At 35.8% G+C, this 72089-nt stretch overlaps 2 protein-coding genes and 1 pseudogene across 3 annotated transcripts; all 3 read left to right on the plus strand.

Moving 5' to 3' along the window:
• Positions 1-32135: 32135 nt before the first annotated feature.
• LOC131606642 (uncharacterized) lies at positions 32136-34839 on the plus strand. The gene is made up of 12 exons (XM_058878825.1): positions 32136-32233; positions 32328-32471; positions 32554-32821; positions 32916-33006; positions 33086-33213; positions 33295-33367; positions 33456-33603; positions 33709-33866; positions 33964-34084; positions 34161-34331; positions 34416-34472; positions 34552-34839. Exons 3-12 carry the CDS (start codon positions 32623-32625, stop codon positions 34723-34725), a joined length of 1320 nt encoding a protein of 439 aa, XP_058734808.1. The 5' UTR covers positions 32136-32233; positions 32328-32471; positions 32554-32622; the 3' UTR covers positions 34726-34839.
• An 872-nt stretch (positions 34840-35711) lies between these two features.
• LOC131604690 (uncharacterized) lies at positions 35712-41258 on the plus strand (annotated as a pseudogene).
• A 6594-nt stretch (positions 41259-47852) lies between these two features.
• On the plus strand, positions 47853-50763 carry LOC131601671 (uncharacterized). Of its 2 annotated transcripts, XM_058873535.1 has the most exons (4): positions 47853-48128; positions 48569-48788; positions 48934-49038; positions 49807-50763. In XM_058873535.1, exons 2-4 carry the CDS (start codon positions 48605-48607, stop codon positions 50529-50531), a joined length of 1014 nt encoding a protein of 337 aa, XP_058729518.1. In that variant the 5' UTR covers positions 47853-48128; positions 48569-48604; the 3' UTR covers positions 50532-50763. The 2 variants fall into 2 exon arrangements, with proteins under 2 accessions (XP_058729518.1, XP_058729519.1); XM_058873536.1 differs by lacking the exon at positions 47853-48128 and having other exon boundaries at positions 48294-48788.
• The last annotated feature ends 21326 nt before the right edge of the window (positions 50764-72089 follow it).

Here is a 72089-nt window from a genome sequence, read left to right on the forward strand (position 1 = left end):
TTTTGTGATTTTTTGATATCTATAAGAGAAAATAACAATTAGTAATATAGAAACAAATATAATGAAAAACCAAGGGGTTTAAAAAAGCAAGAAAATGGGGGTGTGCCAAGGAAAAGGGCGTTGGGTTTGATTACAGGCCCAAAACAAAACTAAATCTAAACCCAGGGGGTGCACACCGCAACACGTATGGTGTTGTAAACTAGCAAACGGATATGGGCTTTGGTGTAATGGAAGAATGGATCGAGTAAGGCCCAAATGCCAAATAAAAAAACCTAACGATGCCAAGGTAGCAACCGATCCCAGTTCAACCATCTTCTTCATCACGTTCTCAAAACTCTGCCTCTCTCTCACTCTGATTTTTTTACGTTCTTCCTCGCGAAAAAACAACAACATTCACTCAACTCATCTCTCGGTCCCTATGTTCTTTCTTTCTCTAGTTCTTAGTCTCTCTCGATCTCTCTCTCTCTCTCTCTCTCTCTCGATTACGATTCAACAGCAACAACAACGAAATTCTCGCTTTCGTCATCGATTAACACAAACAAGAATGGACACAGCAACAACATCACAAAAAGAAGCATAAACCTTATCCCCAAATCAAAACCCTAAACCCCATGATTTCATTATGATTCAGAAATAATTACATGAAGGAAATTGGAATTTAAAACACGAATTAAAAATAGCACAGAAAGAGATTATGAACCCAGGTATGCTCTATACTTCTTGATGCTCTTCTTCTCCTTCTGTTTGTGTGTTGCTACTTCCGTGTGTGTGATTACTGAGAGTGTGCGTGTTGTTGTGACTCTGTGTTTGAGTTGTTGTGACTCTGTGTTTGAGCTATGTTGCTGATTGTTGTGCGGCTTATGAGTGTTTTGTGTTGTTACGTAATATTGAGTCGAAGCTCCTGAGTTCGTGTGTGTATGGATTTGTGGTGTTCTATTTCGATTGTGGTTAAAAGGTGTGATTTTGAGTGGTTATTGATTGAGGCTGTGATTAGATTTTGAAAGAGATTTTATGGCTTATTGTTGGTAGTTGAGGGACCGAAAATTTGGCAGGCTTTATGGATTGGTTTTGAGTATTGTTGTGCTGAGTTTTGAGAGATAAATCTAGGATGGGTGATAGTGAAGGTTTTGTGTATGATAAGGTATGTTGTTGAGTATGAAGGTAGGTTTAGAATTTTGGAGGAAGAGTGAGGTTTTGTGTTTGTGAGGTTATTGGTTGTGAGTGATGGTTTAAGTGTGTGGTTGAAGATGATTTGAGGTTTTTTTACAGAGGTTTTGTTAGAGTTTTTGTGGCTGTTTGTGGCCGCCCCCTTCCTTATTGTTGAGATGAATGTGTTTATATAGATTGAGCTTAGGATTTGAATGCAAAATTGGGGGGAAAATTTGAGTTCAATTTGAACAATTATGGTTACTCTGAATTGTTACTTTTGTATGCAGGTTTTGGTTTAACCATTTTTGTGCAAGCTTTCAGACTGTTATGAAGCAGGTGGAGCAGAATTTTGGAGTGTAATGGCATGGTTAATGCAGGGACAGAAGGCTTAGATAGTGATAGAGCATGGTGATGTGCAGAAAAAACATGAAAGACTAAACCAATACCTCTTTTTTGTTTGACTTGTAGTATATGCCAAAATGTAACATAAAAAAAAGTGTACATTATAAAGTTCTATATTTTTGTAATTGAACATTTGTAGTAATAATAACATGCTTTTATTTTTATTTAATTATTTAATTCAAATCTTAATTTTGATAAATCAAGAATATTAATTTAAATTAAATAAATTAAAAGAGAATTAAAAGTATAAAAATGCAAATGAGATTAAACAAAAGGTGAGAGACTAATATATCAAAGTTAAAAAATAAAGGATGTACAAAAATAAAACATAAAATCGAACTTGACTTATATGCAAATGAAATATGAACGCAACATGATCATATGAATGAAATTTGTAGGTCAAAAATTGGGGTGCGACAGATGATTTTAAATGCAAACGAAATACAAATGGACATGCCTAAGTGAATGAAATGCATGGGGCAAAAATTGGGGTGCTACAATATGCCTTCAAACTCAAAGGCACAGTTCCTATCAAGGGGCAACAGGATTTATTTTCCTTTAGCCATATGCCTTCAAACTCAAAAATATCATACTCCGAATCAGAGGCTATGACCCACTAGACATGGTGAGCTTGATTCTTATAGAAAGACACTCGAAGATGAAAGTCAAAGGTCTTCAGACAAAGCTGCAACCAAATTCATTTCTAATGTTGCGAACTAGACAACGAGTTTCTCAGCTTCTTCCTCAAATCCCTAAAGCTGGATACCTACAACTCTTGTGTGACTTCGTCGGAATCTTATTCCTAGAAGTAATCTAGAGTGTCCTGCAGGTTCAGACGCTAACGCTCAGTTTGTTTTCCACTTTGTGGCACTTGGCCATTCGGTTGATGATTGTCAGCCATTCAGAGACAAGATTCAAGATCTAATAGATGCAAAGGTTATCACATTCACACCTGCAAGCCAGATTTAAAGTTCTCCTTCGACTCAAGGGATCTTCTGAAGCAATAAGTCCATACGGAGAAAATCTCCTCAACGTTGACAATCTCTATATCATCATGCATGTTCATGCGTAGTCTTTCTTGTTTTGATTCAATACTGCTTATATGTCATACTTGTTTGTTTTTGAACTATAATAATGATGCATTGGATATGTTTGTCTTAAAAAAATTCATTCGCTCTAACATGTTTTCTTTGCTTGTGATACCAAACTCTCGGTGATAAAGCATGATAACTCCGAAGGGAGAATGATGAACGTATAATACTCATAATCTCACTACTACGTAAAAGGGCTTTAAAAGCGCTTTTTTTGGGCTACTAAAGCACTTTAAAGCGCTGCCAAAGCTTGCGCTGCTGTAGGTAACGAAAGCGCTTTTGAAAGCGCTCTGGTAGCCCCCCCCTTATAAGAGCGCTTTTTCTGGAAAAAGCGCTCAGGTAGCCCCCTATAAGAGCGCTTTTTCCAGAAAAGCGCTCTGGTAGCCCCCCTATAAGAGCGCTTTTCCAGAAAAAGCGCTCTGGTAGCCCCCTATAAGAGCGCTTTTTCTGGAAAAAGCGCTCTGGTAGCCCCCCCTATAAGAGCGCTTTTCCAAAAGCGCTTTCGTAGGTTGCGCTTTTTTTATTTTTTATGTTTTTTTTTTTAATCTTAGGCAGCGCTTTTAGTAATAAAGCACTTTAGTAGGTGGCCCTTTAAGAGCGTTTTTTAAAAGCGCTGTCATTGCTAAATGAGGTATTTTAAAGTGCAACCTGTAATTTCAGTCTCCCAGTTGGACTTGTAATATTTTCTACCTGTAATATATTTTCAACCTGTAATATTTTCGACTTGTAATATATTTTCGACGATATATTTTCAACCATAGGTAGGACAATATATATATATATATATATATATATATATATATATATACATATATATATACTAATATAATACCATTATAATATCCAAAATTATATATATACATCATTATAGTTCCTGTCAAACAAACAGGACACGCTTATATACATCAAACAAACAGGACATGCTTATATACATCATGATTAGAATTTCAGAATCTATGATGGCCAAGAAAGACATTCTTCTGAAAAAGATCCAATCGTGTCGTATCGGTTTCATCTACACAAACAGGACACGCTTTTTGACCTTTATTGCTGTACCCGGATAGATTTCCGTATGCTGGAAAATCATTAATTGTTCCAAACAACATCGCCCTCAAGTTGAAACTTTCTTTCCTATACCCATCGTAAACCTCCACACCATTCTCCCACAAAAACTTTAAATCTTCGATTAAGGGTGCAAGGTATACGTCTATGTCATTCCCTGGTTGTTTAGGCCCAGAAATTAGCATAGATAACATCATGTACTTACGCTTCATACATAGCCACGGAGGTAGGTTATAAATCATAAGAATCACAGGCCATGTGCTATGCGAGATACTTTGAATACCATGCGGGTTCATTCCATCAGTAGACAATGACAAGCGAAGGTTTTTTGCTTCTTTTCCAAATTCAGGATAATCAGTATCAACTTTCATCCACTGTGGTGAGTCTGTCGGATGTCGCAACTTTCCATCAATAACTTTTTCATCTGCATGCCAAGTCAAGTGTCTTGAATCGGTTTCACTACGATACATGCGTCTAAATCTCGGAATTATAGGAAAATACCATAAGACTTTGGCCGGAGACAACTTTTTCTTATATCGAGGGGCACCGCATTTAGGACACTCATTCAACGCTGCATACTCGTTTCGAAACAAAACGCAATCGTTTGGACATGCATGTATATTATCATAGCTCATGCCAATAGAGGACAACATCTTTTTGGCCTCATACGTTCGATTGGGAAGAACATTATCATCTGGTAGCATATCTTTCATAAGGACTAATAACTCTGTGAAACTTTTATCCGACCATCCATTGTCCGCCTTTAAGTTGTACAGCTTTAACACCGCAGACAATCTTGTGAATTTTGTACAACCATCATACAACGGTTTCTCTGCATCGCTTACCAACCTCTCGAACATTTTGGGACAATCCTCAAGATCTTCGTCAACCGCTTCTACAATCTCTTCGACTCGATCATAATCATATGTGTCTGTGCAATCATCGTTTGAAGCATACTTCGTATTACACCTCGACTGAACATTCCCGTTACTTTTCTCACCATGCATTGTCCAACATGTATAACTTCTATCAATTCCAAATCGTAGTAAATGCGATGCCAACTGATTCCCGTCAACCTTACCCCCATAACAGCAACCCAAGCAAGGACACGCCATTCGAATCGAGTCTTTGGCGTGCGCAACCGCAAACTTAACGAATTCACATACCCCTTTCTTGTACTCTTTCGACAATCGGTTTGAATTCATCCATGTCTTATCCATGTCTTAATTAAGCTAAACAAAAACGATGAAACTTTCACTCTTCACAAGTAACCCCTATAGCGAATTCAATTCATACAGTTAGTAAGTTCATCACTTAACGATTAACGAAATTGACATCAAGAATATTCCACATGTCGAAATAATGAGTATTACTTAATATAATCTAAAAATCAACTATTAGTATTCAGTCCCCTTCTAATTTTTAAGGTATTCATGGTCATTTTGGAAAATTTAAATTTTGGGATCGGCCGCTATGCATCACTATCCCCCACTTTTGGGATCAGACGCTATGCATAACTATTCGGGAATGATTACTATAATTCAAACTCTAGAAACATGCCAATATGAAATATATCTAAACCGGTAAATTCTCACACATGTGGAAACATACCTTTTGACGAGGTCCTACACGCCGAAAATGTATCCCTCTTGGACTATCTTGTTAGCAATAATCTGTCAAATGAAGAGGAACTAATTAAAGTGCGACTAATTAAAGTGGATAAGTAAGCAACTAATTATAGTGCAAACGATCCATCATAGAAGTTCATTCAAATCATAACTAATTACTTTGACGAAAGAGAATCAAAAACTATAGCAAAAGAATAACTAATTACCTTTAGAGAAACTATAGCAAACGAATAACTAATTACCTTTAGAGAAATTCAGAAACTTCTAGAACCACACACCGTAAGCTAATCTGATGTCTCTAGTGATGTTCTTTTAAAAAAATCTTTAATATACCCTGAAAAATAAAATTTAGAACAATTAGCCTTATATACATCCTGCGAATATGTATAATTGATTACGAGCCTCTTTTATACAACGAATCCAAATGGGACAGCACTACGGGAACAAAATGAATGACATAACATGGCTAAGAAAATGATCTAAAACCAAACTAATCATCACCCAGATATTATAGCAAATCTAGATACATAGTACCGCAAGTTAAATCAAAGTTTAACACCTACTTAGAAACCGGGGCAGCAACTACCCATGTCAAAACATCGTCGTGAAAACGACCACAAATCATAGTCTAGTCATACAAATGGAGAAATCAAGGTGGAGAAATTATATCTCATGAGAAAACAACAATTTAGCATGTATTTTCATAACGGGGCAACATTAATGTCTAACGAGAAAGCACACAAAAAGTTGTCGCAAAAGCGAGCAAATACGATACCATCACACTAGCATTAAAGGCTTTATGTGTTAAAACAATGTCAATGGTCAATATAAATATGATCAAGATAAAATCTTCATGAACATATTAATATGACAGTAGAGAAGTCAAGTATGCATTGAGTTGAAATTAAGTCACATTGTACGAGCAAAATAAAATACGGGACATCATCGAATTTACACATGGAATGCTCGAAAGGTCGAGCCAAAATCGCACGAACATGCTACAATACTCACCATTTATCAACACAACCACATATAAATTTTTATGAACATATACAAGCTATCCACTTAATTAACCACATAGAATAAGTCATGCAGCTAGCATAACATTACTCAAGAATCAAGAACTTAAATAAAAGAAACAACAAATAAAGTTAATCATAAATTTGGGAACAAGCTATCCATTGAGAAGTCTAAAAATTTGTCCTTAAGACTCAAATAAAATATAGAAACATATGGCATAAATTAATCATAAATTTAGGAATAAGGTAGAGATGGTAGACTTCTATTAAATAAGATGTTGATTGTCAATTTTTAAAATTCATAACTTGAAGCTTTTAGATATGTAAGGCTGCACTTCAAAATTTGTTAATACATTTCATCAAGAGCTAACACTACAAGAGTTATTCAAATGAATATTCTTTTAGAATTTAGATTTTAAACTATAGACTTGAATAATAGTGCAACAACTACTTTGAAGTGTCCATGGTTCTTTGCCTCTTACACATGCAAGAAGGCTGTTAAGATTAAAAGGGCTGGTTGTGAATTGTTTCATTGGTTTTACAGTGGCAAGTATTGCAAATACTAGTACGAATTGTGCAAAGCATTGGTCTAGTTTTATAGATTGTTCAGTTTCTTATAGGCTATAGCATAATATCATATTAATATGTATTCAAACTAATGATAGAGTTGTTTACCAAGAGCTCAATGTATTGATCATAGAGAAACAAAAGTACAATTTTTCAAAATAAGTTATTGAGGCATGACAAGTCATTTGTACTAAATCATAAACATGTCTAATTTCCTCAATGTTCATTCAAAAATAATATGATTCCTTGTTATATAATCAAATTTATAACATGTATAAAGTTGTTGAGGCATTTTCACAAACAACTTGTGAGTGCACATTGCAATCTTTCAACAAAACTACTAGAGTACTGACAACAACACTGAACTACAACAGAACCACAACAAAGACAACAGAACCACAACAACAGTAATAACAACTAGAATCCTTAAGAAACATACCTCTAACGTGGCTGAGATGGTGAATCTTCTTCCTCAACAACAGAACCAAACGATATATTGAGTCTTCTTTTCCGGTGGCTCACGGTTTTCTGATTTGGAATGGTGCAGGCAACGAAGACTGTGGCAACGAAGACGGTGGGTTTTCTCCGGTGGTGAAATGGTCTTGGTCTTCTTCTCCGACGACAAAATTTTGGGTTCTATGAGAGAAGGAGTGAATTAGGGATTGGGGCAAACACGCGTTCTGTCTAATTTTGTTTTCAGAAATTTTAATTTTAAAACATCTATGAAAGCGCTTTTGAAAAGCGCCTTAGTACACATGGCTATACGAGCGCTTTTTAGGGTAAAAGCGCTCTTATACCCAACCCCCTATAGTAGCGCTTTTGAAAGCGCTTTCATAACCCACCTATAAGAGCGCTTTTGAAAAGCGCTTTCGTACCCGTCCCTTTACCAGCGCTTTTTGAAAGCGCTTTCGTAACCCCCCCTATAAGAGCGCTTTTTTTGCGTGTTTTTTAATTTTGTTTTTAGCGAAACCTATACCAGCGCTTTTTCCTAAAAGCGCTTTCGTAGGGGTGCTGCTAAAAGACAAATTTGGCATAGTGTCTCAAATGGTGTGCTTTTGAGTAAAACCCTGTTGATGATGTACAGGCATTGTTTCAATTCCAAAACACTGAAGATATAAGGAAGTTAGTCCCTTGTCAACCCCCTTGAGCCTTGAAGTAGGAGTTTTCTTTTCTACATGAAAAACCCTCATATTTAACCCAGGGGCAGGGTAGTGCTCAGTTAATCTGATCGAGCATTCAAAATTCATCAGGAGTGCACATCTAAGGATACAAAAATGGCTATCCTTCAAAAGGTTGAGGACAGTAAAAAAGGAAATGGTTATCCCTCGCAATAGAAGGTCAAAATATGACGATACAACAATGTTATCCCTCGTCGACCAAGAAATGAGGTAGTCACAATCTTTCCAACGAATTGAAGACGTCCCAGGATCATACGACTTGTTCAAAAAAGAATGAATCGAAGAAAAAAAGAAGAAAAAAGACCCGCTAAGTCAACAACTTGAAAACAAGTGACTTAGGCAAAAATTAGGGCATCCCGCTGGACATCAAAATTCAAAATAATTTATCCAGGCAAAAGTTAAGGAACATGAAACAAAAGAAAAAGATCCTTAGCAAAAGGACGAGGTCGTGTGACAATAAATTCAAAGAACAAGATCGTGTGATCAGACACCAAGAATAAAAGGTAAATGATTGCCATGTCCAAACACCTCATCGATTCCTCAAACGTCTCAAACTCCTTTTGAAGGATGAATGCTCGCATCAAGTTAACTGAACTTAGGTTGGAGAACATCACGAAGGGGGTGGGCACCAATAAAATTTTGAGCCTAAAAATCTTTTTTTCTAAAACCATTAACTTGGCCACATTACAACACTCAAAAGTCCTAATTGAAGAAGGGTTAATTCGAAAGCATACTTTAACGAGAAAACGGTAAATTGACTCCTAGGAGTTTTGCTAAAACGCTTGAGTTGGTATCACACCACCTTTCACAAAAATCGATGTTTTGACATCCTTTCAAAATTTTCTTCTTTAAACTTCAAGACAAACATGAACTTTGCATTAAAATTATATTTCTCATACTAAACATTCTTTGCATATGAACAAGTATTTGACACCAGGAAAGCTTCCATCATGATTTGCAGATGAAATATCTAATCCTCTCAAGGGACAAGTTGTCTTCAGAACTCCGTTAAGTTCGAGCGAGAATATCTCAAATACTGATTACCCTCAAGGCACAAAAACAATTGAATATCCTTTTGAGTAAGAATTCATATATCTGGGGCAATCAAGTCAAGACTCAAAGAGTCTCCCAGAAGTGTTGATCAATTAGAGGCGTCGTTCCTAAACTCATGATACTGGGGCAGGTTGCTTGTGATAGCACAAAACTCAGAAAGTCCTCCTGACAGACAAAGTCGCTTCAGAAGCGCATCAAAAGCAGAAATATTTCCTACGCCTGACTCAGTCAGCTAAAAAGCTTGTCTATACAAGGAGCATATTATCACCCCCATCTACCAGGGGTAGGGGTGTTCGCGGTTCGGTTTGGATCGGTTTTAAGGTAAAAAGTCATCCGATCCAAAAATAAATTTACTTGCGGTTTGGTTCGGTTTTGGATGATATGTTAAAAAAATCCAATCTGATCCGATCTAATTTAATGCGGTTTAATTTGGATCGGTTTTTGGATATCCAAATTAAAAATTATATTTTTATTAATATTATAAAAATACTAATTGTAATACGGTGAACTGACTTTTATATCAAAATATTGTGGTAAGCAAGAGTCGCCACCGATTTTTATTTTATCCAAAATAATCAGAAAGGCTAAAAGAACAGAAAAAAAAACCTTTTTAAAGAAAACTGAGTTCGGGGGGTAATTTATGCAAAGGGAAGGTGTGAGGCACCCTTTGCATCCATGGTTATTCATGGGCTCTTAATTGCTTAGCTCACTTGTTTGTTTGAATTGTTTGAAAAGTGTCGTGTGTGAATAGTAAAAAGATTTCGTTAAGGACTTTAGCTTGTAAATAAGCGTAGCCTTGTTTTGAATAGTTTTGAAATAGGAGGTGTGAAAAGCATTTGACTTTTGAATTGATTGTGAGCAAGCAATTAATAGCTACCTACCCTAAGTTTTAAAATTCGTTCTTTTAGCTTTTCAGGCGAAAGGATCTATCCATGCCATAAGAGAGTAGGAAGTCTTTCAATTGGATGTTGAAGGGTCATTGAGAAATCGTTCGCCATAAGACTGTCCCTTGTAACACCCTTCTAAAACCCCGCGGAATAACAAATAAAATTCAGAGTAAAACATGAAAAGGGTATTACAACTTTAAAATATTTAAAACATTAAGCCATGTCATGCCTTATGACGAACTTCAAAACATATTATTCAGTAATCATGTTAACACAGCGGAAAATACTTCAAAACTGAATAACATAAAACATCGGGATTCACATCCAAATTCACTGATCTAAACTAACAAAACATTATTCCAACATAAGAAATAATCCATCAATCAAATTCTAAAATAAACGTTCCCCCCAGTGTTACAAGGCCAGAGCATGACACCGACACAACCGTACTAACGAAGTAACTCTACGAGTTATCCTCACCCAGCACAAGCCGCTAACCTTTAATCTGAAAAATAATCAACAGTAAGGGTGAGTCTCATTCACATTTAACCAATGTTATAAGATATAAATAATAAAATATTCAATCACATATTATTCACCCAATTACAGTTATGATCAGATTCAGGCTATACACACATACACCAAATACAACAATTGGCCAAAAACACAATATTATAACATTGGACAACTTCCATTCATGTTATAATATATCAAAACACCTAATGCAATGCAACTACATGCATGTGGTACCAATCATGGGACGAACCCATCTCACCGATCCACCATCGTCAAGGATACGGCGACACCCACTCACTAATTCCACACAATGGGAATTAGCTACCACTGATCCACCATCGTCAAGGATCAGCCACATAATGATTATGAAATGCATGTATCAACCATAACATGCTCATCATCCACATAGACCAACCAATGTCATAATCATCAACCAATATAGTAATCAATAGCCACACCCACAGTTATGCTATTCCCAACCAAATAGAATACATATTTTACATCAACAATATATGTATAACAGACACCAATTACAACCACAACATCATAACAGATATAACATCCATCACACAGTACAACAACAATAGCACCTCTCACAATCATGTATCAAGTATAACAAATCAACCCAACAACAACAACAGAGCATTTATATCACCATAATACCACGTATAACACATCCATCACAATTCAACATCTTGAATTATCCACCATTGGTATAACATACATTTGACCGGTAAAATAGCAAGTGTACTATTTTTACCGATGTAGTAATAAGTGGATTAATTTTCCCAAGTATCGAACTCGCGGACTGCGTAGGAATTATACGTTTAAGAATAGTGCAATGGAATAAAAAGTCATTGGGGTGTTTGAATTTGGTTATTTAATTGAAACAACAGCTTAAATAGAATAAAGTGCTTAAATGTTTTGACTAATGAAAGAGTATGAAACTAGTTAGGATGGATGTATGAATTGCTCTGTAATGAAATAACTACCGATTAACAGATTTACTTTAGAAATTCTCAACTATCGACACCGAACATTGATTTCCCTAATTCCTTAGTGAAAACCTCTTGAGACAAAAACCCTCTCTTAATTCCTTAACAAGATAATTATATCTCAAGATTCTAAAAGACATAATCCGGATAATTTGATCGCTACGCATCAAACCCTTATTCCTAAGTGATTCTTAATTATAGCGTTATGATTAAAAATGCCTTGAGGTAGTTTTCCGACAAAACCCCAACCGTAAATCAACACATATATTTTCCAATATATTGAAGCAATAAGAACTTTTAATCATAAACTGAATTTCATAAAGATAATCCGAAAATTAACGGTAAATAATATTCCTTACATCACATGATTCAGGGACATCAATCCTAACAAGTAAAGAGCTTAGCTACTCATGGCAATTATCAAGATAACAATGATTAAAGATGCAGACATTACAATTGGTTGAATCGGAATTGATCTTCAATCGCGGATGCTCTTGAAGATTTCTTCGCTCCAAGCCCTAGTGCTCTCAATCTCTATTTTCACGTTCTCCGACCGTCCAAAAGTGATTTTCTTCTTTCCAAACAGTGACTAAATACCTCACAGCAAATATTCTCATACGAAAAGTCCATCATACCCTTACTTAAGTGACAGATTTCATAAGTTAAAAATCAGAATTTTTCTGCGCACATGTCTGACACGGCTGTGTCATGGGACACGGGTGGCCGTGTCAGACCCCTGACTTCTTGGTTCCAAGATTTCTCAACTTTTTCTCTTCAGCATGTCTGACACGGCCGTGTCCCATGACACGGGTGGCAGTGTCACAGCTCTGTCTCACCAAAATTCACTTTTTCTTGTCTCGAATCATGCCCTGTATCTGCATAACTTAAAACACTACCAACACAAGATCAAAAGCAATGGAAAAACAAAAAAAACTAGAAAAAGTAACACACCAGATTCAAATACAAAGGTAAACAAAACTAATTAAGAACTAGACTAAAACGACTTAAAATACCACCGAATGAAGTGCTTTTCCATTGATTCAAACATAGGAACAAGGTGAAATTGGTGGCCGATCAACATTCATCATGTAACAATCACAACAATACATAGAACTTATCATTTATCAATTCCATGTATCACAAATAGCACATAATACACAATACTCATACCTGTTATTCTTAAATAACATTAATCCACGGCATACACCAACACAATTACATATCATTTTCAAACCAAATAATAATTAAATTATCTAGTGATAATTAATTTATTTTAATCATAAAGAGCATTTCATTAGCTTCGTAACGCTTCGAACGGCACCCAAAACAGAGTTACGGATCAAAAGTTATGAGTTTTATAAAAACAAGTATTTTTCAAAAATGTACAGCGGTAACCGATTACCCAAACACCAGTAATCGGTTACTGAGACTCAAAAACTCAATTTTGCTGTTTTTACTATGGGTAATCGATTATCCACCCTACGGTAACCGATTACTTCGAGCCTGCAACCCAAAATCACTATTTTTACAGCACCGACATCATTCCAAACCATACCAGAACGTACCATAACGTATTGCAACATCAAACAGCATCAACAAAAACAATTTGGCATGTTTATAACTCATTTCAAACACCCAAACACTACCATACACAATCAATGCAAACAATTCAACAATTCTTCCAAAACCTAACACCCTAAATCTAACCATAACCCAATTGACACAAACAACATGCTCAATCTATCCTACTATCTATAATCTCATAATAGAAGTTAAACGGAAGAGTCCCCCTTACCTGAAGGCTGATTCTTCGTTCTTCCTCGCGTCGCACTTCCTCGCTTCTCTGCTCTTTCACGTTCATACTTCTCTTCTCTTTTGGTTCTATTTTCATAAATCCTTTTCTTTCTCTATTTTATGAAAATAAGTTTATTATTAACAATGGGCTTCACAACTGACACCCCCCTTCTACTAAAAGCGACACTGGCCCATTAGCCTTATTTTCCATAATTCACCAATAAATCCAATAAAATACCAAATAATTCCAATAAATAATTTAATTTCAATTTAAATTAATTAAGAGAAAACATGGGGTGTTACATCCCTTGCCATAAAGAGGGCAGGTAGTCTAAGGGAAGGATATAATAGTCTTTTAAGGCATCATGCAAGGATACCTTAGCAATAGGGACAATCATCTTTATAAGGCAACCTCGAGGGAGTTTCAATAACTTTGAAGGCAACAGGCAACATTGCTTTAGGTATCCTCGGAATCGAGGGACTTGACTATTTTGTATACTTAGAGGCAACAGGCAACAATTAATAGGCAGCATGCAACAAGAAGGGTTACCCTAAAGGTGTGTGGGTGCAACAATCACGTGATTAATATTCAGATAATTTTATCTTATAATTAGTGATCTAATTTATTTTCAAGGCTTGCACTCCCTGGGATTACTAACCACGCAGTTTAAAATGAGCAGAAATTAAAGGCAGAAATTAAAGTTCCTACACTATTACAATTAGAGCTGTCAAAATGGGCCGAAGCCCATGGGCCGGCCCATTTGGCCCGAAAATTTTTAGGGCCTGGGCCTCATTTTTCGAGCCCATTTACATCTGGGCCTTTTTAAGCCCGGCCCTAAAAAGCCCTAAAAAATATGGGCCGGCCCGTATGGGCCATGGGTAGCCCACCGGCCCGAAAAAATTAAATATTTTTAATATAATTAAAATTTATCCTTTCCTAATTATAATTATTATAAAAATTTATAACATTTTCTTGTTATAATTATCATAAAATTATAATTGTCATGAATATTTATAACTTAAAATTTGTTGGAACAATTTATTTAATTATTTGTGCTACATTATATAATTTGTGATGTATTTTGGATAGTTTAAATTAAGTTAATGTGTTGTTTTACATTTTAATTATTAACTTATATAGATTATTTAGAAATTATAATTTTGGATATAAAATTTAATATATATATATATATATATATACATAATTTTGTGCTACATTATATATATATATATATATATATATATATATATATATATATATATATATATATATATATATATATTTATATATATATATAATATATATTCTTGCATGCAATTATATGGTTACTTACAAAAATAAGGAGAAAATTCAATTTTTTATACAAATGGGCCCGTTTAGGGCCGAAGCCCATTTAGGGCCGGGTAGCCCGCAACCCAGACAGGGCCGGGCCTGGGTAGTAAAATTAGAGCCCATTTAAAAATGAGTTTTTTGAGCCCGGCCCTAAAAAGCCCGAAGCCCATATGGGTCGGCCCATATGGGCCGGGTAGCCCATATTGACAGCTCTAATTACAATAAACACTTGCGGGGATGGGGGAAATTAAAAAAACGGAAAAATAAGAAGGATCAATAATTAGTTTTAAACAAACATTGAAAACCTTGATCTTCTCGAACCTTCGAGTGACCCTGAAAATTAAAACGAAAATAATAGAGTGAGTGTAGGCATGATTCATTGATTACTCGAGGCAAACCCTATTTTAAAATAAAAATAAAATGACATTAAAATAAATAAAGAAATAAATAAGAAACTTAGCTTTTTGATCTGGCGCGGCGCGTAGTCGGAAGACCGTGATTAACCCTGAAAATTAGGCATGAAGAAGAGAAGTAGTTAGTGCATTAACTGATCTAACCCAGAACCTAAAAGGGTTATTTAAAAAAACTTATTGTGATCCAAAAGGTTTATAAGGCTAAAATGCGTTAATGGACACCACCTACCCGAGCTAGGGTTGAGCTAGGGTTTATAAAAGAATCAAGGCTAACCAAAAAAATGTTTATGAATTTTCAATTGATAAAAAAAACAATTTTTAACAATTATTGATAAAAGTATAGAAAAATCGAGTTTTCAATTAAAATAAATATATACTAGTGTGTATACCCGTGCGAGGCACGGGTTTAAATTTATCGGGTTTAAATTTATGAAAAAAAATATTTTAGATTTATTTATAATTTAAAATGAAAAAGTTTTAATTGTTAATATATATAATTACCTATGAACTAATATTTCATATAGATAAAAAAAATAAAAAATAGATATTTAAGATAAAAATTTGTTTTATTTTCAATAATTAAATATCTAAAATAGTTATTCAATAATTTAAAAATACAAATCCAAAAATATATTTGTGTTTTTCATAATAATGTATCAAATAAAAAAGACAGTTCAAAATTTAAATATAATAATAATATAAAAATATTGTTCATATTTATCAAATAAATCATATGATTTCAACTAAAAAAATTATTTAACATAACATTTGTAGTTTAAATATTTATTATTAAAAATTTTAAAATAATACTCAAATATATTTTTATGAAAAGTTACTTAAATGGTTTAAATTTAAAAAATTTGAATTTAAAAAAATCATAGGAAAAGAATAAAATACTTAAAAATATTTTTTGTAAGAAACTATTTAAACAAAAAATTATTTTATTTTAATTATATTTTAAACAAAAATTCCAATACTATAAAACTCATTTTTAGCAAATCATAACAAAGAGGTACCTCTTTTGTTTCTATGGGTTTGAATTCTTATAATGGAGCTTGTTACACTAATTATTGATCATTTTTATTGGCAGGCTAAGATTCTATAAATACTGTTACCTAAATATGATGCATACATAAGCAGACAATATTTTCAATTCCAACACTATCTTTATAGGATTGCATAATATTCTATGTTCATTGAAGTCCTCCTAGATTGGGGTGTCTCTCTGCTTCGAATCAGGACATTGATTGAAGAGTGCAAGCTTGCAAATCATCTGGTTCGTTAAATCAGGGTTTTTTTGACCAAAGTCAACCAGTTGACTTTCTGTCAACATTTAATCGGGAATGGCTCCTATGTGTGGAAAACTTCTCATGCTGACCTTGTGGAGGGGTTTGTTTGACTAGATTCGATTGGAAGAGGTTTAATCGGGAATTTCATCAATAGTCGGAAAAATCGGAACAGTTGACTTTTGGGTCAAAATCAGAGGAATTATTCAAATATTGACTGTTGGTGGAAAATCGGGCAAGAAAAGTCAAAGAATGGATAAAATCGGGAGTTTGACAAAAAGCTGCCAAAAATAGAAAAAATGACAAAAAAGGCAATTTTCAACACTTAGAAAATTTTTGGGTGTTTCGAATCTTGTTGGGCAGTCCACTTCAGCACTGAATTACACGTGGCAAACGGCATTTTTCGGAGAAATTTCCAACATCAAAGTTGTTCCTCTCATGGAGGAGAACAACTTTGTAGTTGGACACTTTTTTATTTGAAGCTTGTATGAAGAGTTGAAGTGGTGTGAAGTTTCTGAAAACTCATTTAAATCAAGGCACAATCCAGGTCACAAGGCAGGTCATGACCCGGCATTTTAACAAACACATGGCGTGCCAAATCTCCAGCCATTTTTAGAGCTCTACAGAAGTGCTATGAATGCAAACTTGGTATCAATCTCTTCCTTGCCATCCCCTCTATCCATTGCAACAAGAATTGGGACAATTGGACAAATATTGAGTGAGATACAAGCCTTCAAAGTGGTGCCCCAACCCTGACCAAACTCTGCAGGCAGCCATGACACAGAATTCTGGGCACGCAACGCATTTCAGCAAACACGTGGCGGGCCAAATGTCAAGGCCTCTTTCTCCCTCCACAAGTCTCTATCTTAAACAAGCCCAGTTCTAAACTATTCTTTGCCATGTCCTCTATCCAATGAGACCAGTATCACTGATTTTGGACATGTATTGATCGAGATAGAGAGGCTCAAAGTACCACCCTCGCAGAGTCACAATTTGGCCATACGCACGGGACTGCATGCTGCTGGGCGTGTGCAGTGATGGTTGCATGAGTTCAAGGCCATTTTTCTCATATTTCTAAGCCTTATCTTGAGATATTTTCAACACCAATCTTGTTCTATCCCATGCCTTCTTTGATATGACACCATTCTTGCATCATTTGACCACCCATGGCTTGAGATATAAGTGTCTAAAGTGAGCACCATAGCATGAAGAAAAAGAGCAATTGCAACATACAACACAAGTTAGAGTCCCACATTGAAAAAATGAAAAAAGGTGATGGTGCAAGTCCCACATTGGAGAAATGGAAAAGGTGTGTTGCAAACTACATTTTTCAAGTCCCACATTCAAGAATCCAAATCACAATCCAATCATTGGCAATATAAATAGAAGCACATACATTCACATAAAAGAAAAAAAAAAGAAAGAGAGGAACAACTTGAGTCTCCCTTACTTAAGGGTGCCACTTGAAACGTTCAAACTCTACTCTCTCTCCTCCCTCACCAAACTATGTAATAAAAATAGTTTTTTTCTTTTATTCTCTTTGATTGATTAATTGTTTTTTTTCTTTTAGATAAAAAATAATAAAAAAAATTTTCCTACCAACTAGTTTTTTTTCAAATTAGTATCCCTTGCATGAAATAAAAATGAGATAGTTCATGAATATATTTTCACAAATAGTTCAGATTTAATTTTCTTTCTTTGTGAATATTTTCCATATATGTGAAATGTCTAAAATGCCCTTGATCTTTAATATTGTTTTTTCTCCATTTAATTGCTTTTTCCTCCCTATTTTTCCCTTAGAATATCCTTACAACAACATAGAATGTAGTAATTAGGACTAGTTCCCTTTTGCATTCCTTTTTCTTTCAACTTCAAAACACTTAACAACTACTTGAATTAAATCCCATAAAAAATACAAAGAAAACAACTTCTAAAAAATACAAACCAAAGAGTAACTCGAGTTTCCCTTGCTTAAGGGATTTCCTAGAAACGCTCACATTCTTTCTCTTGCCTTCAGGGCATTCTTTCTCCTAATCGGACATGTTATTTCCGCTCCATTCACAGCTTAAGACTCCAGAGGTCGAGCAGCGGAGTGCGAATGTAACTTCGTCCACTAAAAAACACAAAAACAAACAAAAACTAAAGAGTCGAACTACGGCGCTCTGATTCCTGAAAAGGATACGTAGGCATTGGGTCGCGGGGCCTAAGCGAGCACAACTATTTAAAAACCTTATTTTCCCCGTGTTTCTTTTCATTCATTTGCATGCATTCCCTTGGTAATTAATATTTAGATTTATAGTACACACCCTTTAGATAACAATAAACATAGGTGGATACCATCGAGTACGATGGGCGTGAGGGGTGCTAGTACCTTCCCCTTGCGTAACCGACTTCCGTACCCTACCTCTGGTCGAAAGACCTCGTTCTTATTCATCTTAGGTTTTCTGATATTCCTTTCCCTCTTTGGGATAAATATATTGGTGGCGACTCTGTTCATCATTTTTCGCGAGCGTGCGACAACCTTGAATTTTGATTTCTTCAACAAGTTCATAACCTTTAATTACCGCCCTTTAGATTATTTTCCCCTAAGTCCTTAGTGGGAAAACCTTTGAACATTCATCCTAAATCCTAAGTCCTTAGAGAATTATGATGAAATCAAGCCTTTATGTTATCAAGAGTTAATCGGTAACTATAGGTTATCCCTAGTCCTAGGTGATATCTACTATAGTCTAATCGTACAAAAACCTTAACAACCGCTGTCCAGCTGGTTGTTAACCGTAAATCAATCTTGTTGGTCCGACAAAGAAAGCATAAAAACCTTGTACAATTAAATTAAATAAGAAAATAAATCTATTGATGAACTCAAGAATTCAAAATCATTACATAATCAAATCAGGGACACCCCCTAGCATTAGGGTTTAGTTACTCATATTGTTCAAAGAAAACAAAATATAAAATAGAGACATTACAAGAATTGAGATGAAAGTTGATCTTCAATCGCTTCCGTTATTGAAAACCTTCTTCTCTCCCAAACCCTTATTTTCTCCAATCTTCAATAGTGTCTTCTCCTCACCAAAAAGTGCCTTCTCCTTGTCTCTCAAATCACTTTTAACTTCTCTAGGTTTTTCAGATCCCAGCCAGAATACCAAAATTGTCCCTGGGTCTTTAAAATTGTAAAAACATCAAAATTCAGAAATTCTGTCCGCACAGGCTGACACGGCCGTGTCACTTGACACGGTCTGACCGTGTCCGTCTCTGCCTCTTTTGGCTTTGACGTCAACTTCAAAGTTGTAGCCCTTTTCGTTAGCAAAATTTTGCCACCAGAACCGCGTCATTCCGAGTTACGAAGCTCCAGTTATGATCAAAATACTACACGCATGTCACGATTTTCAGCTTCTTTTACACCAACACTTATGCAATTTCCATCTGATCCAGAATTAACCTACAACCACCAAGTAGAGAGATCAAAAGCATCTAAAAAGACATGATAAAGGGCACAAAAACATAATGCAAGCAATTAACTAATATTAAAGGAATCAACGAAAAACTCTTGAAAACAACCACAAAGTGTTACCAAGTATGACGATCTTATGCCAAATTTATGACGAAATAAAGTAGAAATGGTGACCGATCACAACCCCATACTTATCCTATTGCTTGTCCTCAAGTGATGCAAGAGATCAAACCGAGGTCACCTTAAACTTTTCTTTTCCACAACATAGTCGATGTCTTTCGCAACTTACTTCCCTTTCTTGATTAAGCTTTTGGACTTATCGAACCTTGTTGTCCATCACACTTCACAACAGAGTGTATTTCACCTGCAAGCTTTTCACACTTCTCACATTGTCTCTCGGGGTTAGAGTGCTTTTCGCTCAACATCACGATATGCAATATCAGCCCTTGACTTTGCATACATCCTACTTTCACTACACAAAAAGAATTCACACACTTTTGAGGACTTTTTAGGTTGTAACGGGGCTGAGGTGGAAGGAAAGATATACAAGAGATTGATATGCAAATGGTTTATGAACTAGCACTTATGTTATTTTTCTTGTCTTTGTGCTCGATTTTGTGTGAGGGGGTTTCTTCTTAGACTCTCCTTTTTACCTAATTACCGGGTAATCAACATCGTTCGAGTCTTTCAAATCTTTTTAGACAAGTGTTTCAAACTATTTTTTTCTTTTTTTTTTCTTGTGCTCTACACACTTTTTTTTTTCATATCACACTTGCCCTTTTTTTCTTAAGCACCACCCCAAACTTACAATTTCACACAAGTTCAAAAGAAACAATAATTACACAAGTGCCAAACAAAAATGATAGAATTATGGTTAAGGATGACATGTGTGGGTTTAACAAAAAAGGGGGGATGGCTCAACGGGTTTAACGAGGGATAAAACAAAAATAAATGAAGGACGGAAAGGCTCTGGGGAGAACAAACAAGTGCCTCAGTGTGTGATTTCATATTTGTACTGTGTCGGTAGGACAAACGCAAAATTAGAGAGATAAAGTCATACCTGATTTCACTCTCATGATGATCTTTACATGTGTTTGGCATTTTATGTTCCTCACCATGTAGGCTAAGTTTGCAGCTTCAACACACCCTTTATGTCATGTGACTTTCCTTTCCGGCTCGATTTCACCACTTACCTTCTCAGTCCAGTTCTTCAAGTTGCGTCTAACACTTTCGGTTATGTCCACTTCCAAAGTACCTCGAGAGATTAAGTTCAGGTTGCACCTTTCATCCACTAACTACCAATCATCATTCATTCGGCATCCATCACTCAATTTATAACACAATGTCAACACAACACACAAACAAAAAACAAAAATGGAAAACAATTAAAAGCAAATGAAAAGAACCCCTCCCACACTTGAACTAAACATTGGCCTCAATGTTTTAGAACAAGCCTTGGAGAGGTTACTTACAGAGGGTATTGCACTCCAATGATCACTTCCGAGCTTTCACTAGAGATGCCCTCTTTTATTTCCTGAAAATAAAACAAACAAATAGAGAAATTAATTATTAAAACCGTGGGTTGCCTCCCACGGAGCGCTTCGTTTAACGTCGCATGGCTCGACGGTCCATTCCTCTTGTTAGGGTGGCATATATGACACAAAGAACACATCATCTTTTTTCTTTCTTTTGTTTGGTAGCAATCCCATGAACTTAAAGTACTGATGATGTTGCTGCCAACTCCTTTTTAGCTGGACTTTATTAAACAAGGCACAAATGTCTTCCAATACTTTGTCAATTTCTTCTCTTTCTTTTTCCTTGTTATAAAAATAGTTTTTGGGGATACTCTTTTGTTGAAGATTTTCTTGTGGGATGTCCACATCTTTAAAAATTGTTAAATTTGTGGTTTTATCCAAAACTCGATCATCTTCAAGTTTTCTTATTTCTTCTTCCCCATATTTCTTTTTTACCTCAAATTCTTCTATTCTTATTGCATCCTCTTCATCTGATGTTATGCATTTTTCTCCTGGTTCAACATATTCTTCTTCCAACTCTAACTTTCTCCAAATAAACCTATCTGGATAAAAGTTAGCTTCTTTACATTCATTCATAAGGATTCTTACCTCCTTCTTATATGCTTTAAAAATTTTAGTCGCCTCTTCCAAAGTGACTCCCGAATCAGGCGACCAACATGCAGGAGATATAGGTGGCTATGTATCAAAACAATACATAGCTACAAAACTCAGACAATTTGTTAGTAGCAAAGTATAGAAGAATTCATGAAGCAAAAATAATCAGATTTTTTTTCCTTTTTTTTATAATAAAATCAAATTCAAATAAACAAAAACTGAAAACAAAATTTTAGTTGACGAGCAACAAAATTTTAATTGAACTAAAATTAAAACTCTATATTTTTGGCAGTCCCCGGCAACGGCGCCAAAAACTTGATCGGTAAAATAGAAAGTGTACTATTTTGCCTCTGTAGTAATAATAGGGAAATTCCCCAAATGTCGATCTCAAGGACTGCACGTTAATATCGAGTTTCAATAGTGGTTCAATTAAACAAAAACTATATTTGGAGTTTTGATTTGCAATTATAAATTAACAATAAATAAAAATGACAGAAAATTGACTAAGTGGTTTTAACAAATATGAGAGCATGCTAGGGTAAAGTGTATGATTGGCCCTGTATTAACCTTGAATTTTGATTTCTTCAACAAGTTCATAACCTTTAATTACCGCCCTTTAGATTATTTTCCCCTAAGTCCTTAGTGGGAAAACCTTTGAACATTCATCCTAAATCCTAAGTCCGTAGAGAATTATGATGAAATCAAGCCTTTATGTTATCAAGAGTTAATCGGTAACTATAGGTTATCCCTAGTCCTAGGTGATATCTACTATAGTCTAATCGTACAAAAACATTAACAACCGCTGTCCAGCTGGTTGTTAACCGTAAATCATTCTTGTTGGTCCGACAAAGAAAGCATAAAAACCTTGTACAATTAAATTAAATAAGAAAATAAATCTATTGATGAACTCAAGAATTCAAAATCATTACATAATCCAATCAGGGACACCCCTAGAATTAGGGTTTAGTTACTCATATTGTTCAAAGAAAACAAAATATAAAATAGAGACATTACAATAATTGAGATGAAAGTTGATCTTCAATCGCTTCCGTTCTTGAAAACCTTCTTCTCTCCCAAACCCTTATTTTCTCCAATCTTCAATAGTGTCTTCTCCTCACCAAAAAGTGCCTTCTCCTTGTCTCTCAAATCACTTTTAACTTCTCTAGGTTTTCAGATCCCAGCCATAATACCAAAATTGCCCCTGGGTCTTTAAAATTGTAAAAACATCAAAATTCAGAAATTCTGTCCGCACAGGATGACACGGCCGTGTCACTTGACACGGTCTGACCGTGTCCGTCTCTGCTTTTTTTGGCTTTGACGTCAACATCAAAGTTGTAGCCCTTTTCGTTAGCAAAATTTTGCCACCAGAACCGCGTCATTCCGAGTTACGAAGCTCCAGTTATGATCAAAATACTACACGCATGTCACGATTTTCAGCTTCTTTTACACCAACACTTGTGCAATTTCCATCTGATCCAGAATTAACCTACAACCACCAAGTAGAGAGATCAAAAGCATCTAAAAAGACATGATAAAGGGCACAAAAACATAATGCAAGCAATTAACTAATATTAAAGGAATCAACGAAAAACTCTTGAAAACAACCACAAAGTGTTACCAAGTATGACGATCTTATGCCGAATTTATGACGAAATTAACTAGAAATGGTGACCGATCACGTATCATATCCTTTCTAGGAGCCTTTCTAGGTTAATCTTCTCTAAGACATTTATCCTCCTTTTCCAAGAGCCTTTTTAGGTAGTCTTCTTTAAGACATCTCTATCATTTCTAGGAACCTTTTTAGGTAGTCTTCTTTAAGACACATCTCTAACCTTTCTAGGTAGTCTTCTTTAAGACATGTCTGATCCCTTCTAGGAACCTTTTTAGGTATTCTTCTTTAAGAAATTTTCTCCCAAGCTTTGTTTAAAGCATAGTCTCCTTTGAGACATTTCTTCCCGAGCTTTGTTTAAAGAACAGTCTTCTTTAAGACCTGCTTCTGTAAGACTTTATTCTATTATGATAAATCTCTCCTTCAGATACAGTCTAGCGTACGGCTCATTCTGAAAATTACTATCCATCAGATACGATCAAAGCATATGATTCATTCTGAAAAGCATGTGCTTCAGACAGACATTCGGAAGAAGTATCTACTTTGGATGGCATCTTTAAGCCCATCTCCGACAACACTCTGTCAACATCTGGGTGGCATCTTTAAGCCCATCTCCAATGACACTGCTTCCTGCACCAGCGAGTGCAAATTTTAGGGCACTTAAGTGTTCAATCATCTTCTACCTTCAGATCACGATAGGCAAACATACCAATCTACCTCTTCAGGTTTAAGAAGATTGAACAGGGGTGGCTGTTGTACCCCAAAATTCACCCTTATATATTTGCAAATGTCATTTTATTTCGAATAAGTGACATAGCATAGTTGGTAAGAATTTGAGGGTAAAAGGTACAAAAACGAGAGGTCCCGAGTTCGAATCTCACTTACTGACATTCTTCCTTTTATTTGTTACTAACCTTACTTTTAATTTGATTTTCATTTATTACTAAAAATCATAAAAAATAAGTTTTTTTAATATATTTTAATGTTATTTTCGTATTTATTTATTTATTATTTTTTAAAATATATAATTTTTTTTCACTTACTCCATTTTATTCATAAAAAATGTCAAAAAATCATAAAAAATAAAAAATAATAAAAATATTTATTTTCTTTTTTTTAATGTTGCATTTTAGGATAGTTTTTACTTTTAGGAAAAATCTTCTTAATTAAATAAATATATCAACATTTAAAATCAAATCAAACTTGATTTAAATGATTGATTATATTAGTTAATAGGTTGATTAATTCCTTTTTTATTTTAACCTAAAAATCAATATAAATAAGGAACTAACAATTAACCCTAAGGACCAACCTTTTTCTCACGTACAGAGCTTCCTAATCCTGATTTTCTCCCTCACACATTTCACTTTCATACCAAAAAAAAACCTTGATCCAAAAGGCCAATTCATTCACAGAAACCAAACACTATCTCACATACACAATTTCTATCCAACCATATTTTTAACCTTTTTTCACTATCATACATTTCCTATTATCACCATCACCAATAAAAACAACAAAGTAATTTTTTCTAGAAACTACTAACAAACCAAATTCCAAAAACTATAGACCATGAACAATATATGTTTTTTTGTGTATTTTTATTTTTCTTTCTGTGAATAGGAATTGGAGAGAATTAGAAAAGAATGGTGAAGTGAGCACGAATCAGAACCCCGTAAATTCGAAGGATCTTTCCGGCCAAGCTTCCGAGCGCTACCGCCTGAACCTCCGCCCTACACCTCGTCTCTGATCTACAACAACAGAACAATCCCTCCGACGCATCATACAAGCTCCACCACCACAAACTATCAAATTCACCACCAAATAACACAAACATAAACCAATCTCCATCCTATTATCATCATCATATTAACAACAACCTGTATATCAATTTGGAATCACATTACTAACACTATTTTCCTTTTATTGTTCTAATAACCTGCAGGTATGAAAATCAGATCCAAGAAGTGGAAGGGGAGGACAGACGGTAACAAAACACACAGATGACAAACAAAGGCAATTGAACGCAACTCAACACCGACACAACTTCGATTTACAGCAGCATACAATCGCTCCAACAACACTCGATCCGGGGCAGCATCAACGCGACCAACTTCATCAAATCATCTCCAACACTTTGATTCCTCCTGTCATCAAGGCGTAGTAGCTGACGAACGTCAAATCATCATCACTGCCGCCGCGAATCTGATCAGAAACAACGGACACCTCTGATTCACGCTGGAGCAAATGGTACGACTCCGCGTTGCCGTCAAATCGGACACATCAACTCGACTTCGGCGAAAACAAAGTAAGCAACATCATCGAATTTTTAACTCATGTTCAACTTCTTGATTCTTTTCATTTCGTTTATGGTTTACGATTTGATTACGAATACGTGTGTTTGATTACGTTCTTTCTTGCGTTGTTTATTTTTTGACTGTTGAATCGAATATGGTTTTGATTTTGTTGTTCTATGTTACTGTTGTTTATCCCCAAGATTTGAGCATATAGGATTATATTTGTTGTTGTGCTAAAAACAGAATTTGAGAGGAAGGTTGAGCTGAGTTTAAGAAAGAGGGAGAGATGGCAACATTGAGAAAGAACAAGGGGAGAACGAGAATTGAAGAGGGGCCGAATTCTTCTTTGTGATTTAGAGTTTTTTGGGCTTAAAGCTCAAGTGGCCCGATCCACTTTCCCTTGCTACACCCTTATGTTAAATGTACCTCCCCTTGCTAGTTATAATTGGTGTGGGCCGGCTTTGGTTTAAGCCCAACTGAATTCTCCTACTCAACACCTTATGTGATCCGCACACCCCTCTCTTATGAGAGCTTATGTTTCATGTTGGGCCTTCCAGATTGGGCTTCAGGGCCTAGTCTCTTCTTTGCACCTCCATTTTACTGTTTCTAACCCATCATTTTATTTGATTGTTTAATTTTATATAGTTTCCTTTAAATATTTGTCTTTAACTTAAAAACACAAAATGTTTTAATTAGTTTCTTCTATTAAATATTAAAAATTCAAAAATATATTTTTTAATTAAATTTTTAGTTTTCTTTCTAGAATTTAACATAGTTTTTTTTTATCTAGATTTTCTTTTAGTTAATTTTTTTATCAATAATTGTTCATAATTTTTTGGCTTTTTTTTTTAATGTCGTTACTAACAATTTTGTGTTTATTGTGAGGTACTATGCTTGAAGCTATTGGACTATTCTATGGACACTTACAAGCTTTCTCTTTAATTTTTTTTTCATACTATTTTTTTTTACTTTCCGCATTCCCGCTAGGTTTGTATTGTAATCCCCTCCCCCAAAGCGATGTAATAGTGTAAGAACCTTTACTTTTCCGCAATTTATTTCCTGTAAACATATTAACTGGTAGTAATTAGGATTGTATGGAAAGACTAATAATTGAACGTTAGCTCACTAATTCAAGATAAATATTTAAATCAACACACTCCTTTCATACTTGTTCACACACTCACCTCTAGGGTACGCCCCTCTTGGTTTCCTTACGAATAAATGGTCGTGTCCCTCGAATATAGAGGTACCGATAGCAAAAGTCCCTCGATTAAAATCATCAAAGATCATGGTCCCTCGATGACCCTCGAATCGTTGCCTACGAATACATGATTTAGTCCCTCGATTGCTGCCTACGAAAAAGAGATGATTTGTCCCTTCGAACTTGCTAAAGGTACCTCTACCTGTTGCTTTCAACAACCTCGATGACCCTTCGATTGTCCCGAATACGTCTAATCAATAGGACTACCTACCCTAAATGGTAAGGATAGCCCTATCCCTTTCTTAAAAGAATAAAAAGCATAGAAAAAGACTAAATTAGGGTAGTGCTCTTAATATGCCTAGCTCGATTAAAAAACATCTTTTCTAATACTCTTTCAAAGACTAAGGCTACGCATTTACGCTAAAGTCCTTATGTCCCTTTTCAACTCAAATCAAACAAAACAAACATGAGCTAAGTAAATTAAGAGCCCGTAGACAACTACGGATGAAAAGGGTACTTACACCTTCCCTTTCCATAATCTACCCCCCGAGCCCGTTTCTTTTAAAAAGGGTCTTTTTATGTTCTTTTTGCCCTTCCGAGTTTTTGGACAAAATAAAAGTCGGTGGCGACTCATGCTTACCGCAACTTTGCTTGCTTAAAAAAGTAAAAGTCAGTTCACCGAGTTACAGGTTTATAGGTTTTAAATTGGGGGTTTTTGTTAGAGGTAAAATTAGGGACGATTAAAGGTACCATCGTGTTCGCATGGCCTAGAGAAAAGAATAGGATAGGTTCGAAACATTTGTGCCCATCTATGCTCTATTCGCTATTTTTCAGGTACAAACGCTACAGACGTAATTGTAGCAAAACCATAGCAAATATTTGCAGTTTTTTGCAGGTTCATTGGGGAAGACGATGAGGTGTCAGAACGTGACTGGTTTATTTGAATCTTCGCGCCTGTTTCCATATGCCTCTTTTAATATTAAATATAATACATTGTTGGCATCATTTAAACGAATGATTTGCATAGCTGGAATGGTGGGGGGCGCGTGTGTTCGCCTTTGGGGTCAGGGTTCGATCCATGGCCCTTTATATATTTTTTTCAACAAATTCCCACCTGATCCCATGCGCCTATAGCCTCAGGGTCCACCATAGTCCCTCAGATCTGAACCTTTAACTCACCACTAACTTAGATCCAATGCCCAGAATTTGATCCCCATACCATAAGCCTTCAGATCTACCACACTAAATAAAAACCACCAATATTCTTATTTTATTTTAATTGTTTAAAATATTTTCTTAAATCACTTTTAATGTTTATTTATATAATAATGAATTATTATTTTTAAATAAATTAATATATATTATAAACATTAAATTTTAATTTGTTGATTCGTTCCGATTAAATCCATTAATCGTGATGGGCAATAATTGATTTATTGAGTATTTATTTAATTAAAATAATAAGTTTTATTTGGCTAAAGGGTTTCAACCATTTTTATTGGTTGCGATGATTAGCCTATCTTCCCATTTAAATTCATTATTATTTTTAATCGAATCAATCGATTACGAGGAATAATGATACAAATTAAGTTATTAAAATCCCTAAAAAAATACTTTTATTCGTTATCAGTGATAATTATATCCATCAAATAAAATTGGTAACGATACAACTACTAATCTTTTAACTATGGTGATCAACTCTATTGATCATTGCGGTTAATAGTACATACTAAAATCAGGGTTGTACGCCCAATCCTAAAACACTTCCCAAATCTAAAACATTCAAAACACCTCAAATCAAACTACGGATTTTCATCCTTATTCAAAACTACGAACGGCCATTCAAAAAGCCTTCAAACCATATCAAATCAAATTCTAATCCTAAGGGCGTACAACCCTTCCCCGAACTACGTTGACTCTGATTCTCCATAAGGAGATACATAGGCACTTGGCAACAAGGCGAGTCCCCTTCCCCACTAATCTCATTTTTTTCCCGATTTTATTTACTAAATCATAAACCTTTAATCTTAATAATTTTCCATTTACCCTATTAACTGTATGTTACTTTTCTTTATGTTAGCCATAAACCTAACCTTATAGTGTAAACCTTAGGAAAGGGTTGAGGGTGCCTAACACTTTCCCTCGACCTGAATATAGTATTTTATCCTGAATCTCTTAATTTATAAGGTTTCCTATTCGCCTTGGTAGAATAGGTGGCGACTCTAATCTTTTATTTTTAGGGCAGGTTGCTACACCATTCATTTTCATGCTCTTGCAGGTAGAATCAAATTAAAATTAGCAAGTTGGAAGGCTAACCTTTTATCTATGGCAGGAAGAGTTCTCCTTGTTAAAACTGTGATACAAAGTATGATGGTTCACAACATTACCATCTATGTCTGGCCAGCTAGCATTATCAAGAGCATAAACACTTGGACTAAGAACTTCATATGGAGTGGAAACATTGAGAAAAGGAAGTTGGTGACTGTTGCTTGGAGAAAATGTTGTACTAAAACTGATGAAGGAGGTCTTGGTCTTATTTCCCTCAAACATTACTATAAAGCCACAAACCTATTTCTTTGCTGGCAACTTTTAAACAGAAATCAACCCTGGGCAGTTCTTTTATCAGCCAGAGTTTTTAGAAATGGAAAGGCTCTAAATTACAATATTAAGTCATCTCTTTAGAAAGGTCTAAAAGAGTGGCATAACACTGTCCTTGATAATAGTAGATGGATCATTGGAAATAGCAAAGAGATAAACTTCTGGCTTGATAATTGGACTGGAGAGGTTTTGGCTTTTAAGTATAAGATTCCAAAAAAATTCCATGCCAACCTAAAATCTAGTGTAGCTGATTGCTGGAAGCTCAATGAATGGTCCATTCACAAGAATATTCAGACTGCAATGCCCACTCTTTGGGAAACTATAAGGCCTTTCTATGTTTTTGAGCTAGCTTTTGAAGACACCCTTGCTTGGAAGAAGGCAGAAAATGGAATTTTATCCATTAAAGCTGATTACAAAGTGATCAAGAAAACCAATGTGTCAAATATTTGGTCTATGTTTCCCTGGGATTTGGAGTCAGCCCCAACACATTCAATGTTGGTTTGGAGAATTATGCACAACAAAGTACCAACTGATGAGAATCTCAACTTAAGAGGCTTCCCTTTTCCCTCAATGTGCTCTCTTTGTTATTGTCATGTGGAAAATACTAATCACCTCTTTTTTGAATGTAGTTTTGCAGTAAATATTTGGAGATGATTCAGTAACAAAATTCAAGCTCATTTGGAGATTAACTTTGTGGTTGATTGCTTGTAGGTGCTGAAGGGGATTTGGAATCCACAAGCCATGGTAGTGATCAAGGCCAGTATTGTGTGCATCATCTACCAGATTTAGAATGCTCGAAATTTAACAAGGTTTGAAGGAAATTCGATGAATTAGAAGAGCTGCATCACTATGGTCATGGCAAGAGCTAAGCTTGTTGGAAAGCTCACTTATAAGAAAGTTGATAACTCAGTTCAAAGTTTTTCTGTCCTTAAGAATTTTGATGCCAACATTCAGCCTCGTTTGCCTAGATCGTGCATTGATTTCATCTAGTGTCCTCCTGCTACTGGGTGGATCAAGTGCAACATAGATGGGGCGGCTGTTGGCATTCCACCTCTTGCTGCCAGTGGAGGTATATTCAGAGATAACCATGCTAATCACATCATTAGTTTTTGTGTTTTCCTTGGGAAAGGTTCTCCTCTTACAACTGAATTCATGGCAGACATTGTGGCCATTGAGAAAGCCAATGAGATGCGTTGGTCGAAGCTTTGGATTGAAACGAATAGCCTTATAGTAGTTAAAGCCTTCTCCAACCCTTCCTTAGTGTCGTGGTCTATTAAAACTCGTTGGCTTAATTGTTGGAAGCATACGTTTGACATAGATTTTAGGATCTCTCATATCTTCCGTGAAGCCAATTTTTGTGCGGACATATTAACTAATATCGGCTTAAAGAGTAAAACTTTCTCTTGGTTCAATTTTGTACATAAGGATATTTTACCGGATTACTTGTTAGACAAGGCGGGAACTCCTAAGCTTAGGCTTTGTTCTTGAGAGATTTTGGCTTGGTCCCCTCTTGTGTCTCTTGTTTTCTTTTTTTTGATTATTAATATATAATCCTTTTTTGCTAAAAAAAAAAGTCTCCATGATAAAGAAGATTGACATATTTCTAAGATATAGTAGACAATAACAACAACATAATCACAATATTCAATATTCACTCTTTAATACATGTTTCCAAATAAAAAATTATTACACATTTTCAAATCAAAACCTCAATATTCATTCATAAACAAATATTCTAAAATAAATAAAAAAATCAGATCTATTAAAAAACACATTATCTTCTTCATATAGTTGTATTTTTTATTTCAATGTTTTTTTAGTAGTTCTTTTTTTATTTATTTCATTTGTTATAAATTTATTTTTGAGACATATTTGGCAAAGCCATTGCCCTCAAAGGTAAGTTATTTAGTAAAAAATATAATATTAATCTAAATATTTTTATATTTTTTATTTATTATTGATTTAAATATTTTTTTTAAATCTTCTATTTAAAATAAATATATCATATAAATAAACACACCTACCAGAGCAGAACCCTGCATCCGCACGGGTTTTGTTATTAGTTTTACATAATGGAATTAAAAGAAGGTGCGAGAAAAAAAATCAAAATTCCAAAGAATATTTCTTTGAATCATGGAATAGAATAAGAAAATGGTGAATTCTTATTTACCCAACTCAAAAAGTTGGGTAAGGTTACCTATAGTGTAAAATGCATTAAAAACATCAACCAATTGTTCTATCTATTTTAATATATAAAAATGAATTACCACCATTTTGCCTTAATTACCCTAATGACAAACAATTAAACATGGTTTTGCATACCCCTGAGCGTAATTTTACATTTAATAATGATTACATTCCAAGAGTTTATTTAATACAAAAGTTCATTATTGGAATATGTAAAAACCTGCACTACATTCTATAATTTTATTGCATTGGAACATACATATTAAATAAAGCCTACCTTTTCATTATTTCTCCCTATGTCTATATATTTTCGTATCAACTCAAACCACTGCATGTGTAAACTGTTCCATCTCCCTATTCCCTTTTTTCAAACAACAGTGGAGCGGTAGGGTTTTTCTTCACCTTCCCCATTTCCATTTTTTTTTCTCCATTCAACCTTACTGATATTTTTCTGTTACTTCCACTTCTTTTCTCAACAGAATATGAGCCGAAAGTTTTCCCCCATTAAGGATGTCAACGATTCAAAAGAAACATGGAGATTGGCCGTTCGAGTTGTTGATTTTTGGAGTGTTATCAACAGCAAGGGTAAGGAGCATCTGGAGATGGTTATAATGGACGTATCGGTAATGCTTCGTATTCTCTCAAATCGTTTATTAGCTTATTATATTTTTCAGTTATGATATTGTTGTTGTTTGTCATCATCAGGGTGATAGGATACAAGTTTTGATTCGTTCTGACCACACACCAAAATAGAAAGCACGAATACGCGAAAACATGTCTTGCATAATCAACAATGGAACTGTTTATGAAAACGATTTTCAGTGGAAGCTTTGTGATCACGACAAGAAGTTTGTGTTTATTGGTGGTACAACTGTCAAGGAAGTTGATATTCAGAACCTTCCTCCCAAAAGATTTTTTTTCAAAGACTTTACTGATATTCTTGGAGGAAATTGTGAGATGAACCGACTTGAAGGTAAATATATTAGGTCATCTGATTTCTTCATACTACAATTTTGTTTATTATTACAGAAGTTGATTTTAACTTACTCTTTCAATCTGTTTTGTAGATATCATTGGTGTGGTTCAGGAAATCAACAATTTTCAATACAACAATTCTGGAAAAAAGTCATTTGTTTCACTGAGTCTTAAAGACTTGAAGTAAATTATCTGAATTCAAATATTACAACTGTGTGCCATCATGATTATCTTATTGATCTTTTTATGTTTATTTCTGCAGAGGAGTCATTGTTAACTGCACATTATGGGAGAGCTACGGAACAAAATTTTTGGACTTCTACCACGACGAAAAAAACAGTGGTGCTATTGTAATAATACTAACTCATGCAATGATAAAGGAATCACAAGGTTTGTATCAATAATCTCCTATTATTCAAATGTGATATCTCTCTGTAATAAATTTGATACTCTAATTTTGGTCTATTTCAGTCTCAAATGGATGGAGTGGATCTAAGTTGCTTATTAACGAAGACATTCCAGAGATAACTGAGTATTTATCAAAGTATACACAAATTGTTATATTCTTAAAGTATAATAAGCTCCTTTGAAATTTATCATCATTTACATTCATTTTTGGTTCAATTTTTCAGGTTACCGTCAAATGAGCAGACTGAAAAGCCTTCGCAGTCCTCGAAGGGAACGTCTCTTTGGTCTGGTGCCTCTCAATTCACCCCAGTCGAAAGTTTCGTTCATAAGGCCAAGTGTATATCTCTCAGTGAACTTTGCAAGGTGAAACAGGTACATGGTTATGAAAAATTACAAATAGTAAGATCAATATTATTTTATACAGATGATTTTTGTTACAGTGTTGCATTTTTTTATATTCAACTTATTGTATCTTAGGACATGTTATGCGTTACTGTTGGAACAACTCAAAGGTTTTTTGTCTCAAAACACGGTTGGTTTTATTATGGGTGTACTAAATGTTCTTTAAAGGCATCTGAAGTGAACAATCCATACAAATGTTCATGTGGACAGAATGTAGAACATGCCATACCAAGGTCTATATATTTCAATTTTTAATCAGATTAATTCATTTGCCATGTTTCAATATTTGTAGTGTTCTAATTGTATTTTCCTATGCATTTATGTAAAAAGGTATCGAGTTGACATATATGTAGTTGATGGTGATTCCAAATTTCGCTTTGTGTTTTGGGACACTGACTGTGCCGACATTATTGGAAAGTCTGCTGATAGTATTTATAAAGCAATGCTTGAGGTTCATTTTAATTCATTACCTATTTTAATATTTATTTGTATAAAAATGAAGTACTTACATTAAATTTAATGTGTAGGAAGGTGACGACGACCCAATGATATATCCAGATGAACTTGACATGCTACTTGGTAAAAAGATGGCGTTTAGGGCTAAAGTTCAGCCAACATTTGGCCAAGCATCTGTTTGGAAACTTTCTTATGATGAAGAGTTTGTAAAGGAAATTGAGAAAGATTATATTACTGATGAAGTATGGAAATTTTACTTTGAACATCTACATATGTCTTTTATCAATATTTGTATCTTAATCTTCATCTCAATCTCTGATCTGCAGGGAGATAGCAAATCTTTAAACCAAAACCCAGTTGTTGATCGTGTCGATGAATCCATTGTATGTTAATGTTGACTGAACTTTAACCTGTTAATTACATTATTTTCTTTATACTTACTGTTAATTTGTTTTCTTCCAGGAGTCGTTGTCAGCATATGGAGAAAATGATCCTGATAAAATTGTCACCAATACTCCAACCAAAGGAAGTCCTGTTAATCTTGATGCTGTAGATTCTGAATTACAAGCGTATGGTACTACCCAGCTCTCAGGAACCAAGCCTGCAAAGAAAGTTAAGATTGAATTTGATGCATGAAGACTCCACCAGAACCATTTTAATTTCCATCATTATTGTTATTTTGTGATCTTTTCTTGACTGTTGTTTTAATGTTTTGGTACAAGATACACGAGTTATGATCCATGGATTAAATATCAATTATCATTTTGTCATATGATATCAAATATCAATTATCATTTTGGTTTTCTTATAATTTCTCTGTAGCAATGGTTTATTGTCTGTTGTTTGTGTATAATATTGCATGATATATTGCCCGATTATACAATGCTAAATATATTAATTGTTGTTTGTGTTTAATAGTGCGTGATATATTGCCCGATTATACAAACGATCCATATGAATTGGAAAAAAAGTTAGAATTAACCATCCTACATGATATTTCTTCTTACCTGCAAGTGAAAATTAATTTTTGAATAATAAATTGTATATCAGAATTGTTTTGATTTGCACAGTATTTTTTCAATAAACCATAATTTTGGCAATGATATTTACAGTAATGTCTTGCAGTATAAGTTCATTATTGACTTCTCAATAAACCATAATTTTGGCAATGATATTTACAGTAATTGCTTTTTCAACAGATTCCTATAATGCAAAATTTTTTAATTCATCAACTTCATTTGAAAACTGCACGCATTATTTAAATAAAACATAACGAAATGTGTTTTACAAGTTTTTTAATGTGACTCTTGAAAACTGCACCAGCATGATGTCAACCATCATACCTACCTAACATATAAACAGTAACTTGCACTACATTCTTATCTTAATTGTGCATGCTTCATGCAATTATGGTTGCTTGGTGCATTAGTTATTTGCTTATTTCATGATTAAGTCACAATATTTTTAACTGCATAAAATATTAAATCTCATAAACTTTTCATATTCAGCTATTTCCCTCCATAAGCAAATAGTTTGGAGGGAGTCTTTGTCCATATGTTTCCTGCTTGCCTCCATATTCATCCACATTTTGCAGAATGATTGAAACTTCAAAGTAAAAAATCATGGAAAAGAAACAAAGTGATGAGCATGATCACTTCATGAATGTTATCAGAAGAAAAAGGCAATTTGATGCTAGACTTCATAGAAAGCGTGTTCTTAGAGCTAAGAGAGCCAAGCGATTGGCGTCAATGAACAAAGAAAATGCATATCAAACTCAACCCCCTGCTGATACTATATCTTCGCATTTCAGATTCCCACTATCTTCTATTTCTCCAAATATTCCAAGTTCCACCATAACTGATCGAAATACAAAGCAGAAAACTCACAGTATATCAACTTTGAATACATTGCCAAGTTCATTAGCAAAAAAACGCCCAAGAGTTGTTTCTGTAAAGAACATTAACAATTTAGGAGTTAACCTCGGAAGGAGATTTGATAACGAGTTTATGAGCGGTGCGACAGCATCTTCAAGCCATACACCAAATCCATATTCCAACACCAACGAACTTTTCCAAGATGACAGTGAAGGTGATGAAGGTTCCGGCAATTCTTCGGATGGTAAGTAACTTTATTGTGATGGATTATTAACCGATATTGAATGTTCTTACATTTCACCAATATATAATAACATAATATTTGCGAACTCATTTTTACTATGTTGTTGTAGCCTGCAGTTCAGTTTCTAACTATTCAATGGACGAGCATGACGTAGGTTTTGACACTGACATTGAAGAAATAGATGTTCACAGATCAGGTTGTATTTTATTGTATTGATATGTTTCATTCTTTCAAAAATGCATGATGTATTATGTATTTTTACCTGACAACTGTACATTTTTGTTTAGGAGAATACTACGATTTAGGTGACCCATCATGTGAGTGTCAGCAATGTGGTGCAAATATGTGGTATATGGAGAGGAAAAACAAGTCTCGACATTCTGCTAATCCTAAGTTCTCAATGTGTTGTGGAGAAGGAAAGGTTCAAATACCTTTGTTGAGACAACCTCCACCCGTATTGCAGAGCCTGTTGTTTGACCAAAACAAAAGTGAATCTAAAATATTCCAACAACAAATTCGTCTTTACAATATGATGTTTGCATTTACTTCTCCGGGTGCTAAAATGGACAACAGATTTAAAATGGTAGAGGTCCTCCTAACTATCGTATTCAAGGTCAAACATGTCATCGTATAGGTAGCATGTTACCTTTGCCAGGTGAAAAGGCCCGTTTTGCCCAACTCTATATATTCGATACTGAACATGAAGTTCAGAATAGATTTGATATTTTCAGGTTTTTACTTTAGCTATCTTTGTTTCAACACTGTTTATTATTTTGTTGTTGAATTCTCACTAATCTGAACTTTATACGTCGGATGTTTTGCAGAAAAAGGGACGGAGTTGATATTAATATAGTGGAAAAGTTGTCTTCAATGTTATATGAACATAATGTTCACGCGCAGTCTTTTAAGATGGCAAGGGATAGACTTTCTGAAGGCAATGTGGCAGATCTAAAACTCCGTCTCATTTCTGATCGTCAAAATGATGGAAGAATATATAATCAACCAACAGTTTCAGAAGTTGCTGCTCTCATTGTTGGTGATGTTGATACTGCAGAAAAAAGGGATATTATAATGCAAAAACAATGTGGCCAACTTCAGAGAATAGATGAATATCACACGTCTTATTTGGGTTTTCAATATCCTTTACTTTTCCCTTACGGCGAAGATGGTTACAGACCAAACATACGGCATCGCAATAAAGGATCTACAACGGTTCGTAATGCAGAAACAACGACTACGGTATCGGAAATTGACGATGTTCCATGGGAGGATGCAACCAAAAGAAACAGACTTACAATCAGAGAGTGGTTCGCCTTTAGGATTCAGTCAAGAAAAAACGAGGCACAGACAATTCTCAGGTCAAGGAGGTTATTTCAGCAGTTTTTGGTAGATGGTTTTACAATGATGGAATCTGAGAGACTTCGATGGTTAAGAAAGAATCAGTCAAAACTACGAGTAGGGAAATATGACCATCTTGCAGATGCTAGGACAAATGGACATACACGTGGTGCGGCTACAGAGAAAAGAGTTGTCCTACCTTCGTCGTATGTTGGAAGCCGTAGATTTATGGATCAGTTATACTTTGATGGCATGGCAATTTGTAGTTATGTTGGATTTCCTGATTTGTTTATTACATTCACATGTAATCCCAATTGGCCGGAAATACAGCGCGTATTAAGTTCTGCAGATCTGAAAGCATCCGATCGTCCGGATCTCATAACAAGAATCTTCAAATTGAAATTTGATTCATTGCTGTCCGATTTGACTAAAAAGAGTATCATGGGAAAGGTTCTTGCGTGTAAGTAATTTATAACTTTGATTAATTTAATTTCATTATTCATTTTGAATGTCATGTTATAAACCAATATCTTAATTTTATATTTCTAGATATGTACACAATTGAGTTCCAAAAAAGAGGTCTGCCCCATGCGCACATATTAATTTTCCTCCATCCGTCGAGCAAGTATCCAACACCCGCTGACATTGATCGTATCATATCAGCAGAAATACCAAACAAAGACACTGACGAAGAGTTATATAACTTGGTCAAATCTCACATGATACACGGACCTTGCGGAAATGCTTTTCGTAATTCTACGTGTATGAAGGAAGGAAAATGTTCTAAATACTTCCCTAAAGAATTCAGACACGAAACGATCGTTGATCAAGATGGATATTCGGTTTATAGACGAAGGGACAACGGACACACAGTTTCTAAGAATGGAATTGAGATTGACAACAGATTTGTTGTTCCTTACAATTCAAAGTTATTGTTGAAGTACAGAGCTCATATTAATATGGAATGGTGCAATCAAAGCACATCCGTCAAATATTTGTTCAAATACATCAACAAAGGATACGACAGAATATTTGCTGCAATTGTCATGAATGAAGATGGATCTGTTTCGCAACATGAAGCCGTTGATGAAATCAAGCAGTATATTGACTGTAGGTACGTTTCTCCAAGTGAAGCTGCTTGGAGAATTTATGGTTTTTCCATTCATGGAAGAAAACCAGTTGTAGAAAGACTTCACTTTCATGGTGAGGGGCAAAATTCTGTTTTTTATACTGATGTCAGCCCTCTTACCAAAGTCCTTGATAAACCGAGCGTTACTGAGTCGATGTTTACTTCTTGGTTTGAAGCAAACAAGAAATATGACGAAGCGCGCCAACTAACGTATTGCAATTTTGTTTCAAAGTTTGTATACGTTAAGAAAAAGAGAGAGTGGAAACCCAGACAAAAGGGATACACAATTGGAAGACTAATTTGGGTTCCTCCAACTACTGGGGAGTTGTACTATCTAAGGATGATGCTAACACATGTCAAAGGACCGAGAAGCTATGATGAAATAAAGACAGTAAACAATGTTAAGTACGATACTTTCCGCGATGCATGTTTTGCTATGGGATTTATTGGGGATGATCGAGAATTCATATCTGCAATAACAGAAGCATTTCATTGGGGTTCTGGACATTATTTGAGATTACTTTTTGTTCACATGTTATTGTCAAGTAGCATTAATAGGCCTAAGCATGTATGGAGTAAAACTCAACATCTGTTATCTGATGGAATTCTCTATTCTCAGCAAAGGATTGCAAACAACAGAAGTATATTTTCAATTGTGATCAGAATAATTAATTGAAGTTATTTCAAAGATATTTTTCAATATTTACCAACTATTTCTTTGTTCTTTTTATTAACAGGTCTGCGACTAACAAACGAAGAAATTCTCAATCTGACGTTGATTGAAATTGAAAAACTTCTTCAACGCAGTAGAAAGAGTTTAAGTGATTTTCCTGGAATGCCAAAACCACATGGTTACATAATTGAGGAGCTTGGAAATAATTTAATTTACGAGGAGAGAAACTACGATCCTGCTGGACAACTTCAAGAGTTTAATACGCTGTATAATAACCTCATAGGTGTAAATAGTAGTTTGAATCAATTAGACAGAAGAATTTCATATTACTTAGAAACTTATATTTCTAATATGAAGCATCTAAATGATATGTTGACTTTATTTCAGATGAACAAAGAGATGTATTCAAACAAATCTTGACGGCTGTTGATAACCAGAACGGAGGCGTATTCTTTCTGTATGGATACGGCGGTACAGGCAAAACATACATGTGGAGAACATTAGCTTCCTACATAAGATCAAGAAGACAAATATGCTTGACAGTTGCCTCTTCAGGTATTGCATCCCTTTTGCTCCCCGGTGGTCGAACGGCACATTCTAAATTTAAAATTCCGATTCCCACACTTGAATCTTTGACATGCGACATTAACAAGGGTAGTGACAGGGGTCAAATGCTAAAACTATCAAAATTGATTATTTGGGATGAAGCTCCCATGTGTCACAAATTTTGTTTTGAAGCTTTGGATAAAACACTGAGAGATATCATGGGTGGAAACAGGTCATCTGATAAAATATTTGGTGGGAAGGTAATTGTGTTTGGTGGGGATTTCAGACAGATTTTACCGGTTATTCCAAGAGGCAGCCGTTCAGATATAATTCATGCAACTATCAATTCATCATACATTTGGGATCATTGTAAGGTTTTGAAACTTACAAAAAACATGAGGCTTCAGCAATCTGGGACGACTACATCAGCATTCGAGTTAGAACGGTTTTCAAATTGGATATTAAAAGTTGGAGATGGAAAACTAGCAGAACCTAACGATGGCTATGCTGATATTGATATCCCAGCAGATATTTTGATATCTAATTTTGATGATCCCCTTCGAGCTATATTCGAAAACACTTATCCAAATTTTGAAGCTAAATTCAATAATGTAGCTTTTCTGCAGTCAAGGGCAATATTGGCTGGAACAATTGAGACAGTAGATGAAATAAATCACTATGTATTAGACAATCTTCCAGGTAATATTAAATTTTGTGTGAACATTTATCCGACGATTTTTCACTTCCATCTTTAACAGATCATAATAAAAAGTTACTCCATTTTCAGGGGATGAAAAGGAATACTTAAGCTCTGATTCAGTAGACACGCATGATGGTGATGGCAATGAATGTTTCGATGTTTTAACTCCCGAGTTTCTGAACGGATTGAAAACGTCGGGAATTCCTAATCATAGGATCAGATTGAAAGTAAATACTCCAATCATGCTGCTTAGGAATATTGATCAAGCAGAAGGCTTATGCAATGGAACACGTCTAATTGTTACGAGATTGGCTGATCATGTTATCGAAGCTAAAATAATTTCAGGCAAGAACATTGGTGGTATCATTTATATTGCACGAATGGACATTACTCCAACGCAGACGCCATGGCCATTCAGGATGACACGAAGACAGTTTCCTATAATGGTCTGCTATGCTATGACTATTAATAAATCTCAAGGTCAGTCTTTGGATCATGTTGGCATATATTTGCCGAGGAGCGTATTCAGCCATGGCCAGTTATATGTTGCAGTTTCAAAAGTAAAGAGCAGAAAAGGCCTTAAAATCTTGATCCATGATAAGAAGAAACTTCCATTGACCACCACAACAAATGTTGTATTCAAAGAAGTGTTTGAAAATGTGTAGTCTATATGTTTTTGTAATATTTATGGACCTGTTGTTATTGGTATATCTTTTGTGCTCACTTGCCTAAAATTAGGTTACAACTTAAACAACTTATTAACTGTCATGAATGAAAGATTTGATATCACCTTTGCATACTGATAATTTATTTTCATCTGTATAGCTGGATTGAAGAATGACGATGAATGATAGCTGCCATAATATCAATGATTACAGAACATCATCAATTAAAATATTAGCAAAGGCAAATATTCATGTTGATAGCCATTATTTAAATCTATTACACAGCCATCTGTGATTACAATCTAAGTACCATCAACAACAAATTTAAAGCTACAAGTAACATCTTTACATCCTAATCAGCTACTTTTTTCCCCAAGTACACAAACATCAGATCTGAAAATGGAATCATGGAGAATTCTATGAAATCTCCAACTTGAAGATTTTTTGACTTTGCAAAATCGTACCATCCAACTCCAATATGTTTCTCATACTCATTCCTGCCAGCCCTAAGAATACGACAGTGATATCCCTTTCCGTCAATAAGATCTACCATCCTTATTGCATTTTGGTCTTTACGAAAACATGTCCTTGATATTTCCATTGGAATATTCTGCATTATAACTTTCTACTTATTAACCCACGATATATATAGATCTATATACGGCAGTGGATTTAACTGGGTTTTGAACTTACCAGAGCATTTTGGCCTCGCATATTCGCTTCTGTGACATTAGATTTCCACTTTACCTCCCCGGTGTGATCAGCCATGCATTCAGCTTCAGTAAGAAACCCATCTTTTATGAGTGTTTCAAACATCTTTTCCTGCTCTTCCTCAAACTCTTTGTTAATGTTACGCGCCCATTCAAGAACGTCTCTCTCAGGATCACTGAAACATATATTTTAAAGAATAACACTGCTATTAAACAAAGAGATGAGAAAACAGGGGAACCCATTTATTTTATTACAACATGCATGCAAAGTATACTCACCTGCTTGATGGAGAAGGGACAAATGGAACTCCCCACTTCACCATATCAGAATTAAATTTTATAAGACAGTATTCTGATGCACTATGACAATAATTTCTATATATAGATAGATAGTGATACCCCTTATAATTGGGCCAGACAACATTGATGGGCCTACATATTTTATATGTACAAATACCCAGGATGTTGGGTAAACAAGTTTTAACAACAAAAAGTAATTTTATTAATTTTTTTAGCAGTTCATAGATGTTACAAATCAGACCTTTAAATATCCATGACACTATATTTCCTTCCATACATTTAATAAATATGTTTGGCTACTTAAATTGAAGTTGCTATATATCTAAGTTGATTTTATAATATGTATTCTTTATAAACTGTAATTTGGTTTTAACATGGTAAATTGTTTATCAAACAAAATTTCTTAAAAAGACATTTCATATTAACTCTATAACTATTATATTTAGTTAACTTTTATAATGCATGTAAATAAACTATTCTAGCACACATGAGCCAATCATGATGGCCAATGAAAAGGAGCAACTATGAAGTATGTAGAACATTAAGATTTGCAAAACATATAACCATTCAAAATTTCCCAGGCCAGGAAAGTAGTCTTCATAAAGTCATTCAACATTAAAGCAAAATACCAACCCATAGGTTCATCAAACAACATTGTTCACATAAGTTATAAAAGTCACCACCAAATACACAAAATTCAAAGATTTTGGTCTTTGAAACTAATTCAACAACAGAAAAAAAAAGCTTATCCTCTTCCACCACCTTTCAACAGCCCCATCATTTCTTCTTCATTGTAACATAAATGAAAGTGCCATGTCTCGCCAACTGACAAGTCAGTGTGTCGCCTTTCTTGAACCCCTTGGTCTTCACATAGGCGTACCATCCTTTAGTCATGTATTTCTCAGACGGACTCGGAGCCCCGTTGCGGTATGCCGTCTTCACAGTACACTTGAATTGTTGTATCAAATCACAATCTCTAATATTTACCTCCTTCTGATTACTTGCCAAGCAGTCTATTGCTATCTGCTTAGGGAAATGCTGCAACAACACAAAAATTCATTGAATAAACACTTGAGATCTGCAACAAATTAAAATACGAGGTAGATTTTCAGTATGCTTACCTGGACATTATCCTTTTTTACTCTTGAATTCTTTATAGCAATATCCCAGCAGTATGTTGGCTTTCCTCCCCACATTCTTATCCTAACATTTGAAAGATTTTTCCCCTTCTTTGCAAGTTTCATCGTGCTCTTCTCACTCCCATCTGTAACAGCTCTTTTGTTGGCAGTCTTTCCCAGATTTTTGCTATTAGTCCTCTTCTCAACTTCAGTTGCTTTCTTCCCAACTGTTTTATCAACAACAGTTTTGGACTTCTCAGTTTTTTTGTTATTCTGTACATTATCGTTCGCAGAGACAAGGGGGACATCATCTTCTTCAAGCTTAACACTACTCAAAGGAACAGCAGTATTGTTGACATTTGGAACAACTGCAGGGGTATTCTTGCAAGTTTCTGCAAATCTAACAGATTTCTTAGAATTTGCTTTACCCTTTCTAACCGACTTGACAGATGATTGTTTTACTGAACCATCTTCAACCTCATCTACGAGTTTTTGAATTTCGTTCATGGCTGCCTCCTCACTGAAAGAACAATTATAGTTGCATGAGGACATTATGAATGCCAAATACGGAATAATAACACAAGTATACCATACACAGCGAATATTTGCAAGATTTACAACTTTAAAATATATATAAGACCACCCTATTGGCCCAGAATAAAACACTTATACTTTATAGATTAACACGATTAGGCAAATAAACATTCAATACAAGTTGATCCCCCACAATGTTACGAAGACCTGATCTGGGAAATATTAAACAATAAACTCCATTGACATCATTTTCTATTAATTAAACAAATCTATATTAGCATGCATCAGAAATCAAAAAACCCTAAAACCTAACTAGATCGCACATGAACTTTATGCCAAAACAAGTAAATTAAATAGGAATTCATGTATCTAACCTGATGACTTCTTCTTCCTCATCTGATAACCACCCATACGTTGGCTTTCTTCCAAGCCTCATCGTCATGTGCTGTTGCTATCTCCAGAAGTGTTGTCAGTTTTTTCCTAAAGACCGGAATGAGAACGAGAGAAGTTGTGTAATGTAAACAGTCCACAATATATTGTAACTCAACTTTGCACGCTTCCTTTTCCTTTTCCCTAGACTTATTCAGTAAATGACCCCTATCTCAATCAATCATCTGTTACCTATGATCCACCGTGTAAAGCATTTACTACACCATTTGGAAACAACACTTTGTATTCTAACGGAAAAAAAAAGGCATTTAAGTTATGTCTATCTGTTAACTTCAAACATACATGCATACACTTTTTTTAAGCTTTACCAATTCCATGCAGTACACGATTTTTTTATTTAGATTTCCTTTGTTTGTTTTTATTACTTACTCTTTTCTAATTTTTCCCGCGTTTTAAAATACAAACATTATATATTTTTTATTTATATTCCAACTTTTAATTAAAACCCAGTTTTTAGGAACAAAAAATTTTATTTATCAATCCTTCTTTATTTCAAATATTACTTTTTTTCATCAAATTTAATAAATCAAACATATGTTATCATAATTTAAAATTTATGCAAATAGGAGTTGATAAATACTCCATATATAATTATTGTCAAGATGTTTTTTCCCACTCAACTATTAATTATAAATCAATTACTCAATAGAATATGAAAAAAATATTTTATAATATTACTTAGCTTATTCATCCCACTAATTTTAATATCCTATGGAACTAAATTTAAACAACCTATTATTATTATTTTTCAACACTTTGTAATATATTTCTAAAACAATAGGAATTTATATATCTTTTCGTATACATACATAACTCATTTATAATTCATGTTACAATATTTCTTACACATATTGACATCCTTATGTGCATTTATCAGCATATATATTATTCATAATTTATAATTTATGCAAATATTAGTTGATAAATACTCCATATATAATTTTTTTAAAATTATTAAATAAACTTTAGAATATCTTTTAGTAACAAAGGTTGTCAAATTGTTTTTTTCCCACTAACCTAATAAATAACAATCAATTACTCAATATAATATGAAATTTATATTTTATAATATTACTTTGCTTATTGATCCCACTAATTTTAATATTCTACGAAAATATATTTAAACAAGCTGTTATTATTATTTTTCAATACTTACTAATATGTTTAAAAAACATTGGTAATTTATATATCTTTTTGTATACATACTTAACTGAACTATAATTCATGTTTCAAGATTTCTTACACATATTGATATGCTTATTTGCATATATATATATATATATATATATATATATATATATATTCCCCATTCTTCTATTAACTTTAAGTTTATGTTGAAAAATCAGTAAAATATTAAACATAACCAAATTATGCTAACAGGAGTACATAACACTAAATTTAAACCATGCTCATCCATTTGATTTTCACACATTGTTGCAAAGCATACCAGTATTATATTGCAATTATAAAGTAGCCATGAAAGCATTAACTGTTTCAATCAAAAAGCCAAACTATGAATTACAAACATAAAAAGTCTGAAACATAACATTAAACCACATACAACTAAAACAAAAACAAAAAAACCCAGCAACATCATTCAAAACAATCTACTGTTCTTCCAAAATTTTGCACTCCTTCATTCACCATAGCCTGCAATACCCCAACAATAAATCTTCTTTAAACCTGCAATACAACAGAATCCTAATTTCAACTAATTTCCAGAAACATACAGCATAATAAACAAAGAATTTAACATGTAAAAGATATTACTAACCATTCTTTTCAGCTTCTTCACCAACTCTGTCCATATCATCCATTCACTGTCATTCAAACAGCAAACACAGACTTAATGCTTAAATTTTAATTAAATTCATACAACCTAATATCATGTCTTTTCGAAAATCGGATAATAAGATTCTTATACCTTTCAGTTTCAAAGACAATCTTCCCAATATACACTGAATTGGATATTTCTATCATTCTGGGGTTTATCTCCAGTCCAACACTTCCCAGAACATCAGTTAGAAATTCGACGTCTTCAAGTATTGCAAACCTCAAACCAGCCCTCAATTCCTGATGCTTTCCCGACCACCTGATTCCAAGCATCTCATTCTGCCACACCCCTGCTATGTTTTGAACCTTACTTCCCCTTTCCCAGCCGCATGCAACACCCTCCACCACATGCAAAGCCCACTCAGTGCACAACTTGGTAATCCGTTCTTTCTTCATCTTCAACCTCATCCGCAGCATCTTCTTACTATGCTTCATCCTCCGTTTAATCGCCAATCGTTGGAGAGGGTCTTGAACCACAACAAATTTCATAGATCTACATAATCAGAAACAATCATGAACAAAAGTCACATTTCATAGAAAACAAACGAAAAACAGAGATTGGATTGCAGAAAAAATTGATCAACGACCTACAAGCTTTTGCAACTTGGGAGAAGCTACCCATTTTTCTTCCCACTTACGGATTAGGTTTTTTGATTTGGTACTTGAAGCGTGGATAACAATTGTGTCGTACTACTATATATACTCAAAGTCCCATTACCTGTTAGACTTCCTTTTAGTAGGTAAACGTGCACAAGTTTTTGGAAACTGTTGAAATGCCTTTTTCTGTACCTGCAGAACTAAATATAATCATCTCCTTTTAATAGTAATCATTCATTTCACACCATAATATATAACTCAAAATTTTTGATTGGGTGGGAAAAAATATATTGATTTATATTTATTATATAATGTAATACAAATATTTAATTATTTGATTTCATAGATTATTAAACATGTTAGTTTACCTAACATGACTTTATATTTATATCATAAAAACAAATTAAAAATACTATTTAAATTTATATTGATTTGATAATTATCATTGAAGAAAATGTTTCTCCTAATTAATATATATTTTTATATAATTCTTTAACCATAAAAATATTCATTTTATTCTTTATTTATACCGACTTTACGTGACCCGCTATTTCACAATAGTACATAATTACTACAGTATCTAAATATTTTTTTATTTTTTTATTTTTTTATTTTTTTATTTTTTTATTTTTTTATTTTTTTTTTCAAGAACTTTATTTTTTCATAGTTAAATTTGTAATCAACAATAATAATTTATTATTTCTAATATTATTTGAATTTTTATCCAACATTAATATCATCATTGAAACAAAATACAAATGGATACATTATATTAATATGGATATGCTAATCAATATTGAATAAATTTTTTCGCTTAATTAATATATATTTTAATAGAATTCTTTAACCATAACCATATTATATGTATTTAATATTTATACCGACTTTACGCGACCCGTGCGCCCGCACGGGTCCTCTACTAGTATAATAAAGAATTAAATACACAAAAATTAAATGGTGTCATTTGATTGGTGGAAGGTACACTACCCATCTTTTTGTGATGGGTAGAGAAGTTGTCCCCTAAGAAAATCCCTAAATTTTTCCACTTTGTTTTACCGGTCAAATATTTCTCTGTGCGAAACCCAGCCCCATCCCTCCTCTATCACAGAGTCGCTTGACTCAGTTGGTTAGCCGCACATCATAAAAAAAAAAAACCCTTTCCGTCTTCCCTCATCTACTCCACTCAGCCACACCATGTCTCCATCCACAACTTTCCACCACCATTGCGCCACCGTTTACTCCTAGACCAACGCCGTTTGCGCCACCTCCGTTCTACCACCCTTGCGCCACCTCCGTTCTACCACCCTTGCGCCACCTCCGTTCCACAGGCACTTTACCATTTCTCTCTCTCTCTCTCTCTCTCTCTCTCTCTCTCTCTCTCTCTCTCTCTCTCTCTCTCTCTCTCTCTCTCTCTCTCTCTCTCTCCTCTCTCTCTCTCTCTCTCTCTCTCTCTCTCTCTCTCTCTCTCTCTCTCTCTCTCTCTCTCTCTCTCTCTCTCTCTATAACTATTACTTGTATTTTTCCTTCGTTTGCACTGTTAATTAGAATTTCATAATGCTTTTCTGGTGGTGTTAATTATAATTTCGTAATACCTTTTTGGTGTTGTTAATTCGAATTTCGTAATACCTTTTTGGTGTTGTTAATTCGAATTTCGTAATACTTTTTTGGTGATTGGCGTTTCTCGTTTTATTAATAGATTAAACTAAGTTGTTGATGGATGGATTCAAACCAGCAATATTAGATAATGGAATGGCATCTATTTGTGTAGGTTCTTCTTATCAACATATTTGTTTTATCTCTTAAAATGAAACCACAAACCAATGGCTCTAGGGTTCATAAGCCAAATCATACTCCAGTTCAAGGACCTACTTGGCTTATTATTGCTGCCGGTGCTTTCTTGACTACATTGTCTATTCGCCTCGGTTTCAAATTGAAGCAGGCAGTTGACTCAAACTCCCCCACCCACAATGTAACTACTATCCTCAAAGGTACCATTGCCACTTTCCAACCTTCCTCTTCTCTATTTCTTAATCATTTTTCTGCCACAGATGCGTCCTTTGTATAGTGGATTCTCAAACAATAATTGCGTCCTTTGTACAGTGGATTCTCAAAGAATAAAATTCTTAATTTCAGGTAATGGAAAATCCTCCAACCTAAGGAAACCTCCAGATTGCTTTATGCAGCCCAATGGACATTCCCAAATGCAAGATAATCATGGCTGCTTCACTTGCAATCCAGGTCTAATTTGTTCTTTAAACATGTTTTTGATGACCAATTTGCATATTTTTCTTGTATGTTTATTTCTCCCCATCTACAATTTATACTAATAACAAACTTTGCTCTTCAATTTTGTATTCTCTTGTATTTTTTCTTCTTATTTTCATTTGCCAAGATTTGTTGACTTGAGTCTTAATCCAACAATGTTTAGGACACATATCTTTTCTTGTCTAAATATGTTTAGTTTCTTTCTCTTATTATGTACTATTATCTATCTCTAGTTCCAGTTCTACATTGGTAGCATTCTTGCATGTGAAGTTCTGCATAAAGCTAGAGATGTCACAAGATTTATATATCTTTACTCATTTGGTAGGATGGGAAAAGAAGCAACAAAATGTTCAGTGGATGAGAATTCCAAATCAAAATCTTTAGCCCAGCAGGTCTATGAAACTTGGTATTTGTTGTAGAATATGAATAGCGCAGACATTTTAAGCTAGCCCTGAATTTACTTATTCTTGAATGTATATGTGATTAGCTTCTGATAAAATCTTGTCTACTTTGTAATAGAGTTATTCACAACGAATCTGTAAAATTATATCTATGGCTAGAGAAATCATTGTAGATAGTGGTTTTGTGGATCTGATTCCACATTCTCTGACATAAGTTACATAGCATATACTTCCATTATGGTGCCATTTTTCTGGGCAGGGCACTGAGTGTCGGGAATGGTTAATTTTTTCTAAATATGTGTTGCATTTGACTTAGATTTATGTATGTGATGATGGACAGGAACTGGAGGTTCTAGGGAACTAAAGTGCCCACAAAATCAGCAGATGTTGAGTGAATTCAATGGGGCCCTCCCTTTGGTGACTGTCCCTCCTGCTGAGTTTAGCAAGGAAAATAGTGTTGTCTGGGCTTGCTCCCCTGATCGTCTTGAATTGCCTTCAAAGCCATTCCATCTTTCAAACTGCTCAGATTCACCATGCGTATCAGAATCTGGTTCGGATATTTTCAGCAAGCGGGAAGTTATACAGAAACTGCGGCAACAGTTGAAGAGAAGAGACGATATGATACTAGAGATGCAAGATCAAATGGCTGAATTGCAAAATTCACTCAATGCTCAGCTGGGGCTTTCTTCTCATTTACAATTGCAGGTTGAAGCTGCAAACAGGGACCTATTCGACTCAGAGAGAGAGATCCAACAACTAAGGAAAGCAATTGCAGATCACTGTGTTGGATATGTTCCTCATGACAAATCTCCCACAGGCACAACTTGGTCTGCTGAGACTAGAAATGGGCATCTTGATGGGGATATTCATTTGGACCTCTCTGACAAAACAAGGGATGAGGAGGAGCGAATTGAGATGCTGAAAAGGCAAGTGGGAGAATTGAAAGAGGCGATAGAAGGAAAGGAATACTTGCTCCAGAGCTACAAGGAGCAAAAGGCCGAACTCTCTCTGAAGGTCAAAGAATTGCAGCAGAGATTGGATTCTCAGCTGCCTAATATTTTGTAGGGCATGTGAATACTTTTCATTTACAGCGTCTTCCGTCATTCTTTATTTTCTCATTGTAATTAGCTCAACTTTGATTGTTTGATATAATTCAAAGTTTGTGCAGTATGGTGAACCTGAGGGCTGGGTATTCTAATGCATGCTCCTTGACATAATTTTGAAGGCTGGGTATTCAAATGCATGCTCCTTGACAGTAATTTTGAGGGTTGGGTATTCAAATGGATGCTCCTTGAAATTGAACTTTTTAACTCTTTGTTTTTCTTACACATTTTCTAATCTTATACTCAGTACAGTTAACCTTTCTACAAAACAAAATATACATTTGTATTGATTGATCTCCTAGAAAAGAATACTCGTGTTGTGGTCTTTATCGCTTGGTTGTTGATAATGGAAAACATGGTGGAAGAACATGGATTGGTGGCAGTCCCAAACGGCTTTTTCATTGCCCATTGATTTCAACGAGTTCATGAGTGGTATTATCATTTTATCACCCATTGATTTATCATTGAAAATACAAATGTAGGTTCAAATTTGTAAATCTTCAATCCCAATATTCCATGCTTTTTTAATTTTTATTTAATGGTTGGGAATTTCTTAGTACACCCATATACCTTTCTAGGAGTCTTTGGCGAAAAATAGCCCTAGACTTCGCATATGCATATTCAAATGCATATTTTTTCTAAAAAAAAAAGTGATTTTGGATATGCACATGTGAAGTCACATTTTTTTTTTCAAAATAAATGTGACTTCGGATATGCACATGCGAAGTCACTTAATTTTTGTAAAAAAAGTGTGACTTAGGATATGTATATCCGAAGTCGTTCCACTTAAACTGCGCGCGAGCAGACTTCCCCCACTCTTTTCATTCTCTTAAAACACACCCAAAATAAAAAAAAAAATCTAGTTTTACTCGCTTCAACTCATACTACATTGAGATTGAAAATTCAAAAGCACCATTAAAACAATTTCTATTCATTCCAACTCATTCTTAAAATCTCCAAAATTGTGTAAGTTTTCTCTATTCATTCCAACTCATTCTTAAAAGCTCCAAAATTGTGTAAGTTTTCTCTATTCATTCCAACTCATTGTTAAAAGCTCCAAAATTGTGTAAGTTTTCTCTATTCATTCCAACTCATCCTCAAACTTGTTATTAGGTTTGTTCGAATCAAGGACAATGTGTAGGTTGATGTTAGAGTAGTTAAATGTTAGTGTTTAGATGTTAAAAAAAGATTTTGGATGACTTAGGGCAAGAAGTAGAAGCTCTGCAAAAATGGTAGTTCGCATGTGCATATATAAAATCCCCTTTAATCAGTTTCAGATATGCATATGTGAAATCTTCCCAGAGTTGATTTTTTTTTTTTTAAAGTTGTTTATTTCCCCTATTCCTCTTATTAACTTGTCACTTTTTTCAGGAAATGACTGACAACCAGGGCTCGAGAAACCGATTAAGACAAGGCAAGCCAAGTCAGATAGGCTCTACTCGGCGTGAGAGAGATGAGCAACAAGGAATGACTCGGGGACGGGGTCGAGTTTGGCAGGAGGAATCGCCTGGAGGGTCTACATGTGTAGGTTGATGTTAGAGTAGTTAAATGTTAGTGTTTAGATGTTAAAAAAAGATTTTGGATGAGTTAGGGCAAGAAGTAGAAGCTCTGCAAAAATAGTTGTTCTCATGTGCATATATAAAATCTCCTTTAACCAGTTTCGGATATGCACATGTGAAATCTTCCCAGAGTTGATTTTTTTTCAATGTTGTTTATTTCCCCTTTTCCTCTTATTAACTTGTCACATTTTTTCAGGAAATGGCTGACAACCAGGGCCCGAGCAACCGATTAAGACAAGGCAGGCCAAGTCAGATAGCCTCTACTCGGCGTGAGAGAGATGCGCAGCAAGGACTGACTCGGGGACGGGGCCGAGTTCGGCAGGAGGAAGCGCCTGGAGGGTCTACATGTGTAGGTTGATGTTAGAGTAGTTAAATGTTAGTGTTTAGACGTTAAAAAAAGATTATGGATGAGTTTGGGCAAGAAGTAGAAGCTCTGCAAAAATGGCTGTTTGCATGTGCATATCTAAAATCCCCTTTAACTAGTTTCGGATATGCACATGCGAAATCTTCCATGAGTTTTTTTTTTTTTAATTTTCAAATTTGTTTATTTCCCCTTTTCCTCTTATTAACTTGTCACATTTTTTTAGGAAATGACTGACAACCAGGGCCCGAGCAACCGATTAAGACAAGGCAGGCCAAGTCAGACAGCCTCTACTCGACGTAAGAAAGATGCGTAGCAAGGAAGGACTCGAGGACGGGGCGAGTCCGGCAGGAGGAAGCGCCTGAAGGGTCTACCTCTGCATCGAGGAGTTGTCTATCTCAAGCATCATCCTCTCGTACCCATTGTCATAACCCAAATTTGACCCACTAAGACTTGTCCCTCCTTATTTATTTTTATTGGCACATCATTTAAAATACATATGTATTAAAATATATACGTATATAAGTGTGATCAAGATTATAAAATAGGCGTGTACTTCAATTCAATCTCTTAGACTTGACGTCCATAAGATGTGAGGTCATCAGGTTTTATTAATTAAATGAGGGTATACATTAAATAAAAGTGTGTATTTAATTGAGCTTGTTATTCATAAAATATGAGGCCCCATTTCAAAATTCAAAATTATTTCTAAACTTGAGTTTTATAAACTTCCTTAGTTTATTTACAATATTTTGGATTTTGTAATTATTTGTTTCTATTAAAAATATAATAGTTTACTAGGAAATTATTTATATTTTAATAAATAGAAAATATTTTCCTATGCTTCATACACTTTCAATTGACTTTTTTATTTCAAATAAATAACGTAGCACAATTGGTAAGGAAGCAAGACATGCAAGAAAAAGGTCACGGTACAACCCTAACCTGCTGTGTCGATTTACTAACAACGGTCGACAATCCCTTTCCTCTTTTCAAACTCAAATATCTTAACTCAAACTCAATCTTTTGGCCAATGATTAATCTATGAGGCCTCTTTTTTTTAAAAAACTTTTTTTTACAACTTTTGGCCAATAATTTTCTATGAGGAATCCCCTTTAAAAAAAGAGTTTATTCTTTGGCCAATGATGAATATCTGAGGCATCTTATGTTGAATTTTAATTCTTTATTTTAAAAAACCCTATACGTTGTTTTTTAATCTTTCAAAAGTTTTTGGCCAATGATCGCTATGAGGCCTGTCTTTTTTTCAAATCTTTATTTTGGTCAATGATGATACATTGAGGCCATTTTTATTTTTGCTATACACGATTTTTGGCTCGCCTTTGGCTATTGTTGTCTCGATATGACAATGACCCTATCAAAACCTTTGAGTTTTACCCTTTTGGCCAATATGAGGCAAACCCTTATTATATATATATATATATATATATATATATATATATATATATATATATATATATAACTTTCCGTACAATATATAAAATTCTTTTTATAAAACCTAAAGACTAAATGGGCCCCCTTGAATACAAGGGAGGCAAAAGGTGCCCAACACATTCCCTTTGCCTAATTAACCTGCTTACCCAAAATGTCAATTTTTCTGCCTAGTTAACCTGCTTACCTAAAATCTCAATTTTTCATTAATTTTAAATTTTTACTCTTTTTTTCCTTTAAATAAAGGGTGGCGGCTCTGTATTTTAAAGCAGGTTGCTATAGCTGGCGACTCTGCTAGGAACTTTTTAAAAAAAATAATAATTAGGTTTATCCTAATTTAGTCTTTAGGTTAGGTTTATTGTTATCATTTTTTATTTTATCTAACCATTTATATTATTGTTAATTATTTCTAACAATTTTACTATTATTGTGAATATTATTATTATTATTAATATTTTTATTATTATTGTTAACTAACAATTCTAACAATTATGTTATTGTTATAAACTAAATTAAAACTATATAGAGATCAAAGAGAGGTAGAGAAGAAAGAGAGCAATATTTTTATTTTCAAGTGTGTTTTACATTATAATATGGATCTTTATTTATAGGACTCAAGGGAGATAGAAAATCACATATATTAAACACATATTAAGTATGGAATAAGAAGATGAAAGACTAGGAGATGGATGGACATCCACTAACCTAAATATTCATAACACTCCCCCTTGAATTTCCATTGAGGATATGCCTCGTTAAAACCTTACTAGAAAAAACCCAGTGGAAAAAAAATCTAGTGAAGGAAAAAGAGTACAATATCCTTTCATTTCTCCCCCTCAGTTGAATAATCATTTCTTCGATGAAGACGAATCTTTGGTACTAGTTGATTAAAAATTCAACTTCGGAGTGACTTTGTAAAAAGATCTGCAAGGTTATCACATGAACAGATTTGTTGGATGATTAATTCACCATTCTTTTGAAGATCATGAGTAAAAAAGAATTTTGGGGAAATGTGTTTTGTCCGGCCCCCTTTAATGTAACCATCTTTCAACTGAGTGATGCATGCAGTATTATCTTCATATATGGTCGTTGTATTTAATTTTTCAGAAGATAAACCACAAGTATTTTGGATGTGCTGAATTAAGGATCTTAACCAAACGCATTCTCGACTCGCCTCATGTAATGCTAAAAGTTCTGCATGATTAGATGATGTTGCTGCTATGGTTTGTTTCACCGATCTCCATGAAATAGTTGTACCCCCTATTAACGGTGGTTTCCAGGAAACAACCGCTAGTCCTCCAAACTATAAATATATACTTTGGTTACTCGCAGGATCGACTAGATTGATCCTAGGACATAGTCAAATAGTTGTCTTTTGAGATAATTTGGTTCATGCTTGTTGGTCTTTTGCGTCGAAACTTGGTTATAGTATGAACATGTAAGTAACTTGCGAAATAAACTAACAAAGAATGTACACAACTGATACATAAACTAGTTATAAAGGTAAGTGTAACTTCGACAAGAACGTAATAAAAATGTAAACTTCAGAAATGTAAAATGCAGAAATGTAAATTGCAGAAATGTAAAGTGCAGAAATGTAAAGTGCAGAAATGTAAAGATTAATCGAAGAACATAAGGAAACTTAAACTACAAGAAAGACTAGGCGAAAAAGTAAAGGAAATTTAAAGATACTTTGATTCTGTAAGTAGAAATACAAACATATTAAATATGTGGTGTCATACGTACATTTCTCAGCGAACTCTTTCTCTTAACACTTGATACTTGAGTGATTTGTACAAAATGAACACACTGGATCCTGATACTAAGACCCTTATTCATACTAATTCGACCCTAACGGTCCTACGCTAACTAAATGCCAAATTGCTCACATGCATACGCTTTGAATCCATGGGGCGCCATCTGTCCTTGTTCGGTTACACAAAATATTTCGAAATTCAAATCCTCCCGCCCGAATCCTCTTTCGATACGTGGCAACATGATCTTTAGTGAGAATGCAACAAAATACACTAAGCTTCAGCACTCTTGTATTTCGAAAAAAACTTAAGTTTTAAAGACAATCTATCTCGATTCAGCTTCGATTTCAATCATCTTCATCATAAATAACATCCTCAGAAATGGCCTTCAAAAAACCATTTATTCTCAAGAATGGCCACCGAAAGCCACCTTCTTCTTCGAACTCTAATTCTTCAAGAAGCATATCCTTCAATCGAAATCTCCAGCTAACAAATTGCCCCAAATAAATGTCTGTTTTGACAAACAAGAGAAATAGGCATTTCTTGTCATGATGAGATTTCGTTTTACTCATATTTTTAGAGTTCCAAGACATCTGACTAACGTCATAGTCATTTATGAATTATCTTTCAAAATGTCTTGTCATTTTCAAAACGTCTCTTCAAAACGTGCGTCCCCACGTTTTGTCATTAATTATGATCATTGCTCCTAGATACTAGGAGTAAGGCTAATAACTGTTCGACCGCCGTTAGATTAAATCATCTCTCACCGCGTGTCCTTTTGACCTTTATTCAAACAGATTTGAAAAAGTTCATACTAAACCTTTAAATACTCAAGCTTTAGCCTTCAGGGTTTTCCCTTTGTTACATAACTTTGTCTTTCATTCTTCTGCGACTAAACACACAAAAAATACTTTTTGGTTTCTAACCTAATTCTTGAAGTAATTTCATCTATGGCGTCTTTTACCATCCAAACCTCCACATCAGAAATTTCAATTGCTCTCAAGCCTGTTCAACAGTTTCAACAGTTCCAAACCCAAACGTAGCAGAAACTCGTGCGATTTACGCTTCTCAGGTAATCTTCCCTTTTGCTATTTCTGGAAAAATTCATGCTTTTATGGGTCCTTTACCTGGAGATAGTAGTTCTTCTCTGGGTAAATTCTTTCATGCTTATTATAAGACTAGGCCCTTAGTTAGCAAGAACCAAATAGACAAAGAGGTTAACCTAATCCTAGCTGAAACTGCCAATGTAGATGATGCTTCGACTGAAGCCACCGTAGCCTTAGAGAAAATTAGGTTGAATTATGCGACCAACTTCCTCAAAGTGTTTAGATCAATCCCTTTAGCAAAGGATTCTGAACTGTATTATGCTTGGTTGACTAAGGTAGAAAACAAAAAGGCTTCATTCTCGAAAGAATTAGAGATTTATGATCTAATTCAATTATCCAAAATAGGTTTAGAATACAACCAAACCATGTTAGTAGCATCGGTATATTTTTGGGATGCTTCTCACAATACCTTTCACCTTCCTTGTGGAATGATTACCCCAACTCTCTTCGACATAGCCGCTATCACAGGGCTTCAACCAACTGGGGAAGTTTTCGATCCCAACTGATCTTACCGAGCAAATCAGATGGTCAACAACAATGAAGGCTTGAAGTTCCGAACGGTTGAGAGGAAAAAAAAGGGTTGGACCTGCAAGGCATTCCGATGCCAAAGTAAGTATGTGTTCCACAAGGTACAACAAAGTGAGAGAGTTTTAGAGTAAGAAAAGATACCATGCCTTCTGTGAGAAGAGGGTTATTTATCAGATGTTCTTGTGCGGATTCGACTCCTTATTCTGGGGCGGATATTTAGGCTTCACGCGTGTTAGTTGTTTACCGGGCACGAGGGTCTCTCGTGGTCGGTTACATTGTGAGTATGCCCGGAACGATCGGGTGGAACTTGCCACGCGTGTCCTAAAGTGTATCGGGACGAAGGTTGGATTGGCCCAAATCAGTTAAATTGGGACGGTCCAGAACAGGAGCCCCCAAGTTGTTGCTTCTGCTCGTGGGAGTGACGACTTAGAGGAGGTTGATCTGGGGGACCTGCTGGGGATGCGCGCTCAGGGAATCCGAGGGGGATAGGCCTGAGGCTTCTGAGTAGAGGAAGGGTCAGGACGGGAGTTAGGAAGCGTAACGTTTTGGAGAAGTTAGTTGAGGGGCACGTCGCATTTAATGCGAAATAATGGATACCCTATACCTAGGCCATTAGGGTTAATGATGGCCATGTCGTTTCGGTGTTGCACGTGTGGCGCATGTGACATCTCTAACGGCCTATAAATACCAGGGTTTGCCATTTTCCACAAACTTTTCAAATTCTTCTCCTTCGTTTTCTCCTCTCTGCCGTCGACCGTTCATTTTGCTGTGGTGATCTTCGCCTTGTTCTTCACTTCATCGAAAAACCTTACATGTAAGTTCGTTTTTGGTTTTGTTTTACAGTTTTTCATGCTTTGATGTTTGCTAGGAATCGATTGCATGTGGTTAAGGTAGGTTTTAAAGATGATTTTTGAAGGTATAGGACGAAACTGTCGATAGGTGGCAGAGATGGAGGAGTTCTCTGTCGCTTATGGCGGAGTACGGTTGATTTTTCCCTGAGGATAACGTTTTAGCTTTTGATGGCAGTTTGGGATGAGTGATCAACCGTGACTGAGTTTTTAGCGTTTTTTCTAGGAGAGTAGGCCGTCATGGCGTAGTGTGTGTTTTCCTTTTTGCTCGGATTCTGTTTTTCTAGATAAGGGCAAGGTCGCGGGCCGTTCGATCTTTGGACCGTTGGTGCGCCCTTTCACTCTGAACGGTGGTGGAAGGGTGGATTTGATTTTACTGTCGAATCACTGTTCTCCCCTGTGTTTCAGGTGAAATATGACCGAAGTGGGACGCCCGTCAGCCTCAGGTTCGTCGTCCTCCACTCCTCCGACTCGGTAGGAGGTGCCCCTGTCGGCCTGGGTGGTCCAGGAAGCGCTTGACGTCGAGAGTTATTTTCTGGAGGATGACTCAGACATATTTACGGAGATCGGGGGTTATGTGGACCCTTCCGGGGACACCTCTAGAAATGGGTGGTCGATTCTTATCCCGGTTGAAGGAGACCGTATCTGTGACGTATATACCCCTGATCTGCTCCCCATGTATGAGGTAGTCTTCCGGGAAATGGGGTTCCGTGTGCCTTTTTCGCAGTTTCAGATGGATGTTCTTAACCACTTGGAGGTGGCCCCTGCGCAACTTCATCCTAACTCCATTGCTTTCATCCGGGCGTTCGAGCTGGTTTGCTCTCATTTGAAGATAGGGGCGACCATTCCTTTGTTCTTTTATATATTTTGTGTGCAACGCACAGTGAGGATGGGTGTCCTTGAAGTAGTCTAAGAAGATCTTCAAGTCTTACTCAGATTCCCTGAAGGGTTATAAGCCCCGTTTCTTCCTCATTCGTCCTCAGTCTCGGGAGGCCCGAGACAGTGTTTTTGCTAGGGTCCCGACCGTGGATGTTAATGGTCGTCCAATACTTAACGATATTGGGGAGCCAGTTACTGCTCGGAGACACAAGTTTAGATTTTTCTGGTCTCGGGATCACTTTAAGTATGGTACTGACCAGTATATTACGCTTTCGGATTTGGATGAGGATGCTCGGGGGGATTATGCTATTCTCTAGAAGTTTGTGCAAGGGCTTCCTCCTGCTGTCAAAGTGGATCAGTCGGGGGTACCCGTTGTTGGTGAAGATGGGCAAACTATTAGGGAACCGGGAGTGATCAACATAAAGGAACTTTTGGCTGGGGGGACCGATGAGGGGGATTTTGCCTACTTGGGTATTTGCCCCTTCACTCTTTATCCCGTTTTTTGATTTGCCTTTATCACTTTTTATAGCTTTTTCTTTTTGATAGTGATTTCCCGATTTCCTGATGGGCTGGCCTCTCATATTTTTTCTTTTTCTTTGCAAAAGCAATGGATCGGGCACGTCATGAACGGATGCTCAGGCAGGAGAGCAAGCTGAAGGAGGTTGTTAAGAAGAGTGTTGGTCCCTGGTTGGCAGCTGTGCAAAGGTCCCTTGCGGGTTCGGGTGCTTCCTTATCTTCTACTGGTGTTGCTGGTTCCCCTTCTAGGACTCCGGATCAGGGTGAGTCTTTGAGGTCGGTCACAGTACTTCCTTTTCCTCTTCGTCCTTAGCCGGATCAGGATGCATTGGTTCGTCGTAAGTGGAAGAGGAACGAAGCCGTGGACCTTACCTAGGAGGAGGTTGCTGATATTTTCACCATTCCTTCGTGCTTCCTCCAGCCCCGGTTCTTCGAAGGTGGGCCTTCTCTGACCATCCCTCGTGCTGAATCCCTTCATATTGAGGGTTTGGAGCCCTCTGTTTGTCAAAGGTTTCTCGTGCAGGATGCTTCAGCCTTGGTTCGGGTTCTGGAGATGGCTACTCTCTATGCTTGCTCGGCCCCCTTGTTTGTGGAAGCAGTGAGATTGCTCGAGGAGGATGTCAAAATGAAGACTTCTTCCCTGATGGACCGGGAGCAGCTGCTGAAGGAGAAGAGCGAAGAGTTGGCGACCGTGAAGGCTCTGCTGAGTGCGAAGGAGGACGCCTTGGCTGATGTACAAGGTCAATACACCTTGCTCTCCCGGATTCTGTTTGGATCGATGCTGTCCTCTTCGGTGAGGGAGGCCTCTCTTCGCCGTTCTAAGGCTCCTGTTGAGGGTGAGTCGGAAGAAGAGAGGGCTCTCTTAACTCGGGCGGATCTGATCCAATACATCAGGGTTTTGGGTGTTGCACCCCAAAATTTGCCCACTTATTTATTCCCCAATTGGCTTTCATGTCACATTCATATGCATACCTCATGTAGGTCATCCACTCAATACATTCATTCATATCATTGTTACTGTTCAAGAAAATTGATAAAAAAAGAGCTTCTATGTGGGAGATATCTTGATTCAAAAGAGAAGGTTTGAAGTCTGATTTTATGGCCTCATTTCCACTGAAGTTATCCTCAAATTCAGGGTTTTCAGACTAGAGTTTTGACCAAAGTCAACCCTGTTGACTTTTTGGTCAAAATTTAATCGGGAGATGATTTTGAATGTGAAATATGGTTGCCTTGAAGAAATATCATTCACTGGAGCTCCTTTGGTTGAAAGTAGATTGAGAATTGGATCGGAAACTGATTAATCGGGAAATTCATCTGGAATCGGAAAAATCAGGAAAAGTTGACTTTTGGGTCAAAGTCAAAGTCGACTGTCAAATATTGACTTTTGATGGAGAATTGGTCAAATAAGATCAAACAAATAAATAAAATCGAGAGTTTGACAAAATTTCCAAAAAAATAAGAAAATTCCAACACTTAGAAATTTTTTGAGGCTTTTGGAATTGTATGAACAGTCGAATTCAAGCCCTGATTACATGTGGCAAAAGGCATTTTCTAGACAAACTTCCAACATCAAAGTTGTTCCTCTCATTGAAGAGAACAACTTTGTAGTTGGACACTTTTTTATTTGAAGCTTGGTTGAAGAGTTATTATAATGTGAAGTTGAGATTTCTCATTTGAGTCAAGTCATAATGGCAAGGCAAAATTCTGGACAGCGTGACACATTTGATCAAACACGTGGTGTGCCATTTTACAATTGAGTTTCAGGGAATTATAAAGATCTTTTGAAGGAATTATTGAGGTCTCTCTTTTTCTTGACATGTACTCTTCCAAATGGGCTATGAGGTGTGTTGATTGAATACGTATTGATCAAGATATAAAGGTTCAAAGTCCTCTCTTCACTAAGTCATATGTTGCCAAAAACGAGGGTCAAAATCTAGGGCACGCGTGAGCAATTTGTCAAACAGGTGGCAGGCTGAATTCAAAGCTAATTTTAGGGAAGCATAAGCATCTTATAGACTCCATACCAATACCAAGCTACTCTCCTTCATGTTTTCTTTCAATTGACACCAAGATCACGGCCTTTGGACTTATGCCTAGAAAATTGTAAAGCCTCAAAGTCACGCATCGACCAAGTCACATCTTTACCAAATATATGGGCCAGATTCAAGCCATGCACGTGCACTAATTATTGGGGCGACTACCATACTTCAAGGTCATTTTAGGAGAGGTTATGAGTATCATTAGAAAAAGTTCTCAACACCAAAACTATTCTACTCATGGCACACTACATTTCTGTAGCAGGAATTATTTCCAATTGAGGATCGGATCAAAAGTTATGAGGGGGAGAGATCTTGAATCAATATTGGAAATTCCTTAACACTTGGTGAAAATTTCAAGAGTTGTGATTCCTAATGGATGCATGGTTTCGAAGGAAAATTACGTGAAGATTCAAGCATCAACTTATGAAGCGATGAACATACAAATTGTTTTAAGAAATGTACTTTTTCACTTGATCGAAAGAACTTTGAATTTGGATGAGAATGCAACAAGATATGGTTAGTAGAAGTTGGCAACATGAATTCGTTAGCATACAAAGAGTTTGGAGTTTTTCTTTAAGCAAAAATCAATAGAAAGTGAGCAAGTTCAAGAGTGATTTTCATGGGGATGTCACTGTTAGTTCTAAATCATCTCAATACCAATTTTCCTCTCTTTCATCCATTCTTTACAATGACATTGAGATTAAAGCAAATGGAGAACCATAGAGTAAGGCCCACATGTACATCACTCCAATTGGCAAGACAAAAATTAGTATGCAAAAAGTTCTAGAAAGAGTTCCTGCAATTGAAAACTGTGGTAATAAGTTTAGAAAAGAGAGGATCTGCTACAGTCATTATACCAACACTCCAATTACCCTCCATATAAGAGTATAACCTCACATTTGCAAAGGAGGAGTTTTTGTGGTTCTTTCTCTTTTCGGTTTCACAGTAGACTTCTCTAATCTCTCTCATTCTTATCCCTCTCTCTTCTCATCTGCATAACTCTCAACATATCATAACACCATACACCTCATGAACCACTATATAATCTAACCCCACCTCACTCTCATGGGACACTTCACTTTTTTCTTTTTTCAGTTCCATATATCACCTTCACTCTCTCTTCTCTCTCACATTGAACAATGAACAACCACCATCATCACCACCATAACCGTTTCCATAACTAACTCTAAACAACCATAACAAAATTCATCACTCTTCTGCCAGATCCAATCCACATCACACTCCTTCTCTCACCAATTCTAAATCCCCATCGATCTTCACCATCCATCATCTCAAGATCATCTCCCTACTACTACAAACCTCCATCATCATCTCGATCCTCAGATTCGAACGTCATCACCATCCTCATTCAAGTTCCATGGCCACCATTGGTGTAGTGGCTTGCGGTTCTTAGAAAGATTCAACGGAGTAACGCCATCTCCATCCGCAAGATTCACGCGGAGGATCTTTTTTTCTTATGCTTCGATTTGAGATTTGCACTAGGTACGCTCCTCTAAAAACAACTCAGCATGATAATCATAGGTGCTCATATCCATTTTTTTTAGATCCTTGTTAATTGATTCTGTTGAATCGATATAATGCGAGTTTGATCGTTTGGTCTATGTATTTGAGTTCTATGTTTAATGGTGATCACGTTGATATGCTCTGAGCAAACTTTGATGAAGGTAGTTCATGTTAGGGTTTGTGAAATTGATTTCAGTTTGCATGTTAGAGCTAGAATTAGATAAATCTAGGGAAGATTTAGAATCAATGAAGAAATATGAGTGGAACAGTGGTGGCCTGGTTAATTTCTGAAAATTTTTAGGTGAGACTCCGCCGTGTGTAGGCCGGAGAAGACAACCGGAGCGGAGCTCCGGCGTCTGCAGGTGATAAATGTTTTATTCTTTCTCCTCCTACGTGGCATTCCCCCATTGGTTTGTGCCTTCCATCTTTTTGCATTTTTTGTTTTACTCTAATCATTGATCCATGCGGTGTACCGTTCTAATTGGCTGGATATTTTTTTTTATCTTCTTGTGACTTAAAATTAATGGTGACCAATTGACATGAGGTGTGTATCTGTGTAATGTCACGTTCCAAAAAAAGAATAGAAAATAAATATGCACATGTTGAGTAATAAACGAAATAAAATGGAATAAGGCCATATAGTTGGGCCATGGATCACTCGGGCCTGGGTTGTTTTCATAATCACACTCCTTTGTTGCTAGCGCACCACCATGCAGTGAATCTGGGCCTGGCGTCCTTGCTTTCCCCACCCCCTGAACAGGCCCAGCTCCTGCTTATAACTAGTTTTTAGTTCATGCTAACATTGCTAATACACCCCTTTTGGTTTTAACTCCCTTTTGTAAAAATGTTTTCTTTCCCATTTATGACTTGTAATTCATTTTTCTTTTTGAATAATACAAATACGATAAAAATAGTTTTTTGACTAATTAGAATTTTTAGGAACGATTGTTTTCATTAGATTTTAATTGTTGATTTCTTTAAGTTTTGATTGGTTCACTAATAAAAAATACATAGTTTTTTTAGTTTTAATTTTTAAATTTAGTTTTAAAAATGATAAAAAAAATACAATACGCTTGTGAATATTTTTCTTGTGAGTTTAGATATTAATTCCTTCTTTTGTGTACATTTTCATATTTTGTGAAATACCAAAAATGCCCCTAGATGTTAAAGTTGACTTTAGTCAACTTAAACAACTTTCTTCTTAGTTAAATTCCCTTTAGATTTTAGTTTAGATCTTAAATAGGAATTAGAATAACATTTAGGCTAGAAAATAGGTTAGTCTCGCCTCTTTCATTCTTTTTCCTTTTCAACATTAAAACATTAACAAATAGAGATGCGAATCACATTAAGAAAGTGATAGAGAAATGAGTGGGATTCATTCCCTAATCTGTTTCTCTATCACTTAGTGGCATAGAAATGAGTGGGATTCATTCCCTAATCTGTTTCTCGGTCACAACTTAATGGGAGAGAAATGAGTGAGATTCATTCCCTAATCTATTTCTCGAACATTAATTAATGGGATAGAAATGAGTGGGATTCATTCCCTAATCTGTTTCTTGAACATTATATAATAGGATAGAAGTGAGTGTGATTCATTCCCTAATCTGCTCCTCGATCATTATACATTTTTATGTGATTCTAATCGCAAAGTAAATCCCCTTAAAAAATACCCAACCAAAAACATTTAAAACACTTAATAAAGGCTCGAATTAAAACAAAGTGATGAAGTGGTGCGAAACCTTGTATTGGGTTTTGTTCATCATGTAGTTACATAAAAATCACAAACCCAAGTTCATTCTGCTGCTAAGAACAAGTTAAGTCCTTTCCAAAATTAGGCGTATAAGTCTCCAAAGGTCGAGCATCGTGGATTGTGACCTTAACCTCTGTTCAACAAAAAAAAAAACAAAACAAATGGAAACTATGGAGCCAAACTACGATCGCTCTGATTCCTGAAAAGGATACGTAGGCATTGGGTCGCGGGGCCTAAGTGAGCACACTTGTAAATAATTCCTTCTTTTCCTCGTATTTCTTTTACATTCATTCACATTTAGGTTTAGACATAGATACACCCTTTAGATAGAAACAAACATAGGTGGATACCATCGAGTACGATGGGTGTGAGGGGTGCTAGCACCTTCCCCTTGCGTAACCGACTCCGGTGCCCTATTCTCTGGTTGAAAGACCTTGTTCTTATTCTGAGTTAGGTTTCCTGGTATTCCTTTCCCTTGATCGGATAAATATATTAGTGGCGACTCTGAATCCATTTTCCGCGGTAGCGACAGCTGGCGACTCTGCTGGGGAGGTGATAGACTTGTGCTGGTCCATTCTTAGCGAGTCGATCCTAGCCTTTGTTTGTTTTGTTAATTGGGTGTTTCTTTGTTTATTTACATGGTTACATCCTGTATATATGCTTGCATATCATGTTTACTTTCCGCATGCATCTGGACTATATTATGGGTCCCCGTGGGGGCCACATATTTTCTTTGTTTGCAGGTTGGGTGGGATCTTCTATGAGGTAAAAGGCCCAATACCCAGGCCATGAGTGACACATTAGGAACTAGGAATAGAGTGGTCATGACGGACAGAAGACGTATGTCTGATTGCTCCGATCATATATCCACGGGCAGAGCTTGGTTGAACGAGGAAAAATCGTATGATTGCGCCTACTTTCAATCCTCTGTTGGTTTTTTTGACCTACCCTGACCTAGATTTACCTGTGAGTGGGGAGGGATATACATGACAGGTACCGTTCGTGACTATTCTATTATGATGGTGACTATTGTCCTTATGGTTCTGTGGTACCTATGCCAGACCTTTGATCTCGTGACATCTGACCTACATCAGTTATTCAGAGGATTGTACAGTGGTTACTAAGATTATATGGACCTTGATCCCATGCTTTTGCATTGCATAACATCATTCCTTTATCCACTTCATTTGTGGGGGATCCTAAAGTCTGTTTCCAAAAAAAAAAAGAGAAAAAAAAAAGAAAAAAGAAAGAAAAGATATTCTATGCAAAAAACAAAGCTTTGATTCAAAAAATAAAAGAGAAATAAAAGTGTGAAAAGACTTTAGGATTCTCCATAAACGAAACATGCATTCATACTATCATGCATTTCATAGCTCTCTCAAAAGCTTGTGGGGGCCCTTTCTGCTCAGATTCTGACTTCAGCAACAAGTTGACTTCTCACCGCTACGTGCTTGAAGGTTAACAAAGGAACGACTATGTGAGGTTTTGACTAAGATGAGAACAAAATGGGGACTAATGTGAATCAATATATGAAGGTTATTCTACCTTTTCTCTTAGATAAAGATATTTGAGATAAGTTCGTCAAGGGCCAAATACAAATGTTAATTTCACCCCAAGAGAAGGTCTTGTGAATCAGAATGTCTGAGTACTGTTGAGATTCCTATTACTGTTAAGGAGAGAACCCATCATGAGAACAATCTGGAAATTGAAGTCTTCAATTTTCCGATTATTGAAAATGAAAAAAGGTTCCACCTCTTGGAGAAAAGGTTGAAAGCCATAAAAGATTATGACTCCGTTGATTTAGACATTGTTGGATTGTACCTGGTGCTTGATATCAAGAAATGCAAAGGTCATTTATGCTCACTTCGGATAGTTTGGACGTGCAAGTAAAAGTGGTAATCATCACTTGTACATATGTGAAAATTGCTTGGGGCTCCCGACCGAGGGATAAGCAAGACATATTCTTATCTTGAGCATTGTACCATTTACATTGCTCGAATCCCTAAGGCACTACAAATTTTTGTGCAACTTTTTCAGAATCTTTTGCCATGTGATAATCAAGACTGTTCTGCAGAGGCATTTCTCATTCTCAAGCTACTGCTTTATATCATGGGTCGTCTCTTCCCGGAATGTTCTTCTTAGAAGGCCTTTGCTTGTCAACAAAGAAAGAAAAATATGAGATGTAATTCTAATGCCTTGTGCCCAATCACTTACTTGCTGGTTAAAATCTCAGTTGGTTAAGATTTGAGTTGTGGATCTTCCTTACCACATATAGCTCTCCTGAGTTTGATGATCATACTAGCTTCTTCCATTTATGATAGTGATTATTGTTCTAGCATCTATATTTGGGGCTCCCGACCGAGGGATAAGCAAGACATTGTCTATCTTGAGTACTGCATCATTTGCATTGCTCGAATCCCTAAAGTAAGGCAAAAATTCACCACTCTTGTACGCCTTTGTTGGAATATTCTTCTGGGAAGTAATCTAAAGTGTCATTCAAGAACAAATGATAATGCTAGGTGGTTACCATGCTGGGGCACCTGTCCATTCAACTGAAGGTTGTAAATTGCTCAGAGGCAAAGTTCAAGTCCTCGGTGATTTCAGAACAACCACATCCACTCCAAGAGGTTTATTCTTGTATTGAAGTCTCAGTGGGGTATCAAAGCTATAGAAAGCATTCAAGAGCAATAAGTCCATACGGAGTCAAGTCTCCTCAACAATGGCATTCATTTAAGATCTTTATTGCATTCTCATTCCTAACATTTTGTTGTTTGTTTAAGCATTTCTAGCATGTAAAAATTTGTTAATTTCTGAATGAAAATCATAATACAATGTTTATGTTTGTCTTGAAGTAATCCATTCGTTTTCACTCAAAAAAAGTTTTTGGCATTACGATACCAACTTTATTAATCTCTTGATTAGGCAACGAGCAGAGGGAGAATGATGACAAAAAAAAAAGAAGCAAAATCTCCAATTGTGTGTTTTTAAATAAAACCCTGCTGATGATGTACATGGATTGCTTCAAATCCCCAAACACCGGAGATATAAGGGAGATAGACCCTCGTTAACCCCTTTGAGCCTTGAAGTAGGAGTTTCTTTTCTGATTAGAAAAAACCCTTATTTTTAACCCTGGGGCAGGTTAGTGTTCATTTAACTTGATCAAGTATTCAAAACTCATCAAGGGGATGCATCTAAGGATACAACAATGGTTATCCTTCAAAAGGTTGAGGAAAGTCAAAACTGTGATGGTTATCCTTCACCTACCAAGAGGACAAAAGATAACGATACCATAATGGTAATCCTTCATCAATCATGGAATGAGGCAGTCACAATCACTTCCAACGAATCAAATACAATGCGAGGTCACACGACTTGTTCGAAAAAAAAAAAGAGAAAAAAAAATGGCAAAAAAAAATGAAAAGAAAAAGGGATGAAAGAAAAATATAGAAATGAAAATAAAAATGGTGGAAATAAAGCAAGAACAAAGTCGTGTGATATTGAATCAAAAGAATAAAAGGTGAGCGACTGCTACGTCCAAAAACCTCATTGATTCCTCAACCATTTCAAAATTCCTTGTGAGGAATGAGCACTCATGTTGAGTTAATTGAACTTATGAGTGAAGAACATCACGAAGGGGGCGGGCACCAAATAATTTTGAGCCTAAAAAAATCCTTTATTTCTGAAAACCATGAACCCGGCCAAATTACAACCCTTAAAAGTCCTAAAAAAATCCTTTATTTCGAAGACGCACTCCAACGAGATAGCGTTTAACTGACTCTCAATGAAGCGTAACACATATCTATGTTGGTATTGTATGCCTGCTTTATCTTTCATTCACAAGAGGTGGCCACCTCATTGCATAAAAAGTTTTTTTTTTAAAACATCAAGACTAGCATAGGCTTTGCATTAGAATTATCATTCTTATAATCAACATTACTTTGCATACAAAACATTTGCTTAAACATCAAGGATGTTTCTATGATGAGAATTCATGAAAAGCTTGATCATGTCAAAGTAAAAGAGACTCGAGAACTCCGTAGAGAAGAAAGAAAGCATTATCAAAGCAAGTTGCTTGAATACTCCATTGAGCATGTGCAGTTTGATGCCTTTGTTGATTGATTATCAAGGGGCACGGTGCCTGAAGACTCCATTGTGCCTGATCAGTTTGAGAATGTTATTGATTGGTTACTCTGAGGGGAAAGGGTTGAATACTCCATTGAGCAAATCAATTGATACCTTCTTTGATTGGTTACCCTGAGGGGAGAAGTCTGAATACTCTATTGAGCATGAGCAGTGGATACTCTCTTCGATTGATTACCCTGAAGGTTTTGAATATTCTATTGAGTGTGGTAAAGTTACTTCAACGATTTGTGGGATCTTAAGAGAAGTAAAACTCGAGGATTCTGATAAGATGTACATAATCAGGGGGCAGTCACGACGAGGAATCTCTCCCGTGAGTCCAGCCTATACGGGGCAAGCAAATCAAGGTTTGACATCTCAAATTCGACCAATTAGGGTTAATCAAGTCGAAGAATCTCTCTCTTGATTTCAATCAATCTGAAGTATTGATGTCGAGACATCTCTCTCAAAATTCAGTCAATCTGGGGCTGTTACGTCGAGATTCGACGAATCCCTTCAAGGACCTGTTGATTAAGAGGGACCATTTCAAACGCTTGAATATGCTGGGGCAGAGTAATCTCAAGTAATTGGGGCATAGGGATCCCTTCGAGGCAGATCTCTTCGTAAATCAGGCAGCCTGGGGCATAATCTTTTTGGTTTGTATTGAAGGAACCGTCATTCACTTGTAAAGTGCATTTGACCATCACATAATGGAGAAGTACCACAATGCTTTTCCCCAGCAAGTTACTCTCTCCCCAAGCATAGGAGTTTATTTCTCCTGAGAGTTAGTTCCATTCCTCAAGCATAGGAGTTTATTTCTCCTGAAAAAGTATTCCCCCAGAGCATAGGAGTTTATTTCTCCTGATAGTTTGCTCCATTCCCCAAGCAATAGGAGTTTATTTCTCCTAAGGATTGTTCTACCTCCCGAACCAAGGGTTCCTCATCAGGGTTCTCATACCCAACATGGTAAATTGAGGGAATCTCCTCAAGCTAAAAATTCTCCGAGCTATGGCACATGGTGAGAAGTCAGAAATTATTCTTTAGGTCAACAACCAGAAGTATATCCTGCAAGTTAAAGTCCAATGTCTATTGGCAACCCCACAAAGTTCTTAACACTAAGGGGATTCTCCCTGGTGTTTACCTCTCCCGAGGTCTGAGACGAAGTTCGATCGGCAAGTCAGTGGAATATTCTCTAAAGGGCCCTCGTTATCTCTGCATATGGTAATCATTGCATTCACATTGCATCTACAAAAAGCGTAGAATTCCCATGAATATGGAGCATGACGCCATGGGAAAATCAAACATGCATCAATGCATAAGCCAAGTTCGCACGTGCTCCAAAGGAACAAAGTAATATATCCTCAGAAGAAGTCTCACTTTCTTCCTCCAGTGTGGATTGGATACAAAGTCAGTCTCCGTTAAGATCACTGTCTCTTTGGTTATTTCCCTTTTGCTGAGCTCAATCGTTTGGATAATCCATACTTTGTGTGTGGCAATTAAAGTGATCGTCACTCTTGTAGAATTACACCCCGCCTTTTGGCTTGAGGGAACCATGTAGTTCTTATGTTCCGTAAGTAATGATACCTCCTTCAAAGTCCAGTGTTTACTGGCATCATCTAATAGAGTCTGGTCATCACCAGTCTTCTCTTTGTACTTACTTTTTGTGAGTCCCCTTACTGCCTTTTGCATAAGGGATATCTCTTGATTCTTGCAAGTTTTCCGTTGGTTAGTTTCCCGTATGCTGCGTGCAGATTAGAGTGCGAATGAGGGTGGGCATTCAACCCATCTCATTTTTCAATCATTTGGGTAATCATACTTGGTGTGTGGCAACTCGAATGAATGCCACTCTTGAAGAGTACACCCCGCCTTTTGGCCTGAGGGATCCATGTAACTTTTATGCTTCGCAAGCATCAACATCTCCGTGAATGTTCAGTGGTTACTGTCATCCGCGTGTAGAGCCTAGTCGTTACTAGTCTTGTTTTGGTTATTTTCCCGCATGCCGCGTGCATAATAGAGTGCGAATGAGGGTGGGCATTCAACCCATCTCGTTTTTCAATCATTTACAATCCAGACTATGTGTGAGGCAATTCGAATGATTGCCACTCTTGAAGAGTTACACCCCGCCTGTTGGCCTGAGGGATTCATGTAATTCTCGTGCTCCGCAAGCACCAATGCCTTCTCGAAAGCCCAGTGTTTACTGGCATCCCCTGTTTGGTTCTAGTTGTCACTAGCCTTTCTTTCATTCAAGCCCAATGGTTATTGGCATCGCTTTCGAATCCATTATTCAGAAACATCCCCATTAAGAGTCTAGTCGTTACTAGTCCTTCTCAATAAAGTCCAACGATTATTGGCATACCCTTTCAGATCTAGAGTCACCCTTTGGCTGTGTCTCTTTTTGAAGTCTAACTGAGGTTAGCAAGTTGGTAAGATTCCCCTTCGGCTGGTTTCTTCCTTTTGGAGCCACCTGAAGGATAGAAAAACACTTAGAAAGGGGGCGTTTGAATAAGTGTAGTCTTAAAAACTTGAACGATAAAAACAAATTGCATAGTTAGTTTTATCCTGGTTCGTTGTTAACTAAACTACTCCAGTCCACCCCCTTGGAGTGATTTACCTCACCTGAGGATTTAATCCACTAATCTCAACAGATTACAATGGTTTTCCACTTAGCCCACGACTAAGTCTTCTAGAGTATCCTGATCACAACCTGATCACTCTAGGAACAAATGCTTAGACACAAGCTAAGACTTTCTAGAGTATCCTGACCACCACGTGATCACTCTAGTTACAACTGCTTAGACACAAGCTAAGACTTCCTAGAGTATCCTGATCACACTTGAACACTCTAGTTACTTACAAATTAATGTAATCAAATTCTAAGAGTATTACAATGCTTCTGAAAAGCTATAATCACAACAGTGATATTTCTCTTAAAGTTTAAGCTTAATCTCACTAATATATTTCAACAACAATGTAGTGAGCTTTGATGAAGATGAAGTTTGTGAGCTTTGATTTGAACAGCGTTTCAGCAAGTTTTTCAGAATAAGTTCGTTCAAATCGGTAACCTTGCTTCTCATTAGAACTTCATATT

The sequence above is a fragment of the Vicia villosa genome, linkage group LG5, assembly GCF_029867415.1.
Source record: "Vicia villosa cultivar HV-30 ecotype Madison, WI linkage group LG5, Vvil1.0, whole genome shotgun sequence".
NCBI classification, from domain to species: Eukaryota; Viridiplantae; Streptophyta; class Magnoliopsida; order Fabales; family Fabaceae; genus Vicia; species Vicia villosa.

What these genes read in the sequence shown, in the direction of transcription:
- LOC131606642 (XM_058878825.1), top strand. Translation starts at nt 32,623, where the DNA reads ATGTCTTGCATAATCAACAATGGAACTGTTTATGAAAACGATTTTCAG. An exon ending in CTGAGTCTTAAAGACTTGAA is followed by an intron (nt 33,007 to 33,085) that starts GTAAATTATCTG and finishes TTATTTCTGCAG; the next exon opens with AGGAGTCATTGTTAACTGCA. An exon ending in GTAGAACATGCCATACCAAG is followed by an intron (nt 33,867 to 33,963) that starts GTCTATATATTT and finishes TTATGTAAAAAG; the next exon opens with GTATCGAGTTGACATATATG.
- LOC131601671 (XM_058873535.1), top strand. Translation starts at nt 48,605, where the DNA reads ATGAAACCACAAACCAATGGCTCTAGGGTTCATAAGCCAAATCATACT. An exon ending in TGTAACTACTATCCTCAAAG is followed by an intron (nt 48,789 to 48,933) that starts GTACCATTGCCA and finishes TCTTAATTTCAG; the next exon opens with GTAATGGAAAATCCTCCAAC. An exon ending in CTGCTTCACTTGCAATCCAG is followed by an intron (nt 49,039 to 49,806) that starts GTCTAATTTGTT and finishes GATGATGGACAG; the next exon opens with GAACTGGAGGTTCTAGGGAA.